Source organism: Pristiophorus japonicus, unplaced genomic scaffold, assembly GCF_044704955.1.
Source record: "Pristiophorus japonicus isolate sPriJap1 unplaced genomic scaffold, sPriJap1.hap1 HAP1_SCAFFOLD_147, whole genome shotgun sequence".
Taxonomy (NCBI): domain Eukaryota; kingdom Metazoa; phylum Chordata; class Chondrichthyes; family Pristiophoridae; genus Pristiophorus; species Pristiophorus japonicus.
The window spans coordinates 978,695-1,050,783 of NW_027251144.1; the positions used below are offsets into that span (position 1 = coordinate 978,695).

Sequence of the window (72,089 nt, forward strand, 5' to 3'; positions counted from 1 at the left end):
CACAATGTCGGTACTAGAAACACATGGGATCTCTGAGTGATGATGGCATTTAGTTTTTGGCTGGTTTTTTTAGCCGGTGTCATGGTGAAGGCCAATAGACACAATTGGGTACCCCACTGATGCAGGCAAACGGACATCCAGACTGAAGGATGAACCATTCTAATGTGCACTGATTGAGTGAGGATCAATAGTTGATGATCAGGAAAACACACGGGCTCGAATTTCCTCTCAAATTGCCCATTTACCGTCCAGTTACCACCCGTTTTGATAAAAAATGGAAATTAGCACCCGTTACCGCCGTTACCGCCCCCGATTAGCACCGGCGGTAAATTGGGCCCACCATTACCCGCCGCTACCACCCAGTCAACGCCGTTACCGCCCCCGATTAGCGCCGGTGGTAACTTGGGATGCCCGTTACCACAGTTACCGCTCCCGATTAGCGTGGCGATAATTTGGGATGCCCGTTACCACAGTTACCACCCCCGTATAGCGTGGTGATAATTTGGGCCACCCATTACCGCCGCCGATGCTGCAAAGCCCCCGCCCACTTTGCAGGTCCCAAACAGTCGGAAAACTCCCTCCCAGCCCGAAATTCCATTAAAATGTGTTTTTAATGCCTGCTACCGCCTGTTAACGCTGCGCTGGATACCGCCCATTGCTGGAGGACTGACCTGACTTGGGCCCAGCGACATCACTCCCTCCATTTTGCTGCAGCTTCACAGTGGCCCAGAAGATGGTGGATAATGAAGAAAAGCCATTGTTGATGCAAATGTAATGAAATGTGCTGTACATATTAACAGATATGTGAGGTTTGTTCAACATGACCAGCACTACTGTACTGAAGTGATTCTATGCGGATAATGAACTTTTGTATCATTTTGAATGTGATTGGTAGAACTTTTCTTCAGTCGGCTTTGGGCTGACATATATGCGGAGTTCCTGCTATAAATCGGATGTGTGTTCGCTGATTGACACTTGAACTCTGTGGTGGACGGAACATCACCTCACCAACCTGCAAACATTGTATCAGCAAGTCTATGAAGGATTGTGACCTGTAAAAGCCTTGCAACTGATTGGACAGTGCAGTCAAAAAGTTCTCCTATTCTAACGGCTATTCAAAGAGACTCGTTGTCTCAGACCCACACCTGGCACAGAATTAAATCCCAGTACAGGATTGGAGAGAGAAAGGGGCTCACTGTCCCACACCGAGGGGGGAGGGGTTGTGTCCACGCAATGGGGGCTCATCCAAGTGTATACATAACGGCCCGAGGGGGGCAGGGGGTCATTGTGTGTACATAACGGCCCGAGGGGTGGGGGGTCACTGTGTGTACATAATGACCCGAGGGGGGGTGTCACTGTGTGCACATAACGGCCTGAGGGGGTGGTCACTGTGTGTACATAATGACCCGAGGGGGGAGTGACTGTGTGCACATGACGGCCTGAGGGAGGAGTGGTCACTGTGTGTACATAATGACCAGAGGGGGGAGTGACTGTGTGTACATAATGACCCTAGCGGGGAGGTCACTGGGTGTACATAACGACCCGAGGCGGGAATCACTGGGTGTACATCCAAGTAACCAAACTTCACGCGGCTTTACAGTGTGGCCGTGGGGCTATCCAGCTGTAGCAGGCGTCACACTGTAATGTATGCCCCGGTGAGGATGCTCACAGGTTGCTGGAGCTGTTGCATTGTGAGGGGCTGACCCAGTTACGTGATGTTCACAAGACTCAGGGAAACCCCAGTCAGTTGGGTCTGGGCCATCCAGGATAAGGTCTGAGTTTACAAGGGACGCCCTCAATCACACATTTACAGTTGTCTTTCATAAAAGTTGTCAATGTCCCAGGAGTGAGTGAGACACAGTACAATAATGGTTTCATTGAATAAAATTTTATCTAAAAGTATCAATTTTTTAAAACGTCAACAAAGTAATAAAATGACATATTTTTGAAGAATATAAATTCTCACAGAAACAAATATTATAAAGAACAAACAACAACAGTATAAACAGCACGGAAAAGACCCTGCCCCCTCCCACAATTCTACCTGCGCCCACCTTTCCCAACACCTTTCCCCAATCCCCCCTGACCCTTAACCCTGACCCCCTCCTGCTCCTCCTCCCACTAACAATCCCCCTGGCCCTGCCCACGTGGGGACCACAACATTCTGCACCAGCACAGCACCTCCATTTATTATTGTTATTATTCGTTTTCACAGATATGATTATTATTACTTACATTATGAGTTATATTCTTATATAATATTATATAATTGTGAAAATTGTAAAGAATGCTCAGAAATCCAGCAAATGCTCCCAGCTCCTCGCCAACGGACATCCAAACGCTCCCAGCCTCCCTCCCAACTCCTCTGCCCCCACTCCCCACTCCTCTGCCTCCACTCCCCACTCCTCTGCCCCCACTCCCCACTCCTCTGCCCCCACTCCCCACTCCTCTGTCCCCCCTCCCCACTCCTCTGCCCCCACTCCCCACTCCTCTGTCCCCACTCCCCACTCCTCTGCCCCCACTCCCCACTCCTCTGCCCCCCTCCCCACTCCTCTGCCCCCACTCCCCACTGCTCTGCCCCCACTCCCCACTCCTCTGCCCCCACTCCCCACTCCTCTGCCCCCACTCCCCACTCCTCTGCCCCCACTCCCCACTCCTCTGCCCCCACTCCCCACTCCTCTGCCTCCACTCCCCACTCCTCTGCCCCCACTCCCCACTCCTCTGCCCCCACTCCCCACTCCTCTGCCCCCACTCCCCACTCCTCTGCCCCCACTCCCCACTCCTCTGCCCCCACTCCCCACTCCTCCGCCCCCACTCCCCACTCCTCTGCCCCCACTCCCCACTCCTCTGCCTCCACTCCCCACTCCTCTGCCCCCACTCCCCACTCCTCTGCCCCCACTCCCCACTCCTCTGCCCCCACTCCCCACTCCTCTGCCCCCACTCCCCACTCCTCTGCCCCCACTCCCCACTCCTCTGCCTCCACTCCCCACTCCTCTGCCTCCCTCCCAACTCCTCTGCCCCCACTCCCCACTCCTCTGCCCCCACTCCCCACTCCTCTGCCCCCACTCCCCACTCCTCTGCCCCCACTCCCCACTCCTCTGCCCCCACTCCCCACTCCTCTGCTCCCCACTCCCCACTCCTCTGCTCCCCACTACACTCTCCTCTGCTCCCCACTCCTCTGCCCACACACCCCACTCCTCTGACCTCCCCTCTCCACTCCTCTGCCCCCCAATTCTCTGCTCCCCACTCCCAACTCCTCTGCTCCCCACTCATCTGCCAGCACTCCCCACTGCTCTGCCCCCACTCCCCACTCCTTTGCTCCCCACTCCTCTGCCCCCACTCCTCTGCTCCCCACTCCCCACTGCTCTGCTCCCCACTCCCAACTCCTCTGCTCCCTACTCCTCTGCTCCCCACTCCTCTGCTCCCCACTCCCCACTCCGCTGCATTCCTTCCCCACTCCACTGCCTTCTCTCCCCACTCCCCTTCCCCACTCCTCTTCCCCCCTCCCCACTCCACACTCCTCTGCCTCCGCTCCCCACTCTCACTGTCACTCTCCCCTCCTCTCACTCTCACTCTCCCCTCCCCACTCCTCTCACTCTCCCCTCCCCACCCCTCTCACTCTCCCCTCCCCACTCCTCTCACTTGCACTCTCCCCAGTCCTCTCACTCTCCCCTCCCCACTAATCACTCTCCCCCTCCCCATACCTCTCACTCTCCCCCCCACTTCTCACTCTCCCCCTTTCCCTACTGTCCCCCCCTCTCCCCCACTGTTCCCCTCCCCCTCCCGCTCCCCACTCTCTCCCACTCCCCCCACTCTCCCCCTCCCCCCACTCCCCCCCCACCCACTCCTCTCACTCTCCCCCACCCCCCCAAACCTCTCACTCCCCCCTCCCCCCCTCTCCTCACACACCCCCCTCCCCCCACTCCTCTCACTCCCCCTCCCCCCACTCCTCTCACTCTCCCCCTCACTCTCGCCCTCCCCCCCCACTCTCCCCCTCCCCCCCACTCCCCCCTCCCCCCAACTCTCCCCTCCCCCCACTCCTCTCACTCTCGCCCTCCCCCTCCCAGCCCCCCACACCTCTCACTCTCCCCCTCACTCTCGCCCTCCCCCCCACTCTCCCCCTCCCCCCCACTCTCCCCATCCCCTTCCCACTCCTCTCACTCACTCCTTCTCCCCCACTCACTCCTTCTCCCCTCCCCCCACACTCACTCACTCGTTCTCCCCCCCACTCACTCACTCGTTCTCCCCCTCCCCGCCCCCACTCACTCATTCGTTCTCCCCCTCCCCCACTCACTCACTCGTTCTTCACCTCCCCCCCACTAACTCGTTCTCCACCTCCCCCCCACTCCCTCGTTCTCCCCCACCCCCCATCACTCGTTCTCCCCCTCCCCCCCACTCTCTCGTTCTCCCCCCCACTCATTCGTTCTCACCCCCCACTCACTCATTCTCCCCCACCCCCGCACCCCCCACACACACGTTCCCCCCCCCACTCACTCGTTCTCCTCCTACCCCGCAACTCACTCGTTCTCCCCCTCCCCCGCACTCACTCGTTCTCCCCCTCCCCCCCACTCACTCGTTCTCCTCCTCCCCCCCACTCTCTCGTTCTCCCCCCCACGCATTCGTTCTCCCCCTCCCCCCACCACTCACTCGTTCTCCCCCTCCCCCCCACCAACTCGTTCACCCGCCCCACTCACTCATTTTCCCCCACCCCCGCACCCCCCACTCACTCGTTCTCCCCCCACTCACTCGTTCTCCCCCTCCCCCTCCCACTCACTCGTTCTCCAGCTTCCCCCCCACTCACTCGTTCTCCCCCTTCCCCCCCACTCACTCGTTCTCCCCCTTCCCCCACACTCACTCGTTCTCCCCCCCACTCACTCATTTTCCCCCTCACCCCTCACTCACTCGTTCTCCCCCTTCCCCCCCCACTCACTCGTTCTCCCCATCCAACCACCCATTCACAGTTTTCCCCCTCCCCTTCCCATTCACTCGTTCTCCCCCTCCCCCCACCCACTCATTTCCCCCACCCACTCACTCATTCTCCCCCTTCCCCCCCCCCCACTCACTCGGTCACCCCCTCCCCCTCACTCAGTCGTTCTCCCCATCCCACCATCCATTCACAGTTTTCCCCCTCCCCCTCCCACTCACTCGTTCTCCCCCCACTCACTCGTTCTCCCCCTTCCCCCCCACTCACTCGTTCTCCCCCTCACCCCTCACTCACTCGTTCTCCCCATCCCACCGCCCATTCACAGTTTTCCCCCTCCCCTTCCCATTCACTCGTTCTTCCCCTCCCCCCACCCACTCATTCTCCCCCCACTCACTGGTTCTCTCTCAACTTCCACCCCCGACTCACTCATTTCCCCCCCACTCACTCGTTCTCCCCCTCACTCACTCGTTCTCCCCCACTCTCCCCCTCCCCCCCACTCTCCCCATCCCCTCCCCACTCCTCTCACTCATTCCTTCTCCCCCACTCACTCCTTCTCCCCCTCCCCCCACACTCACTCACTCGTTCTCCCCCCCACTCACTCACTCGTTCTCCCCCTCCCTGCCCCCACTCACTCACTCGTTCTCCCCCTACCCCCACTCACTCACTCGTTCTTCACCTCCCCCCCACTAACTCGTTATCCACCTCCCCCCCACTCCCTCGTTCTCCCCCTCCCCCCCACTCACTCGTTCTCCCCCTCCCCCCCCACTCTCTCGTTCTCCCCCCCACTCATTCGTTCTCCCCCCCACTCACTCATTCTCCCCCACCCCCGCACCCCCCACACACACGTTCCCCCCCCACTCACTCGTTCTCCTTCTACCCCGCAACTCACTCGTTCTCCCCCTCCCCCCCACTCACTCGTTCTCCCCCTCCCCCCCACTCACTCGTTCTCCCCCTCCCCCCCACTCACTCGTTCTCCCCCTCCCCCCCACTCACTCGTTCTCCTCCTCCCCCCCACTCTCTCGTTCTCCCCCCCACTCATTCGTTCTCCCGCTCCCCCCACCACTCACTCGTTCTCCCCCTCACCCCTCACTCACTCGTTCTCCCCCTCACCCCTCACTCACTCGTTCTCCCCCTCCCCCCCCCACTCACTCGTTCTCCCCATCCAACCACCCATTCACAGTTTTCCCCCTCCCCTTCCCATTCACTCGTTCTCCCCCTCCCCCCCACCCACTCATTTCCCCCCCACTCACTCGTTCTCCCCCTCCCCCCCCACTCACTCGTTCACCCCCTCCCCCCTCACTCACTCGTTCTCCCCATCCCACCACCCATTCACAGTTTTCCCCCTCCCCCTCCCACTCATTCTTTCTCCCCCCCACTCACTCGTTCTCCCCCTCCCCCCCCACTCACTCGTTCTCCCCCTCACCCCTCACTCACTCGTTCTCCCCATCCCACCACCCATTCACAGTTTTCCCCCTCCCCTTCCCATTCACTCGTTCTTCCCCTCCCCCCCACCCACTCATCCCCCCCACTCACTCGTTCTCTCTCAACCTCCACCCCCGACTCACTCATTTCCCCCCACTCACTCGTTCTCCCCCTCACTCACTCGTTCTCCCCCACTCTCCCCCTCCCCCCCACTCTCCCCATCCCCTCCCCACTCCTCTCACTCACTCCTTCTCCCCCACTCACTCCTTCTCCCCCTCCCCCTCTCACTCACTCACTCGTTCTCCGCTCCCACTCACTCACTCGTTCTTCCCCTCCCCCCACTCACTCGTTCTCCATCTCCCCACACTCATTCGTTCTCCCCCTCCCCCCAACTCACTCGTTCTCTCCCTCCCCCCCACTCACTCGTTCTCCCCCCCCACTCACTCGTTCTCGCCCCCCACTCACTCTCCCACTCCCCTCCCCCCACTCACTCGTTCTCCCCCTCCCCCCAACTCACTCGTTCTCTCCCTTCCCCCTCACTTACTCGTTCTTCCCCCCACTCACTCGTTCTCCCCCTCCTCCACCACTCTCTCGTTCTCCCCCCCCACTCACTCGTTCTCCCCTCCTCCCCCACTCTCTCGTTCTCCCCCCCACTCACTCGTTTCCCCCTCCTCCCCCACTCTTAAGTTCTCCCCCCCCCACTCACTCGTTCTCCCCCTCCTCCCCCACTCTCTCGTTCTCCCCCCCCACCACTCACTCGTTCTCCCCCTCCCCCCACCACTCACTCGTTCTCCCCCTCCCCCCCACCAACTCGTTCTCCCCCCACTCACTCATTCTCCCCTCCCACTCACTCGTTCTCCCCCTCCCCCCCACTCACTCGTTCTCCCCCTCGCACTCACTCATTCTCCCCCTCACTCACTCGTTCCCCCCCTCCCCCCTCACTCACTCGTTCTCCCCATTCCACCGCCCATTCACTCGTTCACCCCCTCCCTTTCCCATTCACTCGTTCTCCCCCTCCCCTCCACCCACTCATTCTCCCCCCCCACTCACTCGTTCTCCCTCCCTCCACCCACTCATTCTCCCCCCCCACTCACTCGTTCTCTCCCTCCCCTCCAAACCCGACTCACTCGTTTCCCCCCCACTCACTTGTTCTCCCCCTCATTGTCGCCCGCCCCACTCTCCCCCTCCACCCCACTCTCCCCATCTCCTCCCCACTCCTCTCACTCATTCCTTCTCCCCCTCCCCGTCTCACTCACTCACTCGTTCTCCCCACCCACTCACTCACTCGTTCTACCCCTCCCCCACACTCACTCATTCTCCCCCTCCCCCCAACTCACTCCTTCTCCCCCTCTCCCCGACTCACTCTTCCCCCCCTCCCCCCCACTCACTCGTTCACCACATCCCCCCCATTCACCCTCCACTTCCCCCTCCCCCCACTTACTCGTTCTCCCCCTCCCCCTCCCACTCAATCGTTCTCCCTCGACCCCTCCCAATCACTCGTTCTCCCCCTCCCCCCCACTCACTCATTCTCCCCCTCCCCCCAACTCACTCGTTCTCCCCCTCCCCCCCACTCACTCGTTCTCCCCCCCACTCACTCTCCTCCTCCCCCTCCTCCCCTCCCCCGCACTCACTCGTTCTCCCCCTCCCCCCAACCTCTCGTTCTCGCCCCACACACCAATCACTCGTTCTGACCCTCCTCCCCCACCCACGTGTTCTCCCCCTCGCCCAATTACTCGTTCTCCCCCTTCCCCCCACCCCCCCCATTCACCCCCTCCCCGCACTCACTCGTTCTCCCCCTCCTCCCCACTCACTCATTCTCCCCCTCCCCCCCACTCATTCATTCTCCCCCCCCACTCACTCGTTCTCCCCTCCCCCAACTCACTCTTCCTCCCCCTCCCCGCACTCACTCGTTCTCCCCCCCACTCACTCATTCTCCCCCTCCCCCCCACTCATTCGTTCTCCCCTCCCACTCACTCGTTCTCCCCTCCCCCACTCACTCGTTCTCCCCCTCCCCGCACTCACTCGTTCTCCCCCCCACTCACTCATTCTCCCCCTCCACCCGACTCATTCGTTCTCCCCCCCTCACTCACTCGTTCTCCCCCCCACTCATTCGTTCTCCCCCTCCCCCCACTCACTCGTCTTCCCCCCACTCACTCGTTCTCCCCCTCCCCCCCACTCACTCATCCATTTCCCCCACTCACTCGTTCTCCCCCTCCCCCCACTCGTTCTCCCCCTTGCCCCACTCACTCGTTCTCGCCCTCCCCCCACATCCGAATCACTCGTTCTTCCCCTCCTCCTCCCCCTCCCCTCCACTCACTCGTTCTCCCCCTCCCCCCCACTAACTCGTTCTCCACCTCTCCCCCCACTTACTCGTTCTCCACCTCCCCCCCCACTCACACGTTCTCCCCCCCACTCACTCGTTCTCGCCCTCCACCCACTCACTCGTTCTCCCCCTCCCGCCCCACTCACTCGTTCTCCCCTTCCCCCCCACTCACTCGTTCTCCCCCTCCCCCCCACTCACTCGTTCTCCCCCTCCCCCCACTCCCTCGTTCTCTTCCTCCACACCCACTCACTCGTTCTCCCCCTCCCACGCACTCACTCGTTCTCCCCCTCCCCCCAACCTCTCGTTCTCGCCCCACACACCAATCACTCGTTCTGACCCTCCTCCCCCACCCACTAGTTCTCCCCCTCGCCCAATTACTCCTTCTTCCCCTTCCCCCCACACCCCCTCATTCTCCCCCTCCCCCCACTCACTCGTTCTCCCCCTCCCCCCACTCACTCATTCCCCCCTCCCCCCCACTCATTCATTCTCCCCCCCCACTCACTCGTTCTCCCCTCCCCCCACTCACTCGTTCTCCCCCTCCCCGCACTCACTCGTTCTCCCCCCAACTCACTCATTCTCCCCCTCCCCCCACCCGCCATTCGTTCTCCCCCTCCCCTAATCACTCATTCTCCCCCTCCCCCCCACACCCCACTCACTTGTTCCCCCTACTCACTCGTTCTCCCCACCACCCCCACTCACTCATTCTCCCCCTCCTCCCCCACTCACTCGTTCTCCCCCTCCCCCCCACTCACTCGTTCTCCCCCTCCACACCCACTCACTCATTCTCCCCTTCCCCCCACTTACTCCTTCTTCCCCACCCCCTCCTCCCCCACTCACTCGTTCTCCCCCTCCCACGCCACCCCCGACTCACTCGTTCTCCCTCTCCCCCCCACTCACTCTCCCCCTCTCCCTCCCCCACTCACTCATCCTTCCCCTCCTCCCACCCCCTCTCGTTCTCCCCCCCCTACTCACTCATTCTCCCCCTCCCCCCCCACACCCCACTCACTTGTTCCCCCCCCACCACCCCCACTCACTCGTTCTCCCCCTCCTCCCCCACTCACTCGTTCTCCCCCACCACCCCCACTCACTCGTTCTCCCCCTCCTCCCCCACTCACTCGTTCTCCCCCTACCCCCACTCACTCGTTCTCCCCCACCCCCCACTCACTCATCTCCCCCTCCACACCCACTCACTCATTCTCCCCCTCCCCTCCACTTACTCGTTCTCCCCCTCCCCTCACTCACTTGTTCTCCCCCACCCCCTCACCCCCTCACCCCCCACTCACTCGTTCTCCCTCCCCACTCACTCGTTCTCCCCCTCCCGCCCCACCCACTCGTTCTCCCCCTTCCCCCCACCCACTCATTCTCCCCCTCCCCCCCACACTCACTCGTTCTCCCCCTCCCCCCCACTCACTCTCCCCCTCCCCCTCCCACCACTCACTCGTTCTCCCCCTCCCCGCACTCACTCTTTCTCCCCCTCCCCCCACTCACTCTTCCCCTCCCCCCACTCATTCGTTCTCCCCCTCCCCCCCACTCACTCCCCCCCCACCCCCCACGCATTCCCACTGCCCCACCCCCCCCCCCACCCACTCTCTCCCTCACCCCCCACCCACTCCCTCCCACCCCCCCACCCACTCCCCCCTCACTCTCCCCTCCCCCCACTCCCTCCCCACCTCCCCCCCGACTCCCTCCCCTCCACTCCCAGCCCCTCTCCCACGGAGACGCATCAACCTCTGCAGATTCAAACTGTTGAGTGCGGTCCTTCTGTTGCCTGTGCATGCGCGGGTCAGCTTTGACCCTGGAATGGCGGGAGAATGGCGGGAGAATGGCGGGAGAATGCGCAGACAAGCGTTTGCGGCCCTGTCACACAACGGTTCAGCTTCCCTTCATACAGGAAAGCTGATCGCGACTTTGGGCCCGCTGCGCTCCGCTCCCGCACCGCATCGCCGCCGCCGACATGGACCGTCCGAAAACCTCGGGAGCGCGCACCAGCAGCATTCCGGCCGTGGGAAAGACCCAACCGCGCCAATACCGCGTAGGATCGGGCGCGGGCGATCTCCAGGCAATTTCTAGCCCACAGGCAGCTTATTTATGAAGGGTATTGGTAGAAAGTTAGATTACACAATAAACACTGAGAAAGGCAGAAATCGACCAAGGGAGGGTTTGCAGCCATGTTTGGTAGTGACAGAGAATAAACAGACAGTGCTCCCCACACAGCCCACCCACTCCTTGCAGATGGATATGAGGTTTTGAAGTACGCGTAGTTCTTTGTGGACTCTGCTTTCTGCTTCACCAAACTGAGGATAAGAGAGGATTCCCTGAGACAGGTGGGTGAACATGTTGGTGGTACAACAAACTGTACCAAGGGGTGGTGGGCGCTGGGTTTGTGCCCACAGCAACTCCTCAATCGTCACTGGGCTGTCGGGGAGGGAGGGGATCTGACAGGAGATAGACCCTTCCCCACAGGGAGTAACACCCCTCCCCCGACCACTGCCGGTTTAATGTGGGCGGGCCCGGGGGGATTGCAGCCAACCTGCTCATAGGAGGTGGGGGGTTCATTTAAATATTATAATGCGGCTGGCATGCCTCAGATTTAACCTCCATTTCAAATGTAACCCTGGCTGGTCGGGTTTCTCAGGCCTCGGGGAATCAACCAGCGAAAGTACGGCGAGACCTGCTGGATCCAGGAGGTAAGGGCCGATCCAGCATCCCTGCCTCACCCACACCCCCGCCCCATGATAGGAGACCTCCCCCAAGGCCTCCAATCCACCTCCGAGGGCTCCCATCCCCCCTATCCCACAGGCCTCGCATTACCCCCATGAGGCCTACAAATTCCCTCCTCCCCCGAAGTTTCCGATTACCCCACGAGGCAACGATTCTCACCTCGCCCCCGCCCATCCCGGCCTGCCATTCTTACAATCCCCCTCCCCCTCCCCCTCCCCCGATTCCCCGTCCAGGATCACTCCCACTCCCCCTCCCCCGATGCCCCGCCCAGGATCACTCCCTCCTCCCCCTACCCCGATGCCCCGCCCAGGATCACACTCCCTCTCCCTCCACCCCATGCCACGGCCAAATCCCTTCTCCCTCCCCTTATCCCCTTTTGCCTATTTTTGGGTCTGCGAATTTTTGGACTTCAGACTCATTTCCAAACATAATACGAACGCAATCATTACAATAATTTTGTTCTGACGGTCCCTAATACATGTAGAGGTATCGCATCGCCTTGGCTGCTTTCGTTCTGACATCTTGCTCGTGATCTGACAGCAAGGCAATAATCTGCATACAAATCTGAGCTGCAGACTGTGATGTGTAATAATGCGGTGGGTCATTGTACATGAGGAAAGCGAGGAATGTCAGTGCGTTCCCTCTGACCGCAGGAAGCACATTCCTTAGGAAGGCGGCACAGCTCCTTATGTACAAGGGGATCTGGTTGTCCAAGTCTTTGGCAATGTGCCTGGAGATGTTGCTTAAATAGTTCTCATAATCCAAGGTGGTCTCCTACGAGGAAAGTTCTTGGAACATCTTGGATATGTTTGCTGACTCCATTACTGGAGCGTAGGAATTCAGCACGGATTTGCAGACGTTGGTGACTTCAATGCTCTCAGCGTTGAGATGTAGCAACAAGCGGATCAAGGTGGACTTGATGTGCTCCATATGTGGAGGGTTCATTTCCACACTTCCAAATCTTATTAGCTTGCCAAGAACGTTAAACGCCGCAGCTCTCATTGTCTCATGCTGATGTTCCAAGTAAGGCTGAACTGCCAGTGCCACATCACCAAGAATGGGATTTGTATAATCCTCCTGGAGCTGACCCAGAACTTTGCACATGCTCGACATTGCCTCAACTGCAATGAGATTCTCGGGTTTGGACTTTTGGTCAATCACAGATAACATTGTGGACAACAGTTTGGTGCAGTATGTGTCTATCCGTTGAGAAGCTCCAATTGCAGCATTTCCCAAACCTTGTACAGCGAGCCATTGGACAATTGGGGACTCATCAAGCAAACATCGAAACAAACTCTCCAGAAGTGTATTCATCAGCAACAAGTCCCACACCACGGAATGATTTAAAAGCTCCCCAAAGTAGGCAGCTATTGTGATCCTCTGACTCTCTCCTATGTTGACAAGGCAAGGAGTGAGTTGCTCCACAATGCTGATCAGATGCGGGGCAGCACACGCGGTCAATGTGCTTGCCAGCAGTGTAACCCCCTCATGGTGCTTTCTTGGGCTCACGATGAGATCCCAACCTCCCATTTCTCTCATGATGCGATCATCTCCCTTTCCCTGTGACAGGACAGCTCGAAGAATCTCAGCTGAGTAATGGCAAGCATCGGCATAATTCAGTCTTAGAGCAGGGCCGAAGGTGTTCCCAGCCTTTGGAATTGTCAGAAAGTTGGTCGGAAAGCGAACACAGACACTGAAGCTGAGATGAATCAGAAGGGTGCTGACTAACTGGGGGTAGAGAATGTTTATCACGTGCCCTGAGTCAGGCTCACATACCACATCACGAAGAGCACAGAGGACAGCTAAAGACTGCTGAGTTGCTGAATCTTTTGTATCTGTGACATGGCAATATCTGCCATCATTATACAATGATTTGATGTTGTTCAGTAAGAATTTGGCCGGTGCTAATGCATTACGTGTCAGGAGGGATCGCCATATGTCACAAATATATCCATCAAATGGAATGGGGTAAGTGAGGAGAGCGGACTAAACTGCTGGCAGATGGTGTGAGGCCAGAATGGAGATTGAATGCGTCACTGCATTTCTCACCCGCGGCTCAGTAATTGAACGCAAGTGATGGCTCAATACTTTGATTGTTCCCCAAACGTCTGCAAGGGTGGTTCCACGTGTTGTAATGAGGACATTTGTCACAATAGAAGCTGTGCAGGAAATGTTCCGGTGTTTGTCTGTCAGCCCTTTAAAGACCGTGAAGAGTAGATTGTTCAACTGCTCATGGGCTATGCACTTGGATAAAACGTTACCGACAGCAGTGCAGGTTTGAAAGAGGGCCTGACTGGTAAATTGCTTCAATCCGCCTTTGATGGCTTTCAGATGCTCCACTTCCTTATCTTGATGACCCACTGGAAAGCCTTCAAGGTGTAACTGGATATACAGCAATCCATACAAGCTTTTAATGGCTGCCTCCCTTACAACATGCGATGGATCTGCACATTGAAGCCTCACACATCCAATAATCCTCACCAAGTTATGGGATGGCACCTTATTGCTAACTTGCAGTTTCTCCAGGTAAAATGTCACCAGCTGTAAAGTGCTCTCCATTGCCTTTTCTCGCTCATGGTCCCGTGTGGATTGGATCTAAGTCTCCATGGTTTTAAATACAGAATGAAGCCCATCAGGAGACAGATCCAAAAGTAAACATTGCTTCACGAGACCCTGCACCGAGGCCATTGAGTCGGTGTGAAGCTTCTGTCTCTCTGCCATGTCCATGTTTGTAATTTGGTCGGCAGTGCTGCTCTCCCAATCTGGCAAACTGAAGACACGATTCAAACAGATGCTAATCAGCTCATTCTCACTGCTCAGTGAAGGCTGCAGTTTGATGAGGGCTGCACAGGCGTCCATGGCAGACTTTCGAACCCAAGTGCTCAATATCTCCTTTGGTTCGGCAGTGATCAGCTCCTGCATGCAACTCAGCAATTCTGCCTTTCTGCTCAGAGTGTAGGGTGGGTGTTCTTCGCTGGGTTGGAGAGCTTTGGCCAACAGTGTCACAGTGTTTGTCAAACTTAATTTCAGTGTCAAGTCCTTCACCTTGGATTTCAGTCCAAACATCTTGGTGTTGAAAAGGCCCAGCACATTGTGCAGAATGTCGGTCTCGATTCTGGGCAGAATGAGGTCCCGAGGACAACGTGACATAATCTGCCCATAGCATAAAATGAGCGTGCTTTTAACTTTCATTATGTGATTGTCAACCTGGTGAAAGGGACTTGATATGCACAAACGATTGAACTCCATGAAAGCCTTCAGTGTGATGAGCGTGGTATCTAAGTGTGTTACAGCACAGTCACCAATTCCAGCGGCTACCCTGTCTCTCTCGAAATCTTCATTGTGCTCAACACTCTGAAGCATCTGATGAAGACTTTTACTGACGATGTCTTTGTCTTGGGTCAGTCGGAGCACTCTCCCTAAACACTTGTACAGAAAAGCCCTCTCTGTTGGATACAGTCGATAGGTGTGAATGCAGTGGCTCATTTCTGCAATGAGCTGGGTGATCCACACCTTATCCGCGATTGCCTCCAGAGTCTGGGACACAACCCCCAACAGTTTCTCTTCCCACTCATTCTGGAGATTGGGCTTCTCTGAATTCTCCTCCAGAAAGTTACATAACATTGGGAATTCCTTGTCCCATACTCTCACTGTTGCTGGGTTGATGTCCATTGCCAGGAGATATAGTAAGCCCAGAGCAGGAACACCTCTGCCTTTTCCATGGCACAGAGAGGAAGACACAATCAATAGCCGCGTCAGCAGTGTACGAGGCTCAGGAAGATTTGGATAGCCCTCGTAATTAAGAACAAATTGTGTATTGCTGGCCATCAGTCTCTTTATTCCAACGCAATATGAGGAACCACAGACTATTGTAAAGGCTTCAGTGTACTTTACTGTGATCACAAACTCCAGTAGGTAGGACCAGAGGACATCGCCAATCGGTAAAGTTCCCACCATCAATTTCAGCAATCCTTCGCACTGTCTCCTTAAATCCTTATCCGTAACCACGGCCGCCATTACGCTGCAGAACTCCTCTTCGCTTTCAGTACTCTCCTCGTTCTCCTCGGTGGGCAGAGCACACTGTTGGATGATAAATTCCACCAGCTGCTTTCCTCCCTCTCGCTCCAAGTAATTGTGACAGGCCATTGTGTATATTACCTGGGCAAGGATTCCCTTCACTCTGTTACTCCCAGTTAAAAGTGATCGTCGCACACAATTCAGAATCTGATCCTTCTGACTCTCCATGTTTGAAGGGACAGTATCGAGAAGGTACTTCAGCACGGCCAGTGCCCCGAGTTGAATTTGCTCATTGTCAATTGCCAGTTGCATCCGAAGGATCTCTAGTATCTGGCTTGTAAATGCCGGAGCTAGAACTCTGAAGCAGCAAAGGATTTCATTTAGCTGCTTCTCAGAAAAGGTGTTTTGGGGTTGTTCCATCACGATACAGATCTGCTCATGGAAAGTGATCAGCAGAATCTGCATTTGTGTCACGAGTACGTCACTGTTCCTCTCGATGGCAGTGCGCAGGACACTGCACAGACACCGAGTGAGAGAAACATGGGGAAAGGTTGCCTGGTACACCAAGAGAAGGGTTGGAATTAAGCTGGGGAGCTCCTTGTCCAGTTTGTCATTGGGTAGTAGCTGGATTATCTGGGCGACTGTTTCTAGTATTGCTCTGCTCACCTTGGGCTATTTCATGGGCAGCCAGGAATTCAAAAGCAGATCGTAAGCCGCAGAAATCTCATGAAAGAACATCTTCTTCTCAAGTTTAGGTTTTCTGGTCCCCTCTGGGTTTGACAGGTACATTCGAATGCTCTCACTAAAAAGCCCCAATGAAACACAGAGAGTCCACTTCATTTCCCCATCAGTTACTCCATGCAGTGTGGGGAGCATGTTTCTCAAGACAGGCTTGAGCCGAGGTACCAAGCAATGCACGTTTGCTCTACACAGCCTTGCCAGTGTCAGCACCACGTAGAAATATGCTTGGGTCCATGGTTGGCACCCCGACTCGATGTGCTTGAAAATTTCAATGGGAAACCTGGCACCCAGACTAACCAGGAGGCAACTTGCCGCTTCCTGATGATCAACATGCTCTGATCTGATCATGTTCATCAAAGCCAAGTTGCTCAGTTTTTTAGCCAGCCGTGTGTGTAAGTGTCCAAGGTTATCCTTTATTACCAACGTCATCGCCGTTAGTAAGGCCCAACGTGGGGCCGGCCGCAACTTGTTTTTGGTCAGATACTTATGGCAGTACGTAAGGACGTATTTATGATTGATCCTTCCCAGTTCTTGCAGTGACTCAGTTAATCTCATTGGAACAAAGTCATCTTCATCAGTAACAGACTGATAATCATGGCCATCGAACACTTTATTCTGTTTGTCACCATTTTGCTGGAATTCAATCACTTCTCTTGTTTCACACAATGTGTCCTAGTGATAAACAGACTTGTAACAACACAGAGCTCTCTGCTTTTACTCACCGATTATCACCAGTATTGCTGCTGTTATGTTGTCGATTTGATATTTCGACCTGTATTTTTCTCGACCCGAACACGGGCTCTTTCTCTCCTGTGAATGGAACTTCTCACACACAGAGATGTCCGTCCTATGCAGACCTTTCTTTGTAGATTCCTAATTCGATGGTCTTGAATTAATTTAATGCTTTGAAGCTTTTGGTTGATTGCTTTCAAAAAAATTCTTTGAAAAACTCTCTCCCTCCTTCTCCTCGTGGTCAAACACAAAGTTTAACTGCTGGATGACCAAGCAGCCGACAGCTTTATGTGGAAAAGGAACCGTGTCATTATTTCCTGCTTTTGTGAAGTCACGAATTTCATTGTGACGTCTTGTGACTCGAGCTGTCACATGACCAGCCAGGTGATGACCTCACTGGTGAGGGTGAGCTCACAATTGATTGAGTCGTGTATCTATGGGTTGATTGTTAAACTGCTTTTACAATGATTGTTCAGAAAGCTAATGATCAATAATACGGATTGAAGAGTAGAATGTATCAATGTGTGTTGCTGACAGGGAGCACGGACCCTCCATGCCTCAGATCCCCATTTTGAGCTCCCAACAGGTGAAGCTCAACACTGGGAGTCTGAGCCTGTAATATCTCCCTTACACAGCACCATTGCCGGGGTTCAGCTCCAAGCATTAACCATGGGCTATATGGATTGCAGTCAGGTGTATCAGTTATACCAGGGTTTCAATTCTTTCTCCGAGCGACTATTGGCCACGCTGCCCACCTGCAGCATCAGAAATGGTTGTGACCCCATCAGAATGGACCAATAGTGTAAGGGTGAGCCCCAGGGCACGGACAGCAATGTTTGCTCATCTCTGGCCTCATTTCTGCAACTGTGCTTGAGGTAGATTCATAAGAACATAAGAACATAAGAAATAGGAGCAGGAATCGGCCATACGTCCTCTCAAGCCTGCTCTGCCATTTAATCCAATCATGGCTGATCCGATCATGGACTCAAGCTCACTTCCCTGCCCATTCCCCATAACTCTTTAGTCCCTTATCGGTTAAGAGACTGTCTATCTTTGTCTTAAATTTATTCAATGACTCAGCTTCCACAGCTCTCTGAGGCAGCGAATTCCACAGATTTACAAACCTCAGAGAAAAGAAATTCCTCCTCATCTCAGTTTTAAATGGGCGGCTCCTTATTCTAAGATTATGCCCCATAGATCTAGTCTCTCTCATCAGTGGAAACATCCTCTCTGCATCCACCTTGTCAAGCCCCCTCATAATCTTATATGTTTCGATAAGATCACCTCTTATTCTTATTAATTCCAATGAAAAGAGGCCCAACCAACTCAACTTTTCCCTATAAGACAACCCCCTCATCTCCGGAATCAACCTTGTGAACTTTCTCTGAACTGCCTCCAAAGCAAGTATATCCTTTCTTAAAAATGGAAACCAAAACTGCACTCAGTATTCCAGGTGTGGCCTCACCAAAACCCTGATAAACTGTAGCAAAACTTTACTGCTTTTATACACCATCCCCTTTGCAATAAAGGCCAAGATTCCATTGACCTTCCTGATCACTTGCTTTACCTGCGTACAAACCTTTTGTGTTTCTTGCACAAGTACCCCCATGTCCCGCTGTACTGCAGCAATTTGAAATTTTTTCTCTATTTAAGTAATAACTTGCTCTTGGATTTTTTTTTCTGCCAAAGTGCATAACCTCACACGTTCCAACATTACACTCCATCTGCCAAATTTTTGCCCACGCACTTAGCCTAACTATGTCATTTTGCAGGCTTTTTGTGTCCTCCTCACACATTGCTTTTCCTCCCATCTTTTTATCGTCAGCAAACTTGGCTATGTTACACTCGATATCTTCTTCCAAGTCATTAATATAGATTGTAAATAGTTGGGTTCCCAGCACTGATCCATGCGGCACTCCCCTAGTTACTGATTGCCAACCCGAGAATGAACCATTTATCCCGACTCTCTGCTTTCTGTTCGTTCGCCAATCCTCTATCCATGCATATATATTACTCCCAAACCCCTGAACCTTTATCTTGTACAGTAACAGTTTATGTGGCACCTTGTCAAATGCCTTCTGCAAGTCAAAATACACCAAATGGACTCCAACATTTTCCCAACCACAGATATTTGGCTAACTTGTCTATCATTTCCTGCTTTTTGTCTGCCTCGCTTTTTTAAATAGGGTCATTACATTTGCACTTCTCCAATCAGCTGGGACCTGCCCAGAATCCTGGGCATGTTGGTAAATCACAACCAATCCATCATCTATCCCTGCCTTTACTTCTCTTAAGACCCTAGGATGCAGACTCTCCACTGTGATGGATGTCGTGCATGAGTTCAATATGATGCACTCGATCCACTTCGAGTATGCATCGACTACGATCAGGAACATTTTCTCCATGAACGGTCCCGCATAGTCTACGTGAATGCGTGACCATGGCCTGGTGGGCCAAGGCCATGGGCTGAGTGGAGCCTCCCTGGGGGCATTGCCCAGTTGGGCACACATCGTGCACTTGCGAACCCAGTGTTCCAGGTCTGAGTCAATCCCCGGCCACCATACATGTGACCGGGCAATGGCCTTCATTAACACGATGCCAGGCTGTTCGCTGTGGAGTTCCCTGATGAATGCTTCCCTTCCTTTCTGGGGCATGACTACCCGGCTGCCCCATAACAGGCAGTCGGCTTGAATGGAGAGCTCATCCATCCGTCTCTGAAACAGCCTGACTTCCTCGGGGCACGGCCTGTGTGCGTGCGCCCAATTCCCAGTCAGGACACATTTCTTTCTCATGGATAGGAGGGGATTCCTGTTGGTCCAGAGTTTGATCTGTCGGGCTGTGATGGGGGTGCCCGCATTGTCAAAAGCCTCAACGGCCATGACCATCTCGGCGCTCTGCTCCGACGCCCCCACGGTGGTGGCCAGTGGGAGTCTGCTGAATGCGTCAGCGCAATTTTCGGTGCCTGGCCGGTGCCGTATGGTGTAGTCATACGCAGCCGTCGCTGTATGCGAGCTGACGTGTTAGCGTTGACAACCTTGGTGTCAGACAACAAGGATGTTAACGTCTTGTGATCCGTCTCTAGCTCGAACTGTCTGCCGAAAAGGCACTGGTGCATCTTTTTCACACCGTACACACACGCGAGTGCCTCCTCCTCGATCGTGCCGCATCCATGCTCTGCCTGGGAGAGCGACCTGGAGGCGTAAGCCACCGGTTGGAGTCGGCCGTCATCGTTACCCTGATGCAATACACACCCAACTCCGTAGGATGATGCATCGCATGTTAAAACCAGTTTTTTACAGAGCTCATGCAAAGTCAACAGTTTGTTGGAACACAACAGGTTCCTCCCCTTACTGAAAGCCCGTTCTTGACAATCCCCCCAAAACCATTCACAACCTTTATGGAGGAGCATGTGTAATGGCTCCAACAATGTGTTTAAGTTCAGCAGAAAGTTCCCAAAATAGTTCAAAATTCCCAGGAATGATCGCAACTCCGACGTGTTGCCGGGACTGGGTGCCCGGCGAATCGCCTCAGTTTTTGATTCAGTGGGCCGGATCCCGTCTGCGGCAACTCTCCTGCCCAGGAACTCGACCTCTGGGGCCAAAAACACACGCTTGGCCTTTTTCAGCCGCAAACCTACCCAATCCAATCGGCCTAGCACCTCCTTCAGGTTGCGGAGGTGTTCCTCGGTGTCTCGACCCATTATAAGGATGTCGTCTTGGAATACGACAGTTCCAGGATGGACTTGAGCAAGCTTGCCATGTTTCGCTGAAAGATAGCCGCTGCCGAACGAATGCCAAACGGGCACCTGTTGTAGACAAATAATCCTTTGTGCGTCGTGATGGTGGTCAGAAGCTTGGAATTTTCCGCCAGTTCCTCAGTCATGTCGGCCGAAGTGAGGTCCAGCTTCGTGAACAGCTTTCCACCTGCCAGTGTGGCAAAGAGGTCCTCCGCTCTCGGAAGCAGGTATTGGTCTTGCAGCGACACTCGGTTGATGGTGGCTTTGTAGGCGCCACAAATCCTAACCGAGTCATCTGCTTTGAGGACGGAAACGATGGGACTTGCCCAGTCGCTGAATCCAATGGCCGAAATTATGCCCTCTCCGAGCAGCCTGTCCAGTTCACTTTCAATTTTGGCTCTGGCTTTGTGGTGCACTGGTCTGGCGTCCGGAGTGATGCGTATCACTACTTTAGTGTCCTTGAACGTACCGACACCGGGTTAAAACAGTGACGCAAATTTTTGCAAGACCTGCGAGCATGAACTTCGCTCCACAGATGAAATGGTGTGCACATCCCCCCATTTCCAATACATCTCAGCTAGTCAACTCCTTACCAAAAGTGCCGGGCCATTTTCTGGAACAATCCAGAGTGGCAGCCGGTTCTGTAATCCATTATGCGTTCCCATCAAGTTTGCGCTGCCCAGCACTGGGATGATCTCTTTGGTGTTCGTACCTAGCTGCGTCTCAATGCGTTCCAGTTTCGGCCTGCTAGCTCTGTGTGACCATAGTCTCTTAAACTGTTGGGCGCTCATGAGAGACTGGCTAGCTCCCGTATCCAGCTCCATGTGCACCGGGATGCCATTCAGTAAGATTTTCATCTACATGGGTGGTGTTTTAGTGTATGAGCTGTGGTCGTCAGCCACATGAACTCTTTGAACTTCCGCATCCATGGTTGTTCCCCAGGCCTCATCCTGCATTGCAGACCCCTCGTCTGGTTCCTCTGTCTCGCAGACTAGCCTCGCTACTGCCTTTTTGCACATCCTGGCCAAGTGTCCACTGACATTACAAATCCTACAGGTGTAAAGCTGGAACCTGCAGCTTTTGGCAGTGTGTTATTGCTGTTAACAAAATAACTATTCCCAGGCATTCCTCTCTGATGGAACGTTTAGCTGTTTCTAAGCACTCTGAATGGTCACATCACGGGATGCATTGTTCCTCGTGATGACATGAATTGCCGATCCCCTTTCCATTGTCCCTGTTGTGGGCCCACCCTGGAGCTTGTTGCTGCCTGGGCAGTGTTGAATTTCCCTTGCCTGTCTGCCTGGGCGGTGTCGAATTGCCCTTGTCTGCCTGCGGTTCTGTGTTCTGGGTTCTGTATCACTTTAAACATTAACTTCCTGGTTCATCGCAACGTTAAAACCAGGGCTGCGTGTGTAAATTAGCTTGGTCTCCTCTTCCCCTGCCATAAAGGTCTGAGCTATCAACGCTGCCCCTTCTAAAGTCAGGTCCTTGGTCTTTATAAGCTTCCTGAAAATGCCAGCATGATTAATGCCCTCAATGTAAAAGTCCCTTAATATCTCCCCACTGCAGACATCGGAGAACTTACAGAGACTGGCCAAACGCCGCAGTTCCGCCACCAAGTCCGAGACGTTTTGACGCTCCAGACGCCGGTGAGAGTAGATCCGGTGCCAGGCCATGTGTCCACTACTTGCCGGCTTGAGATGCTCATTGATCAGCTGGCTGAGCTTTTCGAAAGACTTGTCCACTGGCTTTTGGGGTGCGAGCAGGTCTTTTATCAGCGCATACGTCTGTGCACCACAGCTGGTCAGTAGATGCGCCCTCCGCTTGTCAGCCGCTGTCTCTTCCAGCCAGTCCTTTGTGACAAAGCTCTGCTGGAGTCTTTCCACAAAGTCGTCTCAGTCCTCACCCACACAGTCGCGTTCCTCTGTGCCACCGGTGGCCATCCTCGTGGTTCGGTGATTCCCGTTTCTCGTCGCCAGATGTAGTGTCTCTGCACCTTGTTACAAACTCACACGAGGCATGTATATAGCAGACACGGTCACTCTGTGACCTTCACTTTATTCCCAGGATCAAAGAGTGCTGACCCTGGATGGGACCTCGCTCATTGAATGTATTCAAATCACAGATAGATAGATTTTTAACCAATAAGGGAATTCAGGGTTATGGGGAGCGGGCGGCTAAGTGGAACTGAGTCCACGGAATGATCAGCCATGATCTTTTTAAATGGCGGAGCACGCTCGAGGGGCTAGATGGCCTACTCCTGTTCCTAATTTTTATGTTCTTATGTTCTTATCCTTTTTTAAATATGGAAACCAAAACTGTACTAAGTACTCCAGGTGTGGCCTCACCAATACCCTGTATAACTGTAGCAGGACTTCCCAGCTTTTTTATTCCACTCCCTTTGCAATAAAGGCCAAGATTCCATTGGCTTTCCTGATCACTCGCTTGACCTGCAGATTAACCTTTTGTGTTTCTTGCACAAGTACCCCAAGACCCCGCTGTACTGCAGCACTTTGCATTCTCTCTCCATTTAAATAATAACCTGCTCTTTGTTTGTTTTCTGCCAAAGTGCATGACCTTACACTTTCCAACATTATATTCCATCTGTCAAATTTTTACCCACTCACTTAGCTTGTCTATATCTTTTTGCAGATATTTTGTGTCCTCCTCACACGTTGCTTTTCCTCCCATCTTTTTATCATCAGCAAACTTGACTGTGTTACAATTGGTCCCTTCTTCCAAGTCCTTAATATAGATTGTAAATAGTTGGCGTCCCAGCACTGATCCCTGCGGCACACCACCAGTTACTGATTGCCAACACGAGATTAAACCATTTATCCCGACTCTCTGTTTTCTGTTTGGCAGCCAATCCTCTATCCATGCTATTATATTACCCCCAACCCCGTGAACTTTTATCTTGTGCAGTAACTTTTTATGTGGTACCTTGTCAAATGCTTTCTGGAAGTCCAAATACACAACATCCACTGGTTCCCCTTTATCCACCCTGTTCATTACATCCTCAAAGAACTCCAGCAAATGTGTCAATCATGACTTGCCCTTCATAAATCTATGCTGACTCTGCCTGACCGAATTTTGCTTTTCCAAATGTCCTGTTATTGCTTCTTTAATAATGGACTCCAACATTTTCCCAACCATAGATGTTAGGCTAACTCATCGATACTCTCCTGCTTTTTGTCTGCCTCCTTTTTTAAATAGGGGCGTTACATTTCCAGTTTTCCTGTCTGTTGGGACATCCCCAGAATCCAGGGAACTTTGGTAAATTACAACCAATGCATCCACAATCCCTGTCGCTAATTCTCTTAAGACCCTCGGATGCAATTCATCAGGTCCAGGGGATTTGTCTGCCTTTAGTCCCATTATCTTACTGAGTACCACCTCCTTAGTGATTGTGATTGTGTTAACTTCCTCCCCGCTATAGCTCCTTGACTTTCCACTGTTGGAATATTGTTCATGTCCTCTGCCGTAAAGATTGATACAAAATGTTTGTCTTTTTCTGGCCGAGTCATAGAATATAAGAGCAGGGAGCTTATGCTTCAATTCTATAATACTTTGTTTCGGCCACAGCTGAAGTACTGCATGCAGGAGATTTACAAGGATGCTGCGTGGAAGTTAATATTAAATCTGCTTCCAAAACCCTGTCAGGCAGAAAAATATTCACATTTATTTTATACAGTTCCATTTTAAACAGGCTTTGCATGTCATGAATTATTATCCCTTCCCATTTTACATACAGCATTTTAAGACCTTGCTTTAAAATATTTGGTGCCTGTGACACCAGCCATTGTTAGATTTAGTCACACACCATCCTGACTTGGAAATATATCGGTCGTTCCTTCATCGTCACTGGGTTAAAAGCCTAGAACTCCCTCCCTAACAGCTCTGTGGGAGCATCTTCACCACACCGACTGCAGCGGTTCAAGATGGTGCTCACCACTATTGTGTTCCTCACACAGATGAGGCTGCACACAGAGAGATTAAAGTAACAGTGACCTCATTCTTTAATAAGACATTCCAGTGTGAGGAACAGGCCTCAGGGGCCGGCTTATATATAGTGCTCCCAAGGGATCCCTTGGGACTTCAGGGGATGAGCTCCCTGGTGGCGGAACATGGGAGTGCATGCTTTACAGATACACAACATCACTCCCTGCAAAGTCAAAGTGAAAAGTATTTACAAGGTGAGGCGGTCGGGAGCCTTTCTTTCCCTGGTGGACTGCCTCGGTACAAATGTCTGTTCTGGTGTGCTGGCTGTGCCCTCGCTGGGCTGGCGTGTTGTTAGCCCTGCAGGGCTGCTGGGTGAGCCTGGCCTTCCTGTGTCATGTAACCGAAGTCAGGTCGAGCTTGGTGAACGTCTTGCCTCCTGCCAGCGTCGCAATTAGGTCGTCTGCCTTAGGTAGCGGGTATTGGTTCTGTCGCGAGAAACGATTGATAGTTACTTTATAATCGCCGCAAATCCTGACTGTGCCATCACTTTTGAGTACTGGAACAATCGGGCTGGCCCACTCGCTGAATTCTACTGGGGAGATGATGCCCTCGAGTTGCATCCTGTCCAGCTCCATTTCCACTCTCTTCCTCATCATGTGAGGTACTGCTCGCGCCTTGTGGTGAATGGGTCGAGCCTCTGGGACCAAGTGGATCCGCAACTTCGCCCCGGAAAAGTTTTCAAATCCTGGCTCAAAAAGGGAAGGAAATGTTTTAAGAACCTGGATACATGAGGCCTCATCGACATGTGATAGCGCTCGGATGTCATCCCATTTCCAGCGGATTTTGCCCAGCCAGCTCCTTCCAAGCACTGTGGGGTCATCGCCCGGGACAATCCAGAGTGGCAGTTCATGCACCATGCCCTCGTAGGTGACCTTGACCATGGCGCTGCCCAGGACAGTGATAAGCTCTTTGGTGTATGTTCTCAGTTTCGTGTGGATGTGACTCAGGGCTGAGCTGAATGGCTTGTTGCATCACAGTCTCTCAAACATCTTTTTACTCATGATGGATTGGCTGACGCCAGTGTCCAGTTCCATGGCGACGGCTAAGCCATTCAATTTTACGTGCAGTATAATAGGTGGACATTTCGGCGAAAATGTGTGAACCCCGTGTACTTCAGCATCTGCCTCCTCTCTCGAAGGCTCTAAATTGCTTTGATCCACCATGGACCAATCTTCCTCCGCCACGTGGTGGTTAGCAGATTTTGCAGAGCTTGTAGCTCGTTTGCAAGCACATTGGAGGTGCTCCAGTGTTCTACAGCACTTGCAAACATACCCTTTGAAGCGTCATGAAAAGGCTGAATGGATGCCTCCACAACGCCAACAAGCTGTGAATTGCCTTGCATTTATTCTTTGTTGGGGACTCTGAGTCATCAGGATCACCTGAGCCCTGCTGGAAGTTACAAACTCGTGGCTTCTGCCCTGTACATTTCTGCTTGCAAACACAGTTCCAGTTAATTTATGAACATTGCTAGCACTTGTGTGCTGAGAGATTTGTTGGGTGTTATCACTGGTGGACATAAACGCCTGTACTGTTGCAATGGCCTTATTGAGGGTCGGTGTCTCTACAGTCAAAATTTTTCGCAGGATGGTCTCTTGGCCAATGCCCAGTACAAAAAAGTCTTTGAGCATTTGCTCCGGGCAGCCATCAAACTCACATTGTCCTGCAAGTTGCATGAGCTCGGCGATGTAGCTCGCCACTTCCTGACCGTCAGATCGCTGGCACGTGTAGAACCGATACCTCTCCATCAGCACGCTCTCCCTCGGGTTAAGATGCTCCCGAACCACTGTACACAGCTCCTCATATGGCTTATCTGTGGGTTTCACCGGAGCCAGAAAATTCTTCATGAGGCTGTAGGTCGGTGCCCCACAGATTGTGAGGAGGACCGCTCTCCTTTTTGCAGCGCTTCCTTCTCCATCCAGCTCGTTGGCTACAAAGTACTGGTCTAGCCGTTCGACATAAGCTTCCTCCGAGCTTGCTACCTCCGAGAACTTCTCCAGGATGCCCACAGTTTGCTGCATCTTTGCGTTGGATTCGTATTCTCGTCGTCAGTTATTGTGTTCCTGACAAAGATGAGGCTGCACACAGGGAGGTTAAAATAACAGTGACCTCAGTCTTTAATAAGACACTCCAGAGTGAGGAATAGGCCTTGGGGGCCGGCTTATATACAGTGCTCCAAAGGGATGCTAAGATCCCTTGGGACTTCAAGGGATGAGCTCCCTAGTGGCGGAACATGGGAGTGCATGCTTTACAGATACACAACAACCAACAGCTTCTCAAGGGCAATTAAGGTTGGGCAATAAATTCTGGCCTTGCCAGTGACACCCAGATCCTGTGAACTCATGTAAAAAAACACTATTTTAGGAGTCTGGTTCACAATATTCATTGCTGACGACACCAGGAATCGGGGGCAACTTTTGTCAAATTGGGCTCAAAACTGGAGCGGTAATTCCTACCGTGCACAGATAATAGCATCAGTATTGAAGGTAAAATCACATGGTGCTCATTTTCAGAATCAACGCAGTAAGATTTGAAATAAAGTGAAGGAATTTTATGGTGAAAGGATTTGGAAATTAAATGTGACTTGTACTTCGCTCTTTAATTAAACTTTGTGGCGTCTGTCTGCCATTCATGTCTCTGTTGAACAAGGAAGGAGGGGTTTAACATTGACCAGACTGCACTGCTCCTGATACTTGTGAGCTCATCGGTTATAATGAGATGTTTTTACCCATTGGTCAGTGCCAACTTTAGCTCAGCTGTTACTTCGTGATAGCAACTTTGTGAAAAGTTTGAATTGGTCTGAATGCAGTCGCTGCCTGGTGTTTTTGTTGTCATTGTAATCCCCTTCTTTCACACTGAAACAAATCGTAACCGTGTTTTTAAATTAGCAGTGTGAGATATTTAGAGAGCATCTTTAAATGCTTCACGAAAACCATTCCGCTCCCTTCAGCTTCCTGGGTTCGATTCCCAGTTTGGGAAGTAATTTTGCTCCCACTGTTTTTAATTAAAGTGAAGTAATTTAACTAAATTACATAGATGACCCAAAGCACTTCAGAGTGGTGTCAAAACAAATGAGTTGGTAATTAGAAATAAGGAATGTCAGAAGTTGGACTTGAGTTTCTGGGATGGAGTATAAATAACCCTCTGTGCACTGGAACTGGGAAGGGTGAATAATGAATGAGTTGTTTCCGGGTTTGAAATGCGGCTTACATCTGCTGGTATTAACCGATAGCATTGTTGAGCAGACTGAAAGACATGCTAACATGATCACTGAGGGTCAGTCGAAACTTCAACAACTTCATTTTAATAATTTGTGAAACTTTAATCATTGAGGAAGTTTTATTCCCTTTCTGATTTTACACATTCTGTATTTTAGGAGATAGGTTTTAAATGTTCTTCATGGAATCAGAGAAGTTTACAGCACAGAAGGAGACCATTGTCACATGAGCAATGAACATTTAAAACCAGTTTTTGTTTCAAAAATAATGTTTCCGCCCGGGCTTGAACCGGGGACCTTTCGCGTGTGAAGCGAACGTGATAACCGCTACACTACGGAAACTGCTGCCTAGTGCAGAGCCACAGGAGTGTGTGGCCTCCTTGTCCTTCTTTGAGGGCTGCGGTGTCTCCCTGCTGCTCTTCAACGATAGTGGGAGCCTGGTCATCCCAGGTCCCGTTGGGAGGGCAGGAGGGTGATATCCGCTCGCTCCCAGTACTGGCCCTGGTGGCCAGATTTAGAGCCGATCGGGGGCAGGGTACCGGTAGTGGTGCCTTTGCCATCCGCTGATCACTGGCCCTGCAGCTGGTATGCTCCCTCTGTGTGTGGCCACACTCCCTGGGGTATCACATTGGTCCCGGAGGGGCAGGCTACATGATCGCTGGACCTGGGTGCTGACGGGAGGTTGCCCTTGGTTTTGTCGGCAGACATGTAAATCGCACGTCATTGCTTCGTTTACTCTCACAATACATTGGTTCTGACCGCAATTGCCCGACTTATCATGATTAGTTACATTTACAAACTTGAAATTGTCAGTTACATCTTTTACATTTGTATCACCATCATCGCTGTATAAAGAGTGGAACTGTCCCTTTAATTGTGATCGGTTGCCGGTCTCCTTTAAGAGGGTCTTTCAATCTTTACCCCAATCCGGTTGCCGCTCGGCATCACGTGTTGCTCCCTTGTGGTCTGGCTGCCGCCATCTTGACTTCAGGCCCTTCACCTCGTGGTTCAGACGCCATCTTCTTTCTCTCCATGAGGTAGGCTGCGGTGATCCTTTTCTCCCCAGGTTCTGCCACGGATGACAGGAAGTTACCTTCTGCGTGAATTTTCTTCTCTGGAGTCCTGCCACTGGAGCCTGGAAGGTGAGGTCTGGTTGTTTGGGCTGGATCATCTCGCCGTTGGGTTGAGCGGTCTGTGTCGTCGCCTCACAGTCGAGTTGGGTGGTTGGTTTTTCAGGTGTTGTGCTGGATCCAACTTCGGGGCCATGAGGGATGTCCATCGCTGGAGGTTGGAGCTATTCCCAGCTCCAATTGATCTTTTTCATCCACCTTCTTCCTAATAGCTTTGGACAATCCCCAGCAATGATCCACAAAGGTAGCCTGTGCATCTCGCCGCCATGGGACACCTGGACATCCACGCTGCCAACGACTGGGATGTATCGTTTGTGTAGGTGAGCAGTTTCACTTCGATCGGGATCATTTTATGTCGTTCGATTGGATTGTCCCAGAGTTTCTCAAAGGCTGCTTGATTCTTCAGTGACTGGCTCGCCCCTGTGTTCGCCTCCATCGTGACTGGAACATAGTTGACTTGAACTTCCATTTTCACCGGGGAACTCTTGGTGGTGCAGGTAAACACTCCGTACATCTCATCGTCGCTGGACTCCGGATGATCAGCCAACTCTTCATCGACTCGGTGAGTATGATTTCTCTTGCATATTTGCTGGAGGTGGCCCTTCATGTTACAGCCTTTGCAAGTATAGTCTTTATAGCGGCACTGGTGGGCCCTGTGATTTCCTCCACAGCGCCAGCATGGGGTTGGCCGGTTGGCCCCATGTGGCGGACTCAGGATTGTGGGACTCGGGGTTCTGTTCTCTCTTCCCTGAGAGAGACTGCTAGCAGCAGCCCTGCCTCTAAAAGGCACCTTTCGGTTCACAGTACTTGCCGGATTAGAGTCCTGGGGGTGAGACATCCACTTGGAATCGCAGGCCGAGATCATGAACTTCTGCAGGGTGACCGTGGTGTCCGCAGAGAGCAGCCTGTGGAGAAGGCCCTTGTGACCGATTCCAATAACAACGATGTCCCTTAGTGGTTCGGTGAGGTGATCACTAAAATCACATGGTGCAGCCAATCGTCTCAGGTCTGCAGCATATTTTCCGATTTCTTGGCCTTCGGATCCACCGGTGGGGAGAGAACCGGTGTCTGGCTGTGAGGATGCTCTCTTTAGGTTTGAGCTGTTCCTGTACCAGCGTTACGAGCTCAAGATATGTTATTGTCTTCTCTGGGACTAGCAGGTCCCTGACAAGGCCATAGACGGTGGGCCCACAACTACTGAGCAGGATAGCTCTGCACTTATCAGCCAGCGAGATCGGGTCGTCTCCCCCCATGTCATTTGCAATAAAGAAGTGTTCGAGCCTTTCCACAAAGGCCTTCCAATCTTCCCCATCGGCGAATTGTTCAAACGTGCCAAGGTTAGCCATTGTCACATGGAAATTCGTATTCTCGTCACCAGTTATTGTGTCTGTAAGCTAGTAATGACTCCACGAGGTAAGGTATTGTACTTGAACTGTGGTGACCTTAGTACACTTATTGCAGCTCCTGAGTGAGGGTACAGTACTGTGAGCTCCCTTTTATACCTGGTTACCTGTTGTGTGCAGGTGACCCCGAGGTCTCCACCAATTGCACCCTCTGGTGGTACAAGCATAGTGCATACAGTGTGAAGATACATCCAGTGGTCTTATGTAACTGTACATTGAGTGTACAGGGTGTGTACTTATTTTATACATGCAAAACAAAGATCATCGGTTAATTAATGGTGTTTTCCCGTGAAAGCAGGATAAAATTTAACAATGATTTAATTTCTGCATTTAGAAAGACATGGGTTAATCACTGATAGTCAGCATGGATTTGTTCAGGGAAGGTTTTGTCTGACTCACTTGATTGAATTTTTTGAGGAGGTAACTAAGTGGATCGATGAGGGCAGTGCGTATGATGTAGTGTATAAGGATTTTAGCAAAGCTTTCGCCAAGTTCCGACATGGAAGACTGGTCACGAAAGTAAAAGCCCATGGGACCAGGGCAAAATGGCAAGTTGGATCCAAAATTGGCTCAGAGGCAGGAAGCAAAGGGTAATGTTTGATGGGAGTGTTTGGGACTGGAAGGATGGTTCCAGTGGGGTTCCACAGGGCTCAGTGCTAGTTCCCTGACTTTTAGTGGTAACATCAATGATCTAAACTTAAATATAGGAGGTATGATTAAAACGTTTTCAGGTGACACTAATTTAATCCAGAGAAGTGTGAGGCTGTGCATTTGGGGAGGGCAAACAAGGAAAGAAACACACATTAAATGGTCGGACATTGAGAAGTGTGGAAGAACAAAGGGACCTTGGAGTGCATGTCCACAGATCCCTGAGGGTAGAAGGCCAGTTGGATAAGGTGGGTAAGAAGACATACGGAATGCTGGCCTTTATTGGCTGAGGCATGGGATAGAAGAGCAGGTTGATTATGCTTGAAATGTATGACACACTAGTTTGGCCACAGCTGGAGTATTGCATGTAGTTCTGGTCACTGTATTACAGGAATAATGTGATTGTACGAGAGGGTACAGAGGAGATTTACGAGGATGTTGCCAGGTGTGGAGAATCTTAGCTATGAGGACAGATTGGATCGGCTGGGTTTGTTTTCATTGGAACAGAGGAGGCTGAGGGGAGACAACATTGAGATGTATAAAATTATGAGGGGCGTAGATATAGTGGATAGCAGAGGGGTCAACAATCAGGGGGCATATATTGAAAGTAATTGGTAGAATATTTAAAGAGGATTTGAAGGTAAAATTCTTCATGCAGAGGTTTGTGGGGGTCAGGAACTCGCTGCCTGAAAGAATGGCGGAGGTAGATACCACAAGTAAAAAGTATTTGGATGTGCACCTGAAGTGCCGTAACCTGCAGGGTTATGGACCCAGAGCTGGAAAGTGGGATGAAGCTGGATCGCCTCTTGTTGGCCGGGGTGGAAGTGATTGGCCAAAATGGCCTCCTTATGTGCTGCAAACTTCTATCATTCGATGAAAAATGTAAATGTCCAATGTGGGTGTCGAAACCACGACCCTGAGATTAAAAATCTTATGTTTCACTGACTGATCTCGCCAGGCTTCTGCCAAACATACCGTTCTCTCATTGATTGCAGACAGGCGCCTGTTGGCTCTGCCCCAGATGTTTAAACTTGCTGTCGAGGAACTGCCAGGATCTTCTTGAATGGTGGACCAGGCTCGAGGGGCCGAATGGCCTATTCCGGCCCCTAATTCTTACATGCTTATCATCTTATGAACTTTTCACAGGAGAGCAAACTCGCCCCTGAGCATGCATGAGAAAATATTCCCGTCTGGTGAGCTTTCGCGTGTGAGGTGAACGTGTTAACCGTGACACTGCGGAAACATCTCCACTTTCAGCACCAGGTCAGACGGAGATGTTAAGCGAGCAGGTGAACTGCTGAATCCCAGTTTTAAGGAGTTGGTCGTGGTGTCAAACAATGAGTTTCGCTTAATGATTAAAAATAATAAATGTCAGAAGTTGGATTCAAACCCACACCTCCAGAGAAAACTGCGATCTAATCACAGCAACTTAGACCGCTCGGCGGTGTGTGTGGCCACCTGCAAGTTGATTTTGAACTTGTGTGTCCTGTCACATGAATAAAATGAGGGCAGCAGGCGTATCTCTGCCTGACACCGGGGAAACAGTGAGACAGACCGTGGAACAAGGGTCTGGTTATTGCCAAACAGCAAAGAAAATATTAATTCTGAAAGAACAGTGACCCCGACGTGATTTGAACACGCAACCTTCTGATCTGGAGTCACACGCGCTATTGTTGCGCCACGAGGCTTACACAATGTGTTTGAGATGTTGCTCTATATGAAGCTTTCACAACACAAGGGGCTTTAAAATCCCCGCCCATTCCCACCAGGTGTCAAAGCAGCGCTCAACTGCCAGTCACCGTATGTTTTTTTCTTAAACTTTTGTGTTGCGTTCATGGAAAAGCATCATTAATTAACCCGTCACCTTCTTTTGCACAATGAAAGAAATGCTAACTGAGGGACAGTCGATACTTCAATCCGTTGTCCTGTGCTTTGCGGAACGGGCAAGGAAGTGGACCTGAGTCCATGATCGCATCGGCCATGGTCGTATTCAATGGCGGAGCAGGCTCGAGGGGCGTATGTCCAACTCGTGCTCCTATTTCTTTTTTTCTTATGTTCTTCAGCATGTTGACCCATTTTACACACTGTATTGTCGATGTCACCAGGAATCTGGGGCAACTTTTGTCAAATTTAACAGCACCGGTTATTCCTTCCGTGCAGAGAAATTAGAATCAGTCGTGAAGATAAAATCCCATGGTGATCCTTTTCAGATTCAACGCAGTAGGATTTCAAATAAAGTGAAAGAATTTTACAGTGAAACGATTTGGAAGTTTTACTTGTATTTGTATCTTTAATTAAACTTTGTGGCGTCTGACTGCCGTTCATGCCACTGCTGAAGAAGAAAGGAGGGTTTGACGTTGACCAGACTGCACTGCCCCTGATATTTGTGAGCTCATCCTTTATATTCAGTGGTTTCTTGCCCTTTGATGGGCTGCAGTGTAGCGGATATCACGTTGGCCTCACACACGAAAGGTCCCCGGTGGATTCGTTTTCTCTCACTGAAAGGTATCTATTTATTGGTTAAATAAAGAGCAATTCAGGAATAAGGGAGCCTTTCTACCAGGAGAATAGCTAATAAAAACAGCAAATGCTGGAAATCTCAGCAGGTCAGGCAGCATTTTCCAGGAGACTAAACTCTCCTCCGATTGTGCCCTTATAGCAAGTTTAAACATCATGTTTCTACCCAGAATCAAACCGGGTACTTTTCACGCATAAAGCAAATGTGATAACCACTACACTACAGAAACCTCTGGCACAACAGCCCCAACAGAGGGGAGCTGACCAGTGAGCTCCCTCTGTGCTGATCGGGAATGTGTTGGCTCACCTAAAACAACTTCTGTCCCACACTGAAAGTTTTCAATCCTTCTCCTCCGCTGCCCTTTACAGAAATGTCACGGATCACCCAGCCACCGTGTTCACTTCCACATCCTCACAGTGGGGCCACAGAGGCTCCTACCGTCTCCCCGCGATCAGCGAACTCACCCAGTTTGTAAAATTAAACCCCGAACACGTGCCCGGCAAAGGGCAGGAGAAGCCAGATAGTCTGTAAGCTCGGTCTTTCGCAGAAAGTATTGGTATTCATGGTGATTACAGCAATTATTAATCGTCTCACAAATCTCAATTATTTTTATGCGATGAATTGATCGAGAATTGAAACCAGTTTAGTGCGCCGGATCTTAACCCCTCGACCACCAGGGAACGGTTATGATACATATAGATATATTTATATATATTTATATATGAACCTGAATATCAATGGCTAGCTACCTAGACCTCATGGTGCAACTGTAGTGCGTCTAACTATGAGTGAGAGAAATTGTTCCACAATGATACACATTTCATCTTTTGTTCCCTTTTAAACACTAGAAACTGAGACAGGGGGAATAAATAGAGAAATAAAAGCACAGGGATAAAGACAAGAGGAAGAGAGAAGGGGAAAGATACTGTTCCCACCCAGAACTAATGCAGAAACCCCTCTGCTGCACTCGGGGTGGCCACCCGCAGCCTGGATACACGAACGGGAGAACACCAGCGGCAAGTCGGGGCCATAAAAGGAACGGCGAGCGGCCCTGGGAGCAGCTTGGAGATCCCGGGAGACTACTCCAGGGAGCAGCGCGAGCTGGTGCAGGAGGGCGGCGGCAGCGAAGTGTGACGTCATCAAGGTCCAGGTCGGTGATTGGAACGTGGGCAGATACAGCAGGAGCGGCGACATCGGGTCAAAGGAGCGGCGAGAGACTGCAGAGGGACGTGATCGGTGCCCAGCAGAGGCATGACTTCGGGGCCAGGGGCCCAGGGTTAGCACGGGCCAGCCCACACTGCGATATGTGTGTGCACTAGGTCCGCGCAGCAGAGCTGGTCGCCTGTCGTCTTGCTTAACCCTTGCCACTGGACCAAGACCTCGCTCTGTCAAGCCCGTGTGATGGCTGGGGTGCAACGGCCACCACATGTTAAAAAAATCCACGCACAGGCATCTTCCACCCTTCGGGATGTAGTTCGGATCCTTCATTGAAACACCTGTGAATTCATCCTTTTTCAGCGTGGAAGCAAGTCATCCTCGTTTCGAGGGACCGCCGATGATGATGATGATGATGGATACATTAACGTCCCAACAGCTCATTGACTGCAGGAGTGGGACCGTGCGGCGCTTCAGAAGACATGTCGAAAAGGCCAAGTCACTAATTTCGTCTCATGTGCTCCTCCGATCACGAACAGCAACACACACTAAAAATGCTTCAATAATGGTTACATCTTATCTCCACATTTGCTGAGCAGGTGGTTTGTTGGTCTAGGGGTATGATTCCTGCTTCGTTGGTTATTACTTGAAATTTGCAGAAAGATCCTGGCTTCAAATCCCAGACCAGCCTTGAGATTGCATTGAAATTTTGCAAAGAAGGACTTGTATTTCTGCAGCGTCTGTCAGGAACTCATGATGCCCCAAAGCGCTTTCCAGCCGTTGAGTTGCCTTTGAAATGTTGTCATGTGAAGAAAGATGTGCCCAAATCACCTCAACTCTTTGCAAACGAGTTCATCGAATCAAAGAAGTTTACAGCACGGAAGGAGGCTATTTCGGTCCATCGTGTCCGCGCCGGCCAACAAGAGGCTATCCAGCCTAATCCCACTTTCCAGCTCGAGGTCCATAACCCTGCAGGTTACGATACTTCAGGTGCACATCCAAGCACTTTTTAAATGTGGTGAGGGTTTATGCCTCTACCACCCTTTCAGGCAGTGAGTTCCAGACCCCCACAGTCCTCTGCATGAAGACATTTCCCCTCTAAACTTTCGGCCAATTACTTTAAATTTATGCCTCCTTGTTTCCCTCTGCTAAGGGAAATAGGTCCTTTCTATCCACTATATCTCGGAACCTCATCATTTTATACACCTCAATGAAGTCTCCCCTCAAGCTCTGTTCCATGGAAAACAAACCCAGCCTATCTAATCTGTCGTCATGGCTAAGATTCTCCACTCCCAGCAACATCCTCGTAAATCTCCTCTGCACCATCTTCAGTGCAATCTTGTCCTTCCTGTAATATGGCGACCAGAACTGCACGCAGTACTCCAGCTGTGACCAAACCTGCCCCACCGACCCCATCTCTTGTATTCTATGCCTCGGCTAATAAAAGCAATCATTCCATATTCCTTCTCAACCACCTTAGCTACCTGGCCTGTTACTTTCAATGATCTGTGGACATGCACTCGCTGGATTCTGGGGAGGACCCAGCAGATTGGAAAACTGCAAATGTAATGCCCCTATTTAAAAAAGGAGGCAGACAAAAAGCAGGAAACTATAGACCAGTTCGCCTAACATCTGTGGTTGGGAAAATGTTGGAATCCATTATTAAAGAAGCAGTAGCAGGATATAGAAACATCGAAACATAGAAAATAGGTGCAGGAGTAGGCCATTCGGCACTTCGAACCTGCACCACCCTTCAATAAGATCATGGATGATCATTCAGCTCAGTACCCCTTTCCTGCTTTCTCTCCATACCCCTTGATCCCTTTAGCTATCAGGGCCACATCTCCCTCTTGAATATATCTAACAAACTGGCATCAACAACTCTGCGGCAGAGAATTCCACAGGTTAACAACTCTCTGAGCGAAGAAGTTTCTCCTCATCTCAGTCCTAAATGGCTTACCCCTTATCCCTTAGACTCCGACCCCTGGTTCTGGGCTTCCCCATCATCGGGACCTGTCCAGTCCCGTCAGAATTTTATATGTTTCCATGAGAACCCCTCTCAGTCTTCCAAACTCCAGTGATCTCTCGATCCCTTGATTCCCCGAGACTCGAAAAATCTATCTAACGCAGCCTTGAATATATTCAGAGACTCAGCATTCACAAGCATGTGGGGCAGAAAATTCCAAAGATTCATATCCCTCTGAGTGAAGAAATTCCTCCTCATCTCTGTCTTAAATGGCCGACCCCTTAACCTGAGACTGTGGCCCCTGGTTCTAGACACTCCAGCCCGGGGGAAACAACCTCTCAGCATCTACCTTGTCAAACCCCTTCAGAATATTGTGTGTTTCAATGAGATCACTTCTCATTCTTCTAAACTCTGGAGAGTATCGGCCCATTCTACACAAACTCTCAACTTAAGACAGTCCTCTCATCCCAGGAATAAATCTGGTGAACCTCTGTTGTACCACCTCCCAGGCAATTATTTCCTTCCTCAAATAAGGAGACCAAAACTGTGCGCAGTACTCCAGGTGTGGTCTCACCAGGGCCCTGTACAATTGTAGCAAGACTTCCTTACTCTTGTACTGTGGGCTATATAGTAGGTGCTTTGTTTTTTGGCTGTTTCGATGGTTGTATAAAAAGTTATTAAAATTGACAGTTGCTCGGGAAATATATTTGTATTTCCGTCAGTGTACTCCTTACTCTTCAAGGGCTAGATTTTCCCCAAGCAGTTTTGTCGGCGCACTGACCTCAAGCGCATCGACTTTGCGCGCTGGAAATGGCTCGGGGAAAAACGCGCCCCATCCTGGCCGCTGTGTACAGTCCCCGGAGTCCTGGCGTGGCGTCGATGGTGAAGTGGGGGGCGGAGCCAAATGCCTGCGCCGAAACCACTGCTGACACCTTCGCATATAGGCAGTAGGGAGAGAAAACTTGGCACTCTGCCATTTTTAAACAGTGTCAAACCCGATGAAAAGCACAGCAGCTTCTCAGCTTCTCCGGTCGCTCCGCGGGCTCTCCCCCCGTCCCTCCCCGATAAAACGCACAGCTCCAACAGCTGCAACTTCTCCGGTCCACAAGCTCACACTTCTCCGGTGTGTAGAGGCAGTATTTCCCCTTCTCTCTTTCTCTTGTCTATATCCTTCGGCTTTGTTTTCTGGATTTATTCCCCCGGCCTCATTTTATGTGTTTAAAAGGGTACAAAAGATGAAGTGTGTGACACTCTGGAACAATTTCTCTCACTCAAATATATCTATTTAGTGAAGTGCAATAAAGAGCAATTAAAGAATAAGGGAGAGGCCACTGTCACCCTTTTGACAGGAGAATAAACTCGCCCATGGCTGTTCATCCACAGAAAGTTTAAACATAATCTTCCTGCACGGGATCATTCCGCGTGGAAAGCAAACGTGATAACGGCTCCACTGCGGAAACCGCTCTGACCAGAAGTACAGCAGAGGGCAGCTGACCAGTGAATGCCTTCTGTGCTGATCGGGAATGTGTTGGCTCACCTTAAACAACTTCTGTCCCTCACTGACAGCTGTCAATCCTTCTCCTCCGCTGCCCTTTACACAAACATGTCACTGATCCCCACCCACCACCCCACATCCCCATCGTGTTATGTTCCATGTTAGCACAGTGGGGCCATGGAGACACCTATTCTCTCCCCGCGGTTAGTGAACTCAGTCAGTCTGTAAAATTAAAGGGGAACAAGTGTCCCGCAAAGGGCAGGGGAAGGGAGAGAGTCTGTAACCTGGGCTTAATTGTTTGTCAAAGGCTACCCGTCCTGTTGTGTATTTCCAGCAGTTTCCTACTTTCACAGGTGGAGATACCGGGGCTGGACCATGCTACTAAAATACAATGAGGTCGGGATAAAAGTTCCTCACATACTCAGGGCAAATTAAATGATTGAAGTTCTACAATGGATTAATTAATGATGTTTAAATCAATGAATCTTTTTTCCAACATGAGATGCATGTAACTCTTTCTTCTAAGTTTTTAATTTTGATGGAAGTGCAATTTCCCTGGCCGGAAATCGACCCAGGGCCGCGGTGGTGAGAGCGCCGAATCCTAACCACTGGACCACCAGGGAACGCTGCATTGCTGCATCGCTGCATCGTAATGCTTGGTGTCATTATTGTCCTTTTCAATCCACTTGTTTCACAACGAAACACATTGTAACCGTGATCTGAATTTTATGCCACGTCATTCTTTGAAATCACCTTTAAATGATTGGGTAAAACCACTCCTTGTACTACCGAAAAACAGCTTCGATTCCAGGTCAGGGCGGTAACTTCTGTAACAGCTTTTTTCAATTCAAAACCTTATAAAATTGAAGACATGCAGCTAATAAGAAAAAATAAGAATTAATTAATCACAGTTAAATAACCGATAACCTTTTTCAGGATGAAATAAATATTAATATAGCTACTGAGGGACAGTAGTATCTTTAATCATTCATTTTCTCTTTACATGTGATGAATTTTTATCCCGATCTCATTTACACGCTGTATGAGAAATTGTAAGTGTTTATGACTCAGTTGTAAAACCATTGATTGTGTGTGTGTCTATTCTTGATAGGAGGAGCACTTGAGACCGAAGTTCCAGTTCAATATATGCATCAATAGAATCAATTTTCACCAGTTCCTTTAAACCCAATAACATAATTTATTTTGATTGGACTGGATGGAAGAACATGATCCATGTAAAAAATTGTTATCGTTTTACTTGTGCTGAATGCTCATAAAAGTATTGGAGTGGGAACTCACTGGATAACAGCAAAGCTTGCAATGTTTGCGGAATATATTCGTGCAGCCAACATGCACAATGATAACCCGGAACTGTGCGGCACCGAATCCTCGGGGAAAAACATTAAAAGGCTTCGCCCGGAGATGGGTTTGGATTACCCACCTTTCAGTTACCAGCCGAATGCACTAAACCATTGCGCCACAGATACACACTGCAAGACATGCAAAACCAGGGTGTCAGTCAGTTAAAGCTTCAGATTGCTCCGACCGGGATCGAACATATCCACTCTCAGTTGTACTTTTCCCAAGTAAAGTGTGGGACATTCATTGTGGATGAGTGGAAGCAGTCTGGTCCCGCACACTGCAGACACTTCCATGTCACCACCAACCAGCTCTCCCACAACCGGTGTGATCCACTTTCCACCCTTCCAGTGCCTTGTCTGTGACGAAGTATGTTTCAAAAGTTTTGGAAAAGTTGGTTCCATAGTGTAATGGTGAGCCCTCTTGATTTTAAATCTAGCGATCTGAGTTTAAATCTCGGTGAAACCTAAATTCATGTTGTCCCAGCTGCTGAAAATTTGGAACAAACAAGTGAAAGACAGCTGGTGCTGGTGGGCAGTTTTGTTGCCTTTTTCATTGATGCTTGATCTACAAGTCTAGATGTCAAATTGTGTGCTCAACCGTCAGTTATCTGCTGCAAATCAGCGGAGGACAAATCACTTTGTTGTCTAATGCTGCCTTTGCCTGCACAATGTGTGCTGAGATTATCTGTACAATATGCATTCCGCAGGATGAATAAAAGCAATGCTTTTTGAAATGCAGGCACTGCATGTTTTGCACTCGATAAAACGTCGCATTTTCTTTTCATTAATTTTACATTAATGCATTGCAATGCCAACGCACTTTTTACGTGGCAAGATCGATAATTAGCAGAGCGTAATGAAGACATCGCAAATTTTCTGTTTAAAGAATGGACTCAGTCGAGAATATTTTGTGGATTTTATTTTTCTGAGGCTATTTTCCCTGTGCTGGAGTCGCCCTGCGCAGATATGTGAAAAAGCTGGTTTTGTTAAAACTCCAGAGACCGCATGGCAGTTCGCTGGGACAAAAGAGCTGTCAGTCATCCATTGACAAAAGAGCTGTCGGCCAGGAAGGGGGGCCACTGACAAAGCCACTCTAATTTGTAAAAGCACTTCTCACCTCCATCTCAGAAGGAGACACAGAACAATGAACCCACCAGCCTGGCCAGCCAAGGAGGAGCTGGGTCTTTCCCAACACAAAGGCTCAGAGAGATGCCCAGACTAAGGGCCATCAGCCCAATGCATGGGTGGGATGGCCCATCACTGACTAAGTACCCGTGCTTAGAAACAAAGGGGTTTTAAAGATTGGCGGGAAAGATAGGGGTAGCAAGACTCCCAGAAAGACAGGGTCCTTTCCACTTTATTTTTAGCTTGGAGCTTGGTGTGAAGCTTGGAGCTTGCAGCTTGCAGCTTGTGTCTAGAGAGAGCCACCTCTCCCTCTCGCTCTCGCTCCACCGATCGATGTACCAGAGGAAGGGGCCGCAGTATTGCAGAAAAAGCCACCGAGACTGAAGACCAGGCAGTGACTTCCCACAGCTGAGCTGAGCACGGAAACGGGCTGCGTGTGGTGGTGAACATGGTCGCGAGTGCTCCAAGCCAGTAACCAGATATCCCAGGCCAGCTGAGTAAGGGCTCATGGTATTCTCAGAAGTGAAGCTTTCCAGGGCTATTCTGGGGAGGGTAATTCATTGGTAGGGGTGGTGTTAGAATCCACCAGGGAATTACTGCGTGTTACTAGGTTCATTTCTGTACTGTATGTATGTTGTTTGTAACCGGGATTTTATTCTCCACAGAGACAGTGATTTTGTTTAGCAGTGCATGTTTTAGACAGTGTATGTTAGACCAAATAAATATACTACGATTTATCACTGAAGCATCCCTTTCCATGACTGATTTAATTTCCACTCTGAATAATAATTCCCGGATCTAGAACTTTCGTTAGGTGGGGGCGATTCAAACCGTTCATCTGGCAATTGAGCGAGGATCACAAACACTTACAATATTTACGAAAGGATATACTTGCTTTGGAGGCAGTTCAGAGAAGGTTCACTGGGTTGACTCCGGAGATGAGGGGGTTGACTTATGAGAAAAGGTTGAGTAGGTGGGGCCTCAACTCATTGGAATTCAGAAGAATGAGAGGTGATCTTATCGAAACGTATAAGGTAATGAGGGAGCTTGATAAGGTGGATGCAGAGAGGATGGTTCCACTGATAGGTGAGACTAGAATTAGGGGGCATAATCTCAGAATAAGGGGCTGCCCATTTAAATCCGTGATGAGGAGAAATTTCTTCTCAGAGGGTTGTAAATCTGTCGAACTCACTGCATCAGAGAGCTGAGAAAGCCACGACATTAAATAAATTTAAGACAGAGATAGCTTCTTCACTGATAAGGGAATAAGGCTTATGGGGAACGGGCAGGGATGTGGACTTGAGTCCATGATCGGATCAGCCATGATCACATTAAATGGCGGAGCAGGCTCGAGGGGCCATATGGCCTACTCCTGCTCCTAGTTCTTAAGTTCTTATGTGCTGAATAGCGACACACAAAAAAATGCTTTGATCATGGTTGCACCTCATCTTCACGTTTGTCAAACAGTTGGCTCGTTGGTCTCGGGCTGTGATTTCCCTTCGGAGTTGTTAATTGAAATTTACGTGGGGTCCCAGAGGAGCCCTGATATTGCTCGCATATTTTGAAATTGCATCGAACTTTTGCAAAGAAGGACTTGCATATCTGCAGCGCCTTTCAGGAACTCATGACGCCCCAAAGCGCTTTACAGCCATTGAGTTATGTTTGAAGTGTTGTAGTTTGGGGAAAGATGTGCCCAGATCACCAAACATGAACCTCAACTCTTTGCAAAGAGTTTGGTGCAAATAATCAGGCGTCTCAGGGACTTGGACTTTCTTTGAATAAGTTCTGCTTGTACCTGCATTCAAGCTTGAAACAGCAACTGGGCTTCCATCTCACGGGACGTTTGGGGTTGATGTGCATCACTTTCAATCTTTGAAATTTCACCAAGCAAAGAAACGGTGAATCCAACTGTCCCTGTAAGCATTTAGTTCCCGTTTAATCACAGGAATATCCGCAGTCAGGAGCTGAAAAGGAATACAAACCTTATACCGGCTTCGGGACAATCAGAATACTTTGTCACAGACAAGGCACCGGAAGGCTGGAAGGTCCATCACACCGGTTGTGGGAGAGCTGGTTGGCGGTGACATGGAAGTGTCTGCAGTGTGCGGGACCAGACTGCTTCCACACATCCACAATGAATGTCCCTCCATTTATTTGGGAAAAGTACAACTGAGAGTGGACAAGTTCCACACCGGTCGGAACAATCTGAAGCTTTAACTGACTGACACCCTGGTTTGGGATGTCTTGCAACTTATATGTCCATCAGTCTCTGTGGCGCAATGGGTTAGCGCGTTCGGCTGTTAACCGAAAGGTTGGTGGTTCGAGCCCACCCAGGGACGAAGTGTTTAACTGTTTTTCCCCGAGTATTCGGTGACGCACAGTCCCAGGTTGTCATTGTGCGTTTTGGCTGCACGAATCTCTTCCGCAAATGTTGCCAGCAGTGCTGTTATCCAATTAGTTCCCACTCCAATATTTTATGAGCATTCAGTTCAAGTCAAACGATAACAATTTTTTACATGGATCATGTTCCTCCATCCAGTCCATTAGAAATAAATTATGTTATTGGGTTTAAAGAAGCTGGCGGAAATTGAATCTATTGATACATCTGCAGAACTGGAACTATGGTCTCAAGTGCTCCTCCTATCAAGAATCGGCACACACACAATCAATGGTTTTACAACTGAGTCATAAACACTTACAATTTTAAACCATTCTCAGACAGCGTGTAAATGAGATAGGGATAAAACTTCATCACATGTAAGGAGAAAATGAATGATTGAAGATACCACTGTTCCTCAGTAATTATATTATTATTTATTTCATTCTGAAGAAGGCTAGCGGCTAATTAACGGTGATTAAAAGAATTCTTACTTTTGCACGTTGGCTGCATGTCGTCAATTTTATTAGGTTTTGAATTTAAAAATGGTGTTACAAAATTTATCGCCGAGACCTGGAATCAAAGCTGTTTTTCGGTGGCATAAGAAGTGGTTTTATCCAATCATTTAAAAATGATTTCAAAGAATCACGTGGCGTTAAATTCACATCATGGTTACGATTTGTTTCGGTGTGAAACAAGTGGATTAAATAGGACAATAATGTTAAATAAAGAGTAAAGCTACCACTACATAGTCGCATCAAAGCCTCCCAGGGCAGGTACAGCATGTGTTAGATACAGAGTAATGCTCCCTCTACACTATCCCATCAAACCCTCTCCGGACAGATACAGCCCGTGTTAGATACAGAGTAAAACTCCCTCTCCACTGTCCCATCAAGCTCACCCAGGACAGGTACAGTACGCGTTAGATACAGAGTAATGCTCCCTCTGCAATGACCCATCAACACTCCCAGGGCTGGTACAGAACGGGTTAGATACACAGTAAAGCTCCCTCAACACTGTCCCATGAAACTCTCCAAGGGCAGGTACAGCATGCGTTAAATACAGAGTAAAGATTCTTCTAAACTGTCCCATCAAACGCTCCTAGGGCAGATGCACCACGGGGTTAGATACAGATGAAAGCTCCCTCTACATTTTCCCATCAAACTCTCAGGGCATGTACAGCACAAATTAGTTACAACATAAATCTCCTGCTACACAGTCCCATCAAACTCTTCCAGGGCAGGTGCATGTTGCATATGCAATAACTCAGTTGGCTTACTGCCGTGAACTCAATCAGCTGCATCCTGACCGTACTTTTCCAGCTCTCGAACAAAGGATTTAACATGGAGGCTTCCTTTATATACAAGAGTTGCACGTGTGTGTCTGTGGCCCAATGATCTTCGACGGTCGGTCCCCCTGGTGGCAGGTAAACCCGGGCATATATACATTACAGTGCAGCACGTGTTTAAATCTCCCTCTACACTGTCCCATCAAACGCTCCCAGGGCAGGCAAAGCACAGGATAGATACAGAGCAAAGCTCCCACTATACTGTCCCATCAAACCCGTCAGGGCAGGTACAGTACGGATTAGATACAGATTAAAGCCCCCTCTACATTGTCTCATCAAAGACTCACAGAGCTGGTACAGCTCATCTAAGATATACAGTAACGCTTCCTCTAACCTGTCCCATCAAATCCTCCCAGGACAGATCCAGCATGGGGTTAGATACAGAGTAAAGCTCCCTCTACGCTGTCCCATCAATTTCTCCCAGGACAGATCCAGCACGGGGTTAGATACAGAGTAAAGCTCCCTCTACACTGTCCCATCAATCTCTCCCAGGGCTGGTACAGCACGGGTTAGATACAGAGTAAAGCTCCCTCTACACTTTCCCATCAATCTCTCCCAGGGCTGGTACAGCACGGGTTATGTTAGCACAAATCTTTTTCTGGAAGAATCACTCGACATTCGGTGTCGGTTCCAATCCCAAAATGGCCTTTATTACACAACGGGGAGAGAGCCTCTGGTCCAACTCCAGGCATTCCACTGCACCGAACAAAGAAATTCATCGATATTTATATGTTTTACAACAGTTCATTACAATTACTTAGCACATGTCAGCTGGACACACTCCAATCATAAGGACTATAAATTACAAATCAATTCCACTGGGACAATGGAATTGGCCCCCAGGCACCAGGGGACTGTGTGATCACCTCATGTTTTAGCTGGGGCTTATTCATGGCCTCGTGAGATTCTCCAGATCCCCTTATCTCTACTGTCCTTGGGTTCTGTCTGCACCTAACCTCCTTATCCTTATACAGTCACAGGAATTTCTTTGTTCAGTATTCTGCTGGGACATCTTGTCTGTGGTTTGTTGATTAAGGGCGTTCTGCTGAGCTCACTCTTTCCAGTGTTCCTGTACACGGAACTGCAGTGTCATCAGCTACCCAAAAATGTCGTCAAGCTAACTGTTAGCTGAATTCCCCTCGTGCTTTGCAGAATTCCTGGCAGCCATTTTGTATCTGGCTACCATTTTACACATACATATATGCAGACATATATTCAGCAGGTGCCTTTGCCTTTGCCCTACAACAATCCCCCCTTTCGGTAATGGACTAATCCTAGTCTCCTGTTATCGACGACATAATTTGTTACTCGACTTATATTTTATGTACGACCCGGTACTTCCTGTCACAACGTGCTGGCCAGTCACGTGGTGTCAGAAGTCCCAGTTGCTTCGATCAAATTGATATAGTTCAGATTCCCCTGTCCCTCTGCTGGACAAGTCACTTTATTTACTTGAGCCCTTGTTCTGATACTCCTTTTTCGTGCATAATGCCTGCAGGATCGACAGGCCATGACTCTCCATGTTAGTGCTAAGACCAGCTGTATCCCTACCAGTATGTGTGATATTATTCCAATCCAGAGGTGGATGTTTACGTTCATGCCCCAGTCCCAGACCCTCCTCCACCAACTCTGGTTTTGTAACTCTTGGTCAGTATCCTTCTCCAGTATTTCAATCTTTGTCTGTAGTTGGTGGAAGAGTCTGACACACTGGCCTACTCTGAGTCTTAGTTCCCTTAATACTGCAACTAAATGTGGGATAGGGGCCTGCTCTGGCTCGTCATAACCCTGCAGGTGATCGTGGAGCTGATCGATGGCGTTAATGATTTTGGGCCTCGGTGTCTAACCTGGATAATGCGGGCTTGTCCTATTGTGAGGTCGTAGGTCTGTGAAGCAAAAGTTTGGTTGCGAGATCTGGCATTGTAAGCCATTGTACCGATATGAATGTGCCGTGGTAGAGACACAGTATTTCCCTTTGCCCCCGTAACCTGTTCTGGCAAAATGTGTGGGGGCAGGTACTATTTCCAATACACATCCATCGGTTGGATTAAATCCACATTCGACTAGTTCTCCCTGTCCCACCGGGTGAGGGCACACCGTAATGCCACCTGTCTGCTTGCATCCCGTCAGGGAGATCCCATAGAGTGTGTTGTCTCTGCGGACAGCAGCGGCTGCGGTCAGATAGTAATGGAGGGAGGTGTTTTCCCGTATGATCCCGATATTCTACAGTTGATAAAGGGGAAACGGTCCTGAGTCTTGTGTGTCTATAGGTATCATCAGGGCTATTCCCACTCCGGCAGCTTTGCCCATTCGGCAGTTTGGGATCACTGGGCAGACTCTGGTTAGTCTCTTCAGAGTGCAATTATCCAGTGTCCCCTTCAGTTTGGCCAACTGAGCCAGATGTGGGCTGTCTATCCAGTCTGACAACTCCCCGCTTTGGATATGTTCGAGGTTGTGGCGTATCTGTCCCACCATCCATAGGCCATAAGCTTGACAGAGTTGTCCCTGTCTAAGTTTTGCGGTATCTTCTCTCTCTCTGTCGATAAGGTGATTGATTGTTTTTGCCTGAGCTTCCAGGACCGAGAGGCCATCCAATTGGATTTCAGCACCCTCTCTTCCGAGTTCGGCTTGATCTTCCTGATTCCACTCTGCCCGTTCTAATAATCCCTTCATCACTCCTTTAAGCTGCTCCACCCTTTCATTTAGCCTTTGTATGTCCAGTGAGTTTACTATGGAGGTTCCGGCATTAAAACCACTAGCAACATCATTAACTATTTCCCTCTTAGTCCTATGAACTAGCTCCTGTCCTCGGAATCTACTGGCACACATGGCATCGGCAGCCTGCTGCATTACAACTTTACTTAATACATTATACATATTTCTTGCCTGCTCTGTACAATATTCCGGCATCTGTATACCTGAGATATTGATCAGGACAGGCACAATTTCATGCTTAACATTATCATACAATAGTTCACCCTCGTTGGACAGCACAATCCAATTTTCCGGTCCCCTTGTAATTGTTGGACATGGCAATTCCATGGGCAGTGTGGTGGTTCTTATGGGGCGTGGTGTCGGAGGGGGTGAGAAGCATACATACAATGATATTGCGGCAGCCTCTACCTCCTCATAGTATCCCCACAGCCCCACCCGCTTTTTGTGGGTGACGAACGGTTGTGGCTGGGCAGGATGTGCGCAAATTATTCCAAAGGTACATTCATCGGGCCCCCGCGGCCTCCCTTCGTCTAATGCAACTGCTCCTTGTACCCGTGGAGCATTGCACACATACTCTATTCCAATCCGGATTCATTTGCAGCCACGCGTAAAAATCAGTTCTGTCCTTGCTCCAGTCCTTGGCTGCTGGAATGCATATTCCATCTGTCAAAGCAAACAAAACCCCATAGTTGATACAGTTGTGTCTTTCTTGCGTGTGCTGCATCTCTCGTAGTCGGTCTGTATTATCCAGTGCTTGTGTGGGCCTCAAGGTTCCCAGTATCATGAGTCCCCAGAGTCGAAGTCACCACTGCGGTCCCATCTCGGTGTGTTTTATCTGCACATTTTAAACAGATAGCCTGGTCGTCACCAGGTGTTAGGTTCTGGTCTACTTGTGTCGCGGTCACTCTGTGGAATCGGAGGTAAGGGTGAGCTTATCCATATTCTTTATAGTCGTACCACCTCGATCACTTCATGTCCCTGTCTGGGCTGCATCGGTTTTGTATTTGAGCCTGCTGTGCTCGAGCCTGCACGATGACCCATCTAAATATTATCCAACTCTAATAAACACCAATGCCACCACTATTCCTCCAAACATCGCAGTGTGCTTTACTGTTAGGTTGGGTTTGTGGACTACACCTATCCACCGTGGGATACATTGGCTCGATTGCCACAGGTGATGGTGCTTTGGCTGTACACTGCACTATCCGTCTGGTCCTGTTTTTTAAAATCTCTTCCAGCTTATTTATCTTAGCTTTTAACTCTTGACCAGCTAGTTCTGTTTTATTTTTATTCTGACTATCCCACCATTTCCACAGTCTGCCAGGTGAGTCTTCTTTATTTTAGTAAGAAATTCAAATTAGTAAGGTCCAGTGTAAAACAGCTGTCAATGGAAAGGATTAACTCCTTTACAGGGTTGTAAGAAGGCCTGATGTCATTACGTAACTTCGCGTAATCATCCAAATCTTTTTGCCTTCAAACCTTGCTTAGAAATTAGGAATCCGTTAAAACAGCAGAAATCATTAGTAAAGTGGTCATAATAAAAATCTTCTCATCGGGAAAGACAGCATTTTCGATTAAACTCAAATTTTTTGCTTAACATCGAATTCAAGTACTTGCCAAAGATTATTTTTAAATGAGAGCACACATTTTTAATAGCTATTTTGTTTACTGAAATACAATTTTCACACAAGCTGCATACATGCCAAAATTTCTTTTTTTTTTTAACGGTCCCGTTCAATGGGCCAATCTTGTGTTTTATTTCTCTCTCTGCTGAGTTCGCATAGCTTAGCTCTTTTCTCCTCGTTATTTTCAAATCCCTCCTGCTTGTTTATACAGCTCAGGACTTTTCTTGATTAACAACATCTATTCCGGAAATCTTTTAAAACTGCATTGAAACTTTCTCGTAATTTAAAATCATTATCAATGGAGAGTGTGTTTTACCTCCTCCAATTTTTTTATCCTTTTCCCAATTAAACCAATATCTTTTTCACAGCCAATATCAGTTAGTATTTAGTAAGTTTTGTCTTTTTCCATTGCAAACACTTTTTTTTTCAGCACTTATTTAGTACGTTACGTCATTTTTTCCAAACCTTTTAGTTTTATTTTTTAAAAGAGATCAGATTTCACTTTTTGTTTTAAATATATCGCATTTTGTTGTGCCTTTTCGTAACCAGTGGTACTTGAAACCTTCACAACAAAATTAACTCTTCGCTGTTCCCATCCTAATTTATGCTCCCCTTTTGTAGAATTTGTATTTATTGTTGAATTACAAAATGTCAAATATGGTATTACTGGATTTTTTTTGCCTAAATTCCATTTTAGAAGCTGATCAAAAACTCTAATCTTTTGCTCTGTAACTTCAATTTTGTGGTACTCTATCTCATTAATTACATCTTTTTTAAGCTTCAGTTCCTGACGCAGTACGTCTACTTTTATTAAAAAGGCTTCCAAACCCAAGATTTTCCTATATAACCAAAATGTTTATCAATGAGAATCACCTGAAATATCTCAAAATCCCAATTCAAATATTGTACTGCCAATCTGTAATTTAAAAATCTCTTTCCTGAGCTAAAAGCTTTCGCGTCAAGGTTTTACACAAAGGAAAAATGGGAGCGTACTTCCCCAGCCTGCAGCCTCCAGAGACACAGGCTTTTTTTAAAGGCATTACAGCTTCCCTTCTCCATTCTTTAGCTCATTCCTAGACAGACATTCACAAAAGTCTCTTTTCATTCAACACAGTTTATTGTTTGGCTGGCTCTATTCTTGGATCCATACTTCACTTAAGATAATCACTCTCAGGTTTTTTTTATTTCTTACATATTGATTAACTTCCTCTGTTAATTTTATGTGCGTTTGAAGAATCAAGACCACGGCTTTCTCATCTTTATCTTTCCTTTCCTTCTCCCACCATTCCCGTTGATTTGCTGGCGGGTCCTGGGGGTTCCATCCTGACTTAATCATCTTCTCAATTAGTTTCTTTTGTTTTTACGCCAGGTGGTGGGTAAGGGACCCTTCTAGTCCCCACTCGAGATTACTTGCTTTATTGGCCATTCCTGGGTAGGACTAGAACCGTTAGGAATCGACTCTCAGAGGTTCACTTTCTTCCTAGCATAACTTGTAGCAGACCGTCTCCTGGCTACTGTCAGGTCACAAGTTCTGTTATTACACAAACTTATACAATTCTTAAAATGCGTTTAAGCAATTCCCGCAGTGCCCCACGCCTCCTTAACAACTACCTACCACCGTTTTGTCTGTCGGTCCGACCCTGTTCACAGGTTTGGTTTCCTTTGGTCGCTGTGCACCGCCTGGTCTCCGGGATATATTTTCAAAATATACTACTGGGTCCGGGAGATGTCGCTCGGTATCACGATCCCACGGTGTAAGTGCGTTCCCTACGCCTACTTAGTTCCTGGCCGTCACGTGGGACAAAAGTCCTCTTAATTCAGGCTCAGGCATGGCGTTTGAGATATTAGATTGCCTCGTCGTGTCGATCAACCGGCCTCCACCTTCCGCACCCTTTATAATTACATTTTTTTATACTCACCTGGGTTTTTCCAAGGACGTCCAGCGACTCCGGGAAATCCTGTTCGTGACACCACTGTTAGCGCAAATGTTTTCGTGGCAGAAGCACTCGAGACTCGGGGTCGGTCCAACGCCAAAACGGCCTTTATTACGCCGGAGGGGAGAGAGCCTCTGGTCCAACTCCAGGCACTCTACTCCGCCGAACAAAGAAATTCATCGATATTTATATGTTTTACAACAGTTCATTACAGTTACTCAGCCCACTTCGGCTGGACACAATCCAATCATAATGATTATAGATTACACATAGGTTTAAATGGGCCAATAGAATTAACCCCGGTACATCAGGGGGCTGCATGATCAGTTCGTGATTGTTGGGGGCTGATTCATATCCATGTGATGTTTTCCAGATCCCTCTTATCTTCGTTAATCATGGGTTCCACCGGGGCCTAGCTCCTTATCTCCGTGGTTGCTAGGCACCCCATCTGGGGGTCACTGACTTGACGACATTCCGTACTAGGTACCGCAGTGTTCTGTATACTATCTTGCCTCAAGTTGTTGATTCAACGCATTCCTGGTACCAGGCTCTGCAGGGTCAGCGCTCAGTCAGCAGTTTTAGCTAACTTGGCTTACCGAGCCCCCATCATGCTTTGCTAAGCCCCCTGGCAGCCATTTTATATTTGGCTAACATTTTAAACATACATACATTTATATATTCAGCAGGTGCCTTTGTCTTCCTACAACAGTGTCTTTCAATTTGTTTATTTACCCATTTTACCTGCTTGTTTCCTCTCTCTTTCAAACTCACTTTCTTTATTTTTGCTTTCTAATTCCAGCATTAATTCCCTCCCTACTGAATCTATTCTCAGGTTCCCTTCCCGCTGCCAAGCTAGTTTAAACCCTCCCCAACAGCACTAGCAAAGCCCCCTGCGAGGATATTGGTCCCGGCTCTGTTTAGGTGCAAATTGTCCGGCTTGTACAGGTCCCACCTCCCCCAGAAGTGGTCCCGATGCCTCAGGAAACTAAAGCCCTCCCGCCTGCAGCATCTCTCCAGCCACGTATTCATCTCTCTATCCTCCTATTTCTGTACTTACTAGCTCGTGGCACCGGGAGTAATCCGGAGATTACTACCTTTGAGGTCATGCTTTTTAATCTCTCCCCTAGCTCCCTGAACTCTGCCTGCAGGACCTCATCTCTCTTGCTACCTATGTCATTGGTCCTGATATGGACCACGACCTCTGGCTGTTCACCCACTCCCCGAGAATGGAGGTGATGGTGTTCCCATGCGCCTGCTGCCCTTGTCCTTCTAGGTGGTAGAGGTCGCGGATTTGGGAGTAGCTGCCGAAGAAGCCTTGGTGAGTTGCTGCAGTGCATCTTGTAGATTGTACACACTGCAGCCACGGTGCGCCGGTGGTGGAGGGAGTGAATGTTGAAGGTGGTGGATGGGGTGCCCATTAAGCGGGCTGCTTTGTCCAGGATGGTGTCGAGCTTCTCGAGTGTTGGAACCGCACTCATCCAGGCAAGTGGAGAGTATTCCATCAAACTCCTGACTTGTGCCTTTTAGATGGTGGAAAGGCTTTGGGGAGTCAGGAGATGAGACACTCACCGCAGAATACCCAGCCTCTGACCTGCTCTTCTAGCCACAGTATTTATGTGGCTGGTCCAGTTAAGTTTCTGGTCAATGGTGACCCCCAGGATGTTGATGGTGGGGGATTCGGCGATGGGAATGCCGTTGATAGCCGAGCCTGCTTAAGTTGCATGTTGCTGTCGGTGATTGCTGCCAGGCGACTGTTCGCTCCGCCCCGTGGGTTTCCCTCGAACTTCAAACCACGAAATCGGTTCTCCTGAATTCCAAGGTGTGTACGGAAATCAACCATCAAATGCCCTGTCATTAACCACAGGGGTTCCAGCAATTTTCTGATCACAAAGCGCTTTCAGTCCTTGTCCTTGTCCAGAAAATTACAGACGTGGAAATTCGGGAGTTTAATGACTTTGAAAGGAGTCAGAGAAATGTTTGTGAAAGGAACTTTTTGCAGAGAGAGGGATTGAGCATTTCAGCTTGTTGCTGAACACTTCTCTCTGGGCACTGAGCTGAGCAGCAGCTGGCGAAGTGCAGTGGTGATCACGTTCGCCTCACATGCGAAAAGTCTGCAGTTCGATCACGGACAGAAACATGGTTGTTGAAACAAAAACATGTCTGCAATAAAATTGAACAAAAACATTCCAGGGTACATTGACGCATGATGCAAACTACCTCAGGCCTGGGCCAAAGCTCCCTGTACACCGAGCACAGGCTGAGGAAAACCCCAGGGAAGAGGATATCCCGGTCACTGGGCCTTCCAGCAACACTGAACAATTGCCCAGTCTGAAACTATCCAGAGTAATAACTTGTAACAAAAATATTCAACAGTTAGGATGGCTGAGTGGTCTAAGGTGCTGTGTTCAGGTCACAGTCTTCTCTGGCGGCATGGGTTTGAATCCCACTCCTAACATTCATTGTGTTTAATTACAAAATAATTTGTTTTGACACCACTCTGAAGTGCTTTGGGACATCCATCTAATGCAACAAAATTACTCCACTTCAATTACAAACGGTGATATCAAATTTACTTCACAAACCAGGAATCGATCCCAGGTGGCTGTAGCGAAAGGAATAGTTTTGTGAAGCATTGAAAGGTGCCCTCTAAATATCTCGCACTGCGAATTTAAAAACACGGTTATAATTTGTTTCGGTGCAAAAGAAGGCAGGCTCGAAGGGCCAAATGGTAGACTCCTGCTCCTGGTTCTTGTGTTCTTATGCAGATCACAGAACAAATGATAAATTATCAACTCTCCCTCAGTTCGCATTCCTTTTATTGTGCAAAGAAGATCATGGGTTCATTCAAGAGGTTTTCCCGTGAAAGCAACATAAAGTTTAAGGAAAATAATTCGCCCAACTCGAATCCACGACCCTGAGATTATGAATCTCATGCTCTACCGACTGAGCTCACCGGGCTTCTCAACATCTACCCTGTCAATCCCCGTCAGAATATTGTCCGTTTCAATGAGATCACCTCTCATTCTTCTAAACTCCAGAGAGTGTCGGCATATTGTGCACAATTTCTCACCATAGGACAGTCCTCTCATCCCAGGAATCAATCTGGTGAACCTCCGTTGTACCACCTCCAAGGCAAGTGTATCCTTCCTCAGATAAGGAGACCAAAACTGTGCGCAGTACTCCAGGTGTGGTCTCACCAAGGCCCTGTACAATTGTAGCAAGATTTCCTTACTCTTGTACTGTGGGCAATATATTTGGTACTATGGGCCGAATAAACTGTTTTTCTGCTGAATCTACAGTTGTATAAAAAGTTATTAAAATTCGGCCGTCGCTCAGCAAACATATTTGTATTTCCTTCAGTGTGCAACACATGTGGATGGATTAATGATGATTGTAACAATTATTCATTATTTCACAGACTTTAATTATTTTTGTCAGCTTGCTCTGTAAAAATGCTTTTCCTGACCAGGAATCAAACCCAGACCACGGCAGTGAGAGCACCGAATCCTAACCACTAGACTACCAGGGAATACAGCTTGCAGCCTCTGTGATAGCTTTAAATATAGTCAGCTTACAATCACAGCTGAGAATTGTGCGGTGACACGGCGTGTAACTGGATTTGCTGGGAGCAGCGTGGAGGCCCCGACCTGCGTGAGAACACCAGCGGCAGGTCGGGGCCATAAAAGGAGCGGTGAGCGGCGGCCTGGGAGCAGTGTGGTGGTGTGCCACGGCAAGGTACAGCGCGAGCTGGTGCAGGAGGGCGACGGCAGCGAAGAGTGACGTAATCAAAGTCCAGGTCGGTGATAGGAGCGTGGGCCGGTACAGCAGGAGCAGCGAGAGACTGTGGAGGGATGTGATCGGGGTCCAGGTTCGGCGTGAGTTCGCGGCAAGGGGCCCAGGGGCAGCACGGGCCAGCCCACACTGCGATATGTGTGGGCACTGGGTCCGTGCAGCAGAGCTGGTCTCCAGTCGTCTTGGATAACCCTTTCCACTGGACCAAGACCTCGCTCTGTCAAGCCCGTGTGATGGCTGGGGTGCAACGGTCACCACGCGTTAAAAAAATCCACGCACAGGCATCTTCCACCCTTCAACATGCAGTTCGGGACCTGGAACATTAAGTCCATCATTGAAACACCTGTGAACTCATTGTTTTTTTGGCGTGGAAGCAAGTCATCCTCGCTTCGAGGGACTGCCGATGATGATGATGAACTGGATTTGCTGCAGTCCGCGGGCAGCAGGTGATGAAAGCGGGCGTGAGAGGGTGAGTGACAGGTGGGCACTGCTTCTGATGCTGTCTGACCCACGGTGGGAGTGGCCGGGGATTTTAAAGCCCTTTCATTGCACCAATGCAGGGTAAATGAAACTGTGTTTCAGGAACCTTCATGTATACAAACATGGGCACTCTGCACTGTCGACCTCGTGGTGTAACGGTCGTGTGTCTGACTCCAGATCAGAAGGCTGCGTGTTCATATCACGTCGGGGTCACTGTTCTTTTCCATATTGTTCTTCCGGAATTGAGATTTACTTTGCTGTTTCACAATTTACTTTCCCATCCATCTTTGTATCATCAGCAAACTTGGCTCCATTACAATCGGTCCCGAAATCTCTGGGAAAGGGGAGGGAAGACACACCGGAGAAGTGTGAGCTTGAGGACCGGAGAAGTTGCAGCTGCTGGAGCTGTGCGTTTTATCGGGGAGGGACAGGGGGAGATCCCGCCGAGCGACCGGAGAAGCTGAGAAGCTGCTGTGCTTTTCATCGGGTTTGACACTGTTTACAAATAGCAGAGTGCCAAGTTTTCTCTCCCTGCTGCCCATGCGCGAAGGTGCCGGCAGTGTTTTCTGCGCAGGCATTTGGCTCCGCCCCCCACTTCACCAGCGACACCACGCCAGGACTCCGGGGACTGTACACAGCGGCCAGGAGGGGGCGAATTTTTCCCCGAGCCGTTTCCAGCGAGCAAAGTCGGTGCGCTTGAGGTCAGTGCGCCGACAAAACTGCTTGGGGAAAATCTAGCCCTTGAAGAGTAAGGAGTACACTGAAGGAAATACAAATATGTTTGCCGAGCAACTGTCAAATTTTAATAACTCTTTATACAACCATCGAAACAGCAAATAAACAGGGCACTCTCCCCATAGTACCTAATATATAGCCCATAGTACAAGAGTAAGGAAGTCTTGCTACAATTGTACGGGGCACTGGTGAGACCACACCTGCGGTACTGCGCACAGTTCTGGTCTCCTTATTTAAGGAAGGAAATATTTGCCTGGGAGGAGGTACAACAGAGGTTCACCAGATTGATTCCTGGGATGAGAGGACTGTCTTAAGTTGAGAGATTGTGTAGAATGGGCCGATACTCTCCGGAGTTTAGAAGAATGAGAGGTGATCTCATTGAAACACACAATATTCTGAAGGGGATTGACAGGGTAGATGCTGAGAGGTTGTTTTCCCCGGGCTGGAGTGTCTAGAACCAGGGGGCACAGTCTCAGGTTCAGGGGTCGGCCATTTAACACAGAGATGAGGAGGAATTTCTTCACTCAGAGGGTTATGAATCTGTGGAATTCTCTGCCCCACAGGCCTGTGGATGCTGAGTCTCTGAATATATTCAAGGCTGCGTTAGATAGATTTTTGGATTCTCGGAGAATCAAGGGATCGAGAGATCACTGGAGTTGAGAAGAATGAGAGGGGATCTGATGGAAACATATAAAATTCTGACGGGACTGGACAAGTCCTGATGTTGGGGAATTCCAGAACCAGGGGTCAGAGTCTAAGGGATAAGGGGTAAGCCATTTTAAATAAAGATGAGGAGAAAATTCTCCACTCAAAGAGTTGTTAACCTATGGGAATTCTCTGCCGCAGAGAGTTGTTGATGCCAGTTCATTCGATATATTCAAGAGGGAGTTAGATGTGGCCCTTATGGCTAAAGGGATCAAGGGATATGGAGAGAAAGCAGGAAAGGGATACTGAGCTAAATGATCAGCCATGATCTTATTGAATGGTGGTGTGGCTCGAAGGGCCGAATGGCCTACTCCTGCACCTATTTTCTATGTTTCTATTTTTCTGTGTCTTTAATAATGGATTCCAACATTTTCCCAACCACAGATGTTAGGCTAACTGGTCAGTAGTTTCCTGTTTTTTGTTGCCTCCTTTTTAAAATAGGGGCATTACATTTGCAGTTTTCCAATCTGCTGGGTCCGCCCCAGAATCCAGCGAGTGCTGGTCCACAGATCCCTGAAAGTAGCAGGCCAGGTAGCTAAGGTGGTTAAGAAGGAATACGGAATGGTTGCCTTTATTAGCCGAGGCATAGAATACAAGAGATGGGGTCGGTGGGGCAGGTTAGGCCACAGCTGGAGTACTGCGTGCAGTTCTGGTCGCCATATTACAGGAAGGACATGATTGCACTGAAGATGGTACAGAGGAGATTTACGAGTCTGTTGCCGGGCGTGGAGAATCTTAGCCATGAGGACAGATTAGATAGGCTGGATTTGGTTTCCATGGAACAGAGCCTGAGGGGAGACCTCATTGAGGTGTATAAAATTATGAGGGGCCCAGATATAGTGGATAGAAAGGACCTATTTCCCTTAGCAGAGGAGTCAACAATAAGGAGGCATACATTTAAAGTAATTGGTGAAAGTTTAGAGGGAAAATTTCTTCACGCAGAGGGTTGTGGGGGTCTGGATCTCACTGCCTGAAAGGGTGGTAGAGGCAGAAACCCTCACCACATTTTAAAAGTGCTTGGATGTGCACCTGAAGTGCCGTAACTGCAGGGTTATGGACCTCGAGCTGGAAAGTGGGATTAGGCTGGATAGCCTCTTGTTGGCCGAAGCGGACATGATGGGCCGAAATGGCCTCCTTCCGTGGTGTAAACTTCTATGATTCTATGAACTTCTTTGCAAAGAGTTGAGGTGCGTGTGGGGTGATTTGGGCACATCTTTTCTCACATGACAACACTCCAAAGGTAACTCAATGACTGGAAAGCACTTTGGGGCATCAGGAGTTCCTGACAGACGCTGCAGAAATGCAAGTCCTTCTTTGCAAAAGTCCGATGCAAATTCAAGGATCGTCTAGGATTTGAGCCCAGAATCTCTCACAAATTTCAAACAGCAAACCCAAAGAATGAATCAGACCCCTGGACCAACAAGCCAACTGCTTAACACAGGTGGAGATAAGATGTAACCATTATTGAAGCATTTTTTAGTATTTGTTGCAATTCTTGATCGGAGGAGCACATGAGACAGAAGCAATGACTTTGCCTTTTCGACATTTCGTCTGAAGCGCCGCACGGTCCCACTCCTGCAGTCAATGAGCTGTTGGGACGTTAATGTATCCATCATCATCATCATCATAGGCGGTCCCACGAAATGAGGATGACTTGCTTCCACACTGAAAAAGGATGAGTTCACAGGTGTTTCAATGAAGGACCCGATCTACATCCCAAAGGGTGGAAGATGCCTGTGCGTGGATTTTTTTAATGTGTGGTGGCCGTTGCACCCCAGCCATCACACGGGCTTGACAGAGCGAGGTCTTGGTCCAGTGGCAAGGGTTAACCTAGACGAATGGAGACCAGCTCTGCTGCACGGACCTAGTGACCACACATATCGCAGTGTGGGCTGGTCCGTGCTGCCCCTGGGCCCCTGGCCCTGAACTCATGCCTCCCCTGGGCCCTGATCACGTCCCTCTACAGTCTCTCGCCGCTCCTTCGCCCCGATCTCGCTGCTCCTGCTGTATTTGCCCACGCTCCAATCACTGACCTGGTCCTTGATGACGTCACACTTCGCTGTCGCCGCCCTCCTGCACCAGCTCGCGCTGTTCCCTGGAGCAGTCTCCCGGGACCTCCAAGCTGTTCCCAGGGCCGCTCGCCGTTCCTTTTATGGCCCCGACCTGCCGCTGGTGTTCTCCCGTTAGTGTGTCCAGGCTGTGGGTGGCCACCCCGAGCGCAGCAGAGGGGTTTCTGCATTAGTTCTGGGTGGGGATAGTATCTTTCCCCTTCTCTCCTCCTCTTGTCGATATCCCTGTGCTTTTATTTCTCTATTTATTCCCCCTGTCTCAGTTTCTCGTGTTTAAAAGGGAACAAAAGATGAAATTGGTGTCTCTGTGGAACAACTTCTTTCATTCAAAGTAAGATGCACTACTGTTGCACCATGAGGTCTCGGTAGCTAGCCATTGATATTCAGGTTCATATATAAATATATATAAATATATCTACATGTATCATATCTGTTCCCTGGTGGTCGAGGGGTTAAGATCCGGCGCACTAACCTGGTTTCAATTGTCGATCAATTCGCCGCATAAAAATAATTGAGGACTGTGAGACGATTAATAATTGCTGCAATCACCATGAATACCAATACTTTCTGTGATAGACCGAGCTTACAGACTATCTGGCTTCTCCTGCCCTTTGCCGGGCACGTGTTCCGGGTTTAATTTTGTAAACTGGGTGAGTTCACTGATCGCGGGGAGATGGTAGGAGCCTCTGTGGCCCCACTGTGAGGATGTGGAAGTGAACACGGTGGCTGGGTGATCCGTGACATTTCTGTAAAGGGCAGCGGAGGAGAAGGATTGAGAGCTTTCAGTGTGGGACAGAAGTTGTTTAAGGTGAGCCAACACATTCCCAATCAGCACAGAGGGAGCTCACTGGTCAGCTCCCCTCTGTTGGGGCTGTTGTGCCAGAGGTTTCTGTCGTGTCATTGTTATCACGTTTGCTTTATATGCAAAAGGTCTTTGCTTCAATCTCGGGCAGAAACATTATATTTAAACTTGCCATAAGAAAACAATCGTAGCTGAGTTTAGTCTCCTGGAAAATTTTGCCTGACAGGCTGAGATTTCCAGCATTTGCTGTTTTTATTTGCTATTTACTCTCATGGCAAAAGGGCTACCTTATTCCTTAATTGCACTTTATTTCACTTCAATAAATAGATAACTTTGAGTGAGAGAAAACGGATCCACCGGGGATCTTTCGCGTGTGAGGCCAACGTGATATCCGCTACACTGCAGCCCATCAAAGGGCGAGAAACCACTGAATATAAAGGATGAGCTCACAAATATCAGGGGCAGTGCAGTCTGGTCAACATCAAACCCTCCTTTCTTATTCAGCAGAGGCATGAACGGGAGTCAGACGCCACAAAGTTTAATTAAAGACAGAAATACAAGTAAAAACACTTCCAAATCTTTTCACTGTAAAATTATTTCACTTTATTTGAAATCCTACTGCGTTGAATCTGAAAATGTGCACCATGGGATTTTATCCTCACTACTGATTCTATTTGCTGTGCACGGTAGGAATAACTGGTGCTGTTAAAGTTGACAAAAGTTGCCCCAGATTCCTGGTGTCATCGGCAATGAAGATTTTAAACCAGACTCCTAAAATGCAGTGTGTAAAATTGGTTAACATGCACAAGAACATAAGAAATAGGAGCAGGAGTCGGCCATACGCCCCTCGAACTTGCTCCGACATTTAATGCGATCATGGCCGATCCGATCATGGACTATCCGATCATGGACTCAGGTCCACTTCCCTGCCCGCTCCCCAAAGCACAGGACAAATGATTGAAGTATCGACTGTCCCTCAGTTAGCATTTTTTTCACTGTGCAAAAGAAGGTGAGGGGTTAATTAATGAAGCTTTCCCGTGAAAGCAACACAAAAGTCTTCGGAAAAAACACACGGTGACTGGCAGCTGAGCGCTGCTTCTGACACCTGGTGGGAATGGGCGGGGATTTTAAAGCCCCTTGTATTGTGAAACCTTCATATCGACGGACATTTTAGGCTCCCTGCGTAGGCCTCGTGGTGCAAAGGTAGTGTGTCTGACTCCAGGTCAGAAGCTTGTGTGTTCAAATCACATCTGGGTCACTGTAATTTTTGATATTGTTCTTCGAGAAGTAATATATTCTTTGCTGTTTCACGAAAACCAGACCCTTGCTCCAAGGTCTGTCTCACTGTTTCCCCGGTGTCAGGCAGAGATACGCCTGCTGCCCTCATTTATTTCATGTGACAGGACACAAAAGTTCAAAATCAACCTGCAGATGGCCACATACAGCATGAAATAGTCAGGATGGCTGAGCGGTCTAAGGTGTTGTGTTGAGGTTGCAATCTGCTTTGGAAAGCTTGGCTTCTCATCCCACTTCTGACATTTTTTATTTTTAATCATTAAGCAAAACTCATTTGACACCACAACGAGCTCCTAAAAACTGGGATTCAGCAGTTCAGCTGCTCGCTTAACATTTCCGTCTGACCGGGTGCTGAAAGTGGTGATGTTTCCGCAGTGTAGCGGTTAACTCGTTCGCCTCACACGCAAAAGCTCACCAGGTGGGAATATTTTCTGCAGATTTCTCCTCATGCATGCTCAGGGGCGAGTTTGTTCTCCTGTGAAACGTCATAAGATCATAAACATGTCAGGATTTGGAGCCGGAGTGGGCCATTCGGCCCCTCGAGCCTGGTCCACCATTCAAGAAGATCCTGGCACTTCCTCGACAGCAAGTTTAAACATCTGGGGCGGAGCCAACAGGTGCCTGGCTGCAATCAACGACAAAAACGTCTATTTGGTAGAAGCCCCGTGAGATCAATCGGTCGATCATGAAACTCTTAATCTCGAATTTGTGGGTTCAAGCCCCACGTTAATTGTTAAAACATGTCCCATTTTGCACAGTGTGTTTGGGGTCTGGTTCAAAATGTTCATTTTTGGTAACATCAACAGGAGACTGGGGAAACACTGCGACTGACTTTAGAGCAAGAATCTGGTTATTGTGAAACACCAAAGGAAATATAAATTCTAGAAGAATGACGTTGAAAAGAAATGTGACGCCGACACCCAGAAAGAAGTGTTAAGGCAGAAGATTAAATGCTGAATTCCTCTGTGCAAAAAAATCCTTTCACAAACATTTCTTTGACCGTAACTGCACAAAACAAAAATGTTCCTTTCAAATTCATTAATTTCCTAATTTCTGCGCCCCCCCGAATCTCCTGAATCAGATGCCTCTAGTTTTGCCGACTCAATCCATGTCCCTTTGCAATGTTCTGCTTCCACCCACACTATGAAATGTGCCACTAACTTATAGAATCATGGAATGGTTACAGCACGGAAGGCCATTCGGCCCGTCGAGCCAGTGCCGACTCTCAGCGAGTCCCACTGCCACGCCCTTTCCCCGTAGCCCTGCAATTGTTTTTCCTTCAGACACTTATCCAGCTACCGTTTGAAAGATAAGATTGAGTCTGCCTCCACCGCCCTTTCAAGCCGTGCATTCCAGATCTGAACCACTCGCTGCTCAATGGTCACCTCCTGTTCCTATGCGTAAAGTCTGGCAAACACTCGATCAATTCCTGCCACACTCACCGCCTTCCTAAATATAGCACCGTCATTCTATTCTTGTAAAAACAGCTCCTGAAGTATAGGCCAGCAGTGTAGGTTAAAGCTCTGGTGATGTTCCTGACATTGCTGTCGTGTTTCCGGAATGCAGTGGTTATCAGCTAACACGTGAAATGTCCCTGGTTCGAAACTGGGCGGAAGCATTTTGAAAACTTGTTGAATTAATTTTTATAAAAAATGGATTTATTCATATTAGTGGTTCAATATTAACAAAACACAATGTCCCACAGCCTTGTTAAATTTTCTGATATCTCTGTACAGTTCTGTATACACTCAAACTCGACACTTGAACTGAATGCTCATAAAAGTATTGGAGTGGGAACTCACTGGATAACAGCACAGCTGGCAATGTTTGCGGAATATATTTGTGCAACCAAAAGGCACAGTGACAACCTGGAACTGTGAGGCACCGAATCCTTGGGGAAAAACAGTTAAAGGCATCGTCCCTGGTTGGGCTCAAACCACCAACCTTTCTGTTAACAGTTGAACGTGGTAACCCATTGCGCCACAGAAACTTACACAAATGAGCATCGCAAGACATCCAAAACCAGGGTGTCAGTCAGTTAAAGCTTCAGATTGCTCCGACCGGGATGGAACTTGTCCACTCAATTGTACTTTTCCCAAAAAAAGCGTGGGACATTCATTGTGGATGTGTGGAAGCAGTCTGGTTCCGCACACTGCAGACACTTCCATGTCACCACCAACCAGCTCTCCCGCAACCGGAGTGATCTGCCTTCCAGCCTTCCAGTGCCTTGTCTGTGACCAAGTATTCTGATTGTCCCGAAGCTGGTATTTGGTTGCAATTCCTTTTCAGCTCCTGACTGCAGATATTCCTGTGATTAAATATGAACACAATGCTTACAGAGACAGTTCGATTCACCGTTTCTTTGCCTGGTGAAATTTCAAAGATTGAAAGCGACACACATCAACCCCAAACCTCGTCACCTACTCGCTAACTCGACAAAACGTTGCATTTTCTTTTCATGCCAAGCATTTTGCATTAATGCATTGCAATGCCAATGCACTTTTTACCTGGCAAGACTGAAGTACAAGCTGTGATGAACAGTGTGGAACAGAAACAGCTACTTGAGAACCAACAGCCTCGACGGCATCTGTGTGAATTGGTCTGCATCGATAATTAGCAGAGCGTAAAGTGGGGAAACTGTTCAAGAAAAGTCCCGAACAGTCTAAACAAGCAGGAGGGTTTAGAAAATAACAAGGAGAAAAGATCTAAGCTATGCGAACTCAGCAGAGAGAGAAATAAAACACAAGATTTGCCCATTGAACGGGACTGTTAAAAAAACCCCGAAATGTTGGCATGTTAACAGCTTGTGTGAACATTGGATTTCAGTAAACAAAATAGCTATTACAAATGTGTGTTCTTATTTCAACAAAAATCTTTGGCAAGTACTTGAATTAGATGTTAAGCAAAAAAATTGGAGTTTAATCTAAAATGCTGTCTTTCCCGATGAGAAGATTTTTATTGTGACCACTTTACGAATGATTTCTGCTGTTTTAACGGATTCCTAATTTCTAAGCAAGTTTTGAAGGCACAAAGATTTGGATGATTACGCGAAGTCACGTAATGACATCAGGCCTTCTTACAAACCTGCAAAGGAGTTAACCCTTTCCATTGACAGCTGTTTTACACTGGACCTTACTAATTTGAATTTCTTACTAAAATAAAGAAGACTCACCTGACAGACAGTGGAAATGGTGGGATAGTCAGAATAAAAATAAAACAGAACTAGCTGGTCAAGAGTTAAAAGCGAAGATAAATAAGCTGGAAGAGATTTTAAAAAACAGGACCAGACGGATAGTGCAGTGTGCAGCCAAAGCACCATCACCTGTGACAATCGAGCCAATGTATCCCACGGTGGGTCGGTGTAGTCCACAAACCCAACCTAACAGTAAAGCAGACTGGGATGTTTGGAGGAATAGTGGTGGCATTGGTGTTGATTAGAGTTTGGATAATATTTAGATGGGTCATCGTGCACGCTCGAGCACAGCAGGCTCAAATACAAAACCGATGGCAGCCCAGACAGGGACATGAAGTGATCGAGATGGTACGACTATAAAGAATATGGATAACCTAACCCTTACCTCCGATTCCACAGAGTGACCGCGACACAAGTAGACCAGAACCTAACACCTGGTGACGACCAGGCTATCTGTTTAAAATGTGCAGATAAAACCATCACCGAGATGGGACCGCAGTGGTGACTTCGACTCTGGGGACTCATGATACTGAGAACCTTGAGGCCCACACAAGCACTGGATAAAACAGAAGGACTACGAGAGATGCAGCACACGCAAGAAAGACACAACTGCATCAACTGCAGGGTTTTGTTTACTTTGACTGACGGAATATGTATTCCAGCAGCCAAGGACTGGAGCAAGGACAGAACTTATTTTAACGCATGGCTGCAAATTAATCCGGATAAGAATAGAGTATGCGTGCGATGCTCCACGGGTACAAGAAGCAGTTGCATTAGACGAAGGGAGGCCGGGGGGGCCCGATGAATGTACCTTTGGAATAATTTGCGCGCCTCCTGCCCAGCCACAACCGTTATTCACCCACAAAGAGGGTGTGGGGCTGTGTGGATACTATGAGGAGGTAGAGGCTGCCGCAATATCATTGTATGTATGCTTCTCACCCCCTCCGACACCACGCCCCATAAGAACCACCACACTGCCCATGGAATTGTCATGTCCAACAATTACAAGGGGACCGGAAAATGGGATTGTGCTGTCCAACGAGGGTGAACTATTGTATGATAATGTTAAGCATGAAATTGTGCCTGTCCTGATCAATATCTCAGGTATACAGATGCCGGAATATTGTACAGAGCAGGCAAGAAATATATATAATGTATTAAGTAAAGTTAGAATGCAGCAGGCTGCCGATGCCACGTGTGCCAGTAGATTCCGAGGACAGGAGCCAGTTCATAGGACTAAGAGGGAAATAGTTAATGATGTTGCGACCGGTTTTAATGCTGGAACCTCCATAGTAAACTCACTGGACATACAAAGGCTAAATGAAAGGGTGGAGCAGCTTAAAGGAGTGATGAAGGGATTATTAGAACGGGCAGAGCAGACTCAGGAAGGTCAATCCGAACTTGGAAGAGAGGGTGCCGAAATCCAATTGGATGGCCTCTCGGTCCTGGCAGCTCAGGCAAAAACAATCAATCACCTTTTCGACAGAGAGAGAGAAGATATCGCAAAACTTAGACAGGGACAACTCTGTCACGCTTATGGCCTATGGATGGTCGGACAGATACGGCACAACCACGATCATATCCAAAGGGGGGAGTTGCCAGACTGGATAGACAGCCCACATCTGGCTCAGTTGGCCAAACTGAAGGGGACACTGGGTAATTGCACTCTGAAGGGACTAGCCAGAGTATGCCCCGCGATCCCAAACTGCCGAATGAGCAAAGCTGCCGGAGTGGGAATAGCCCTGATGATACCTATAGTCACACAAGATTCAGGACCGTTTCCCCTTTATCAACTGTAGAATATCGGCATCATACGGGAAAACACCTCCCTCCATTACTATCTGATCGCAACCCCTGCTGTCCGCAGAGACAACACACTCTATGGGATCTCCCTGATGGGATGCAAGCAGACGGGTGACATTACGGTGTGCCCTCACCCGGTGGGACAGGGAGAACTAGTCGAATGTGGATTTAATCCAACCGATGGATGTGTATTGGAAATAGTACCTGCCCCCACACATTTTGCCAGAACAGGTTACGGGGGCAAAGGGAAATACTGTGTCTCTACCATGGCACAATCATATTGGTACAATGGCTTACAATGCCAGATCTCGCAAACAAACTTTTGCTTCACAGCCCTACGACCTCACAATAGGACAAGGCCGCATTATCCAGGTTAGACACCGAGGCCCAAAATCTTTAACGCCATCGATCAGCTCCACGATCACCTGCAGGATTATGACGAGCCAGAGCAGGCCCCAATCCCACATTTCGTTGCAGTATTAAGGGGACTAAGACTCAGAGTAGGCCAGTGTGTCAGACTCTACCACCAACTACAGACAAAGATTGAAATACTGGAGAAGGATACTGATCAAGAGTTACAAAACCTGAGTTGGTGGAGGAGGGTCTGGGACTGGGGCATGAACGTAAACATCCACCCCTGGATTGGAATAATATCATACATACTGGTAGGGATACAGCTGGTCTTAGCACTAACATGGAGAGTCATGGCCTGTCGATCCTGCAGGCATTATGCACGACAAAGGAGTATCAGAACAAGGGCTCAAGTAAATAAAGTGACTTGTCCAGCAGAGGGACAGGGGAATCTGAACTATATCAATTTGATCTAAGCAACTGGGACTTCTGACACCACGTGACTGGCCAGCACGTTGAGGCAGGAAGTACCGGGTGGTACATAAAAATATAAGTCGAGGAACAAATAATGTTGTCGGTTAAAGGAGACTAGGATTAGTCCATTACCGAAAGGGGGGATTGTTGTAGGGCAAAGGCAAAGGCACCTGCTGAATACATGTATGCATATATGTATCTGTAAAATGGTAGCCAGATACAAAATGGCTGCCAGGGATTCTGCAAAGCACAAGGGGAATTCAGCTAACAGTTAGCTTGAATACATTTTTGGGTAGCTGATGACACTGCAGTTCCGTGTACAGGAACACTGGAAAGAGCGAGCTCAGCAGAACGTCCTTAATCAACAAACCACAGACAAGATGTCCCAGCAGAATACTGAACAAAGAAATTCCTGTGACTGTATAAGGATAAGGTGGTTAGGTGCAGACAGAACAAGGACAGTAGAGATAAGGGGATCTGGAGAATCTCACGAGGCCATGAATAAGCCCCAGCTGAAACATGAGGTGATCACACAGTCCCCTGTCGCCTGCCATTCCATTGGCCCAGTGGAATCGATTTGTAATTTATAGTCCTTATGATTGGATTGTGTCCAGCTGACATGGGCTAAGTAATTGTAATAAACTGTTGTAAAACATATAAATATCGATGAATTTCTTTGTTCGGTGGAGTGGAATGCCTAGAGTTGGACCAGAGGCTCTCTCCCCGCCTGTGTAATAAAGGCCATTTTGGGATGAGAACCGACCCCGAATGTCGAGTGATTCTTCCAGAAAAAGATTTGTGCTAACATAACCCGTGCTGTAACTGCCCTGGGAGAGATTGATGGGAAAGTGTAAAGGGAGTTTTACTCTGTATCTAACCCCGTGCTGTACCTGCCCTGGGAGAGATTGATGGGACAGTGTAGAGGGAGCTTTACTCTGTATCTAACCCCGTGCTGTACCAGCCCTGGGAGAGATTGATGGGACAGTGTAGAGGGAGCTTTACTCTGTATCTAACCCCGTGCTGGATCTGTCCTGGGAGAGATTGATGGGACAATGTAGAGGAAGCTTTACTGTGTGTCTAACACGTACTGTACCTGCCCTGGGAGGCTTTGCTGTGACTGTGTAGTGGTAGCTTTACTCTGTATTGAACATTATTGTCCTTTTTAATCCACTTGTTTCACACCGAAACAAATCGTAACCATGATGTGAATTTAACGCCACGTGATTCTTTGAAATCATCTTTAAATGATTGGGTAAAACCACTTCTTATGCCACCGAAAAACAGCTTTGATTCCAGGTCTCGGCGATACATTTTATAACACCATTTTTAAATTCAAAACCTAATAAAATTGACGACATACAGCCAACGTGCAAAAGTAAGAATTCTTTTAATGACCGTTAATCAGCCGATAACCTTCTTCAGAATGAAATAAATAATAATATAATTACTGAGGAACAGTGGTATCTTCAATCATTCATTTTCTCTTTACATGTGATGAAGTTTTATCCCTATCTCATTTACACGCTGATGAGAATGGTTTAAAATTGTAAGTGTTTATGACTCAGTTGTAAAACCATTGATTGTGTGTGTGCCGATTCTGGAGAGGAGGAGCACTTGAGACCATAGTTCCAGTTCTTTCTGTGTATCAATAGAATCAATTTCCACCAGTTTCTTTAAACCCAATAACATAATTTCTTTCGAGTGGGCTGGATGGAGGAACATGATCCATGTAAAAATTTTTTATCGTTTTACTTGAACTGAATGCTCATAAAATATTGGAGTGGGAACTAATTGGATAATAGCACAGCTAGCAACATTTGCGGAATAGATTCGTGCAGCCAAAACGCACAATGACAACCTGGGACTGTGCGGCAACGAATACTCGGGGAAAAACAGTTAAACACTTCGTCCCTGGGTGGGGTCGAACCACCAACCTTTCGGTTAATAGCCAAACGCGCTAACCCATTGCGCCACAGAGACTGATGGAAGGAAAAGGTTCAAGGCATCCCAAACCAGAGTGTCAGACAGTTAAAGCTTCAGATTGCTCTGACCGGGATGGAACTTGTCCACTCTCAGTGGTACTTTTCACAAATAAATAGAGGGACATTCATTGTGGATGCGTGGAAACAGTCTGGTCCCGCACACTGCAGACACTTACATGTCACCGCCAACCAGCTCTCCCGCAACCGGTGTGATCTACCTTCCAGACTTCCAGTGCCTTGTCTGTGACAAAGTATTCTGATTGTCCCGAAGCCGGTGTTAGGTTTGAATTCCTTTTTAGCTCCTGACTGCGGATATTCCTGTGATTAAACTGGAACTAAATGCTAACAGGGACAGTTGGATTCACCGTTTCTTTGCTTGGTGAAATTTCAAAGATTGAAAGCGACACACATCAACCCCAAACCTCCCGTGAGATGGAAGCCCAGTTGTTGTTTCAAGCTTGAATGCGGGAACAAGCAGAACTTATTCAAAGAAAGTCCAAGTCCCTGAGACGCCTGATTATTTGCACCAAACTCCTTTGCAAAGATTTGAGGTTCATGTTTGGTGATCTGGGTACATCTTTTGCCAAACTACAACACTTCAAACATAACTCAACGGCCTTAAAGCGCTTTGGGGTGACATGAGTTCCTGAAAGGCACTGCAGAAATGGAAGTCCTTCTTTGCAAAAGTTCGATGCAATTTCAAAATTTGCGAGCAATATCAGGGCTCCTCTGGGATCCCTCGTAAATTTCAATGAACAACTCCGAAGGGAGAATCATAGCCCGAGACCAACGAGCCAACTGTTTGACAAACGTGAAGATAAGGTGTAACCATGATCAAAGCATTTTTGTGCGTGTCGCTATTCAGAACATAAGAACTTAAGAACTAGGAGCAGTAGTAGGCCATATGGCCCCTCGAGCATGCTCCGCCATTTAATATGATCATGGCTGATCCAATCATGGACACATCCCTGCCACTTCCCCATAAGCCTTATTCCCTTATCAGTTAAGAAGCTATCTCTGTCTTAAATTTATTTAATGTCATGGCTTTCTCAGCTCTCTGAGGCAGTGAGTTCGGCAGATTTACAACCTCTGAGAGAAGAAATTCCTCCTCATTACAGATTTAAATGGGCGGCCCTTTATTCTGAGATGATGCCCCCTAGTTCTAGTCTCCCCTATCAGTGGAACCATCCTCTCTGCATCCACCTTATCAAGCTCCCTCATTACCTTATACATTTCGATAAGATCACCTCTCATTCTTCTGAATTCCAATGAGTAGAGGCCCAACCTACTCTACATTTTCTCATAAGTCAACCACTCATCTCCGGAGTCAACCCAGTGAACCTTCTCTGAACTGCCTCCAAAGCAAGTATATCCTTTAGTAAATATTGTAAGTGTTTGTGATCCTCGCTCAATTGCCAGATGGACGGTTTGAATCGCCCCCACCTTACGAAAGTTCTAGATCTGGGAATTATTATTCAGAGTGTAAATTAAATGAGTCACGGAAAGGGATGCTTCGGTGATAAATCATAGTATATTTATTTGGTGTAACATACACTGGCTAAAACATGCACTGCTAAACGAAATGTCTCTGTGGAGAATAAAATCCCGGTTACAAACAACATACATACAGTACAGAAATGAGACCTAGTAACACGCAGTAATTCCCTGATGGATTCTAACCCCACCCCTACCAATGAATTACCCTCCCCAGAATAGCCCTGAAAAGCTTCACTTCTGAGAAAACCCTGAGCCCTTACCCAGCTGGCCTGGGAAATCTGGTTACTGTCTTGGGACACTCGCGACCATGTTCACCACCACACGCAGCCGGTTTCCTTGCTCAGCTCAGCTGTGGGAAGTCACTGCCTGGTCTTCAGTATCGGTGGCTTCTTCTGCAGTACTGCGGCCCCTTCCTCTGGTCCATCGATCGGTGGAGCGAGAGCGAGAGGGAGAGGGGGCTCTCTCTCGACACAAGTTGCAAGCTGCAAGCTCCAAGCTTCACACCAAGCTCCAAGCTAAAAATAAAGTGGAAAGGACCCTGTCTTTCTGGGAGTCTTGCTACCCATATCTTTCCCGCCAATCTTTAAAACCCCTTTGTTTCTAAGCACGGGTACTTAGTCAGTAATGGGCCATCCCACCCATGCATTGGCTGATGGCCCTTAATCTGTGCATCTCTCTGAGCCTTTGTGTTGGGAAAGACCCAGCTCCTCCTTGGCTGGCCAGGCTGGTGGGTTCATTGTTCTGTGTCTCCTTCTGAGATGGAGGTGAGAAGTGCTTTTACAAATTAGAGTGGCTTTGTCAGTGGCCCCCCTTCCTGGCCGACAGCTCTTTTGTCAATGGATGACTGACAGCTCTTTTGTCCCAGCTAACTGCCATGCGGTCTCTGGAGTTTTAACAAAACCAGCTTTTTCACATATCTGCGCAGGGTGTCCCCAGCACAGGGAAAATAGCCTCAGAAAAATAAAATCCACAAAATATTCTCGACTGAGTCCATTCTTTAAACAGAAACTTTGCGATCTCTTCATTCTGCTCTGCGAATTATCGATCTTGCCACGTAAAAAGTGCGTTGGCATTGCAATGCATTAATGTAAAATTAATGAAAAGAAAATGCAACGTTTTGTCGAGTGCAAAACATGCAGTGCCTGCATTTCAAAAAGCATTGCTTTTATTCATCCTGCGGAATGCATATTGCACCGATAATCTCAGCACACATTGTGCAGGCAAAGGCAGCATTAGACAACAAAGTATTTGTTCTCCGCTGATTTGTCGCAGATAACTGACGGTTGAGCACACAATTTGACAACAAGACTTGTAGATCAAGTATCAATGAAAAAGGCAACAAAACTGCCCACCACACCAGGTGTCTTTCACTTGTTTGTCCCAGATTTGCAGCAGCTGGGACAACAAAAATTTAGGTTTTACTGAGATTTGAACTCAGATCACTAGATTCAAAGTCAAGAGGGTTCACCATTACACCATGGAACCAACTATGCCAAAACTTTTGAAACATACTTCGTCACAGACAAGGCACTGGAAGGCTGGAAAGTAGATCACACCGGTTGTGGGAGAGCTGGTTGGTGGTGACATGGAAGTGTTTGCAGTGTGCGGGACCAGACTGCTCCCACACATCCACAATGAATGTCCCACCCTTTACTTGGGAATAGTACAACTGAGAGTGGATAAGTTCCATCCCGGTCGGAGCAATCTGAAGCTGTAACTGACTGACACCCTGGTTTTGCATGTCTTGCAGTGTGTATCTGTGTTGCAATGGTTTAGCGCATTCGGCTGGTATCTGAAAGGTGGGTAATCCAAACCCATCTCCGGGCGAAGCCTTTTACTGTTTTTCCCCGAGGATTCGGTGCCGCACAGTTCCGGGTTGTCATTGTGCATTTTGGCTGCACGAATATATTCCGCAAACATTGCAAGCTTTGCTGTTATCCAGTGAGTTCCCACTCCAATACTTTTATGAGCATTCAGCACAAGTAAAATGATAACAATTTTTTTACATGGATCATGTTCCTCCATCCAGTCCAATCAAAATAAATTATGTTATTGAGTTTAAAGGAACTGGTGAAAATTGATTCTATTGATACATATATGGAACTGGAACTTCGGTCTCAAGTGCTCCTCCTATCAAGAATAGACACACACACAATCAATGGTTTTACAACTGAGTCATAAACACTTACAATTTCTCATACAGCATGTAAATGAGATATGGATAAAAATTCATCACATGGAAAGAGAAAATGAATGATTAAAGATACTACTGTCCCTCAGT

At 48.7% G+C, this 72,089-nt stretch overlaps 3 non-coding genes across 3 annotated transcripts; 1 reads left to right on the top strand and 2 right to left on the bottom strand.

Moving 5' to 3' along the window:
* Window positions 1–28,101: 28,101 nt before the first annotated feature.
* Window positions 28,102–28,174, bottom strand: trnav-cac (transfer RNA valine (anticodon CAC)). The gene has a single exon. It is a non-coding gene; the product is annotated as a tRNA-Val (tRNA).
* Window positions 28,175–42,898: 14,724 nt separating this feature from the next.
* trnan-guu (transfer RNA asparagine (anticodon GUU)) lies at window positions 42,899–42,972 on the top strand. Its single transcript has one exon. It is a non-coding gene; the product is annotated as a tRNA-Asn (tRNA).
* Window positions 42,973–68,235: 25,263 nt separating this feature from the next.
* On the bottom strand, window positions 68,236–68,309 carry trnan-auu (transfer RNA asparagine (anticodon AUU)). The gene has a single exon. It is a non-coding gene; the product is annotated as a tRNA-Asn (tRNA).
* Between the last annotated feature and the right edge of the window lie 3,780 nt (window positions 68,310–72,089).